The 72,089-nt window shown below is 37.8% G+C and overlaps 2 protein-coding genes and 1 non-coding gene across 4 annotated transcripts; all 3 read right to left on the bottom strand.

Annotated features, from left to right (window-relative positions):
* Positions 1 to 22,238: 22,238 nt before the first annotated feature.
* On the bottom strand, positions 22,239 to 53,180 carry DMP1 (dentin matrix acidic phosphoprotein 1). 2 transcript variants are annotated; one of them, XM_077882817.1, is made up of 6 exons: positions 53,124 to 53,180; positions 30,368 to 30,442; positions 29,649 to 29,696; positions 27,114 to 27,146; positions 26,872 to 26,919; positions 22,239 to 24,641 (listed from the first exon to the last, which is right to left on the bottom strand). In XM_077882817.1, exons 2-6 carry the CDS (start codon positions 30,419 to 30,421, stop codon positions 23,274 to 23,276), a joined length of 1,551 nt encoding a protein of 516 aa, XP_077738943.1. In that variant the 5' UTR covers positions 30,422 to 30,442; positions 53,124 to 53,180; the 3' UTR covers positions 22,239 to 23,273. The 2 variants fall into 2 exon arrangements, with proteins under 2 accessions (XP_077738943.1, XP_077738942.1); XM_077882816.1 differs by lacking the exon at positions 53,124 to 53,180 and adding an exon at positions 35,435 to 35,593.
* Positions 53,181 to 53,322: 142 nt separating this feature from the next.
* DSPP (dentin sialophosphoprotein) lies at positions 53,323 to 59,448 on the bottom strand. Its single transcript, XM_077882805.1, has 4 exons — positions 59,398 to 59,448; positions 58,060 to 58,146; positions 56,737 to 57,729; positions 53,323 to 56,330 (listed from the first exon to the last, which is right to left on the bottom strand). The coding sequence occupies exons 1-4, from the start codon at positions 59,446 to 59,448 to the stop codon at positions 54,132 to 54,134; spliced, it is 3,330 nt and encodes a 1,109-aa protein (XP_077738931.1). The 3' UTR covers positions 53,323 to 54,131.
* On the bottom strand, positions 58,835 to 58,940 carry LOC144304423 (U6 spliceosomal RNA). Its single transcript, XR_013371336.1, has one exon. It is a non-coding gene; the product is annotated as a U6 spliceosomal RNA (small nuclear RNA).
* Positions 59,449 to 72,089: the final 12,641 nt, after the last annotated feature.

The following is a 72,089-nucleotide window of genomic DNA, read 5'->3' as shown; positions in this document are numbered from 1 at the left end:
TTTATAATTGTGCTTCTGAATTGGCTTTCTGACAATGAATTGTAATCCAAATTCTGTAACTCTGTGGGAGAGAGAACTGTTTCTGATTCTTTCTTTTGTGGTGAGTTTTTCTAGTCATTTTGCTCAGTGCAGAGTGGCCAAAAACAAGTTGTACTGGAAAAAGAGAGAAAAAAGAGGGGGAAAAAAAGGTGTGTGTGGGGGGAGTAAACAGAAAACAAAAAACAAAGGGGAGTATCCTCTGATTCTATATACTGTAAGTCCCTCGACTCCCCCGGTGCTTTCCAGTGCTGCTTGGTCAATAACTTGTTTTTCCCCTGTCCTTCTAGCTGGTCTTCTGGGGGAGGGGCCTGCTGTGCTGATTCTCAGGTGTGTGCACCTGGGGGAGCTGCCCAGCCCCCTGCCAGGTGCACGGCTCAGTGAGAGCTGTTTATCCTGTGAGGCCCCTGTTCCTTGGCGGCCCGCTCAGTCCCAGGCACAGGGTGACAACAGGAGGAACACCACCACTGGCGGGTGCAGGTCTCCAGCCCTGGAGTCAGCTCCCGCAGTAACTACCGCAGCTCCCAGTCCGCAGGGGCCTGGATGCCCCGGGGGCGGGGGCGCTGACCTGCACAGCTTGGGGCGCCCTGCGGCAGGAGCGTCCTCGCTGCCCTGTGTCCTCCCAGCCTCTGCCTGTCCTGCGGGGAGTGCGGGATCTTGGACTCCAGGGCCTGCACCGCTGGAACCGTGCTTCGGGGCCGTGCAGCCCCCTCCGTGGAGCCACCGCCTGAGCTGCTCCAGCTCTTTAGGGAGCTCGGCCCGCGGTGTGTGGGGCGCTCTCCCCTGGGGCACAACTCCTCTGTTAGTGACCCCGGGGACCTGGTGGCTCCACCGCCCCTCCTGGGATCCTGCCCGAGTTCCCTGCGACTGCCTTTCCGTCCAGGAAGATTGGTAAAGCTCCCGCTTTTCCAGGGCTGGGCTTTCCTGTCCTGGAGGCTCTCCCCGCCCCCACCCCCACCTTAGCCTGGCTCCTCGCAGGGCCCCTCCCCCTTGGATGCTTTTTTTTTGTAAAGAAGATGGTTGTTCTTTTACATGTTTTTCCAAGTCATTTTATGACCATTCTTTTTGGATGTAAAATATCAAAATTCTGGCAAAAACTAATTGGGAAAATGTTGGGTCCTTGGCATTCTAGATAACCTCATGTGCTTTGCGGTTGGCTGGCTGCTGGTAAAGTCTATACTCACTTTGAAGTAGGGGATTATTTTCCCCCTAAAAGAACCATAAATGCCCAGTAAGATAATTATATTATTATTTAATTTGGTTTAGCTCTGTCTTTATAAAAGAGTTTGAGACAGTTTACAAAAATACACAAATGGGGAAAAACTAACTAGATGAGAGAATCTGAGTAAAGGGGAAATAAGGGTAGGAAAATAAAATAAAGCCAAGTAAAAGTTTCATGCATTAACAAATCTGTGTCATGACGTGCCTGGGTAGCTTAGTCAGTTAAGTGGCCATCTCTTGATTTTGGCTCAGGTTGTGATCTCATGGTCTTGGGATCAAGCCCCATGTCTGGCTCCACACTCAGCAGGAAGTCTGCTTGAGATTCTCTCTTTCCTCTCCATCTCCCATTGCCCCTCCCCACCACTGCATGCACAAATGCACTCATTCACTCTTTCTCTCTCTCAAAAATAAATAAATGTTTAAAAAAATCTAAGTCCTAAATTACTATGCACTTATTAACATTGGGCCCTAAGTATTTCTCTAGACGTTCTAGTAGCAGAAAAGGGAGAGAAACATTACTGGTTATGGGATTCACAGAGTGGATGAGTTAAAAATAAATCAGTTGCCCAGGAGAGACAGCACTTTCTGATAATGAAAACCAAGAGCATTTTCTCTGTGTATCAACGTAAGGGAGACTAGAAAATTGTATCTTTCACAACATTCATTACAATAAATATAAGAGTTAGTGTCATTTCATGTAATTATTTCATGTAAATTTCCATATATATTCAGTAAAAGTTATTCTTCGAAGGTCAAATGATACAGTCAATGTTCATAAGATATGTGTGGTCTTGTTTATTAGTAGGAGAGCAAAATAAGAACACATAGAAAAAGCTAATGTAATACATATACACCCTTAAGAATTAGCAAAAAATTCAAGTTGATATTTTTAGGATCTAATCTAACAACATAGAGGGTACACATTTGTTTTTTTTAGATTTTATTCATTTATTCATAGAGACAGAGACACAGGCAGAGGGAGAAGCAGGCATCATACAGAGAGCCTGATGTGGGACTCGATCCCGGGTCTCGAGGATCATGCCCCGGACTGCAGGCGGCACTAAACCGCTGCGCCACCGGGGCTGCCCGAGGGTAGATGTTTGGTGTTGCTGAACTAAACCCATGTGCTTTTATCATCAATTAAATGGTGGCAAATAGGTTTTTCAACATTCGTGAATGTTCATAAGCCCAGCCAAAGCATGTGACTGACCAGTTGACGATCCTGCCTTTATAATAGATAAACTGAGGATTTACAAGGAAGAGCCAAATTTAACACAAGAAATCTTGTAATGAGAGAATTGCTACACATATTCTATTGCTCTTTTCCTTTATTTCCAATTTATACTCTTTTAAGTAGCTTTTTGAGTAGAGGCTGAACTGACACAATAGGTTTCCAGGAGATGTAGTATTTCCTTCCTTCTTTCTTTCCTCTGACATTAATTAATTATTATAAGTTAAGCACTGTTTTGGGTAGTGGGAATATCATGATGAGGAGACATAATTAGTGCCCAGAAAGCCTAGATATACAGACATATGTATAAACAGTTCTTCCAATATAGTCTGATACTATACAAGTCAACAAAAACACTTTTTTTGCAAAAGAAATTCAGGGAAAACTGGTCATAGAAAAAGATGATGACTATGATGAATTTTGAAAGATAGTTGAGAGTTTGCTGAGTGGAAAAGAAGGAGTACTGAGTAATAGAAAATAGCCCATGGAAAAACACAAAGTGAGACTACAGTGCTTCAAACATATTATGGAAAGGCACAAAACTGAGAAATACACAACAAATTTGGCAATAGCAGCAAATTGAGAGAAGAGGATGTACAAGGACAGGTAAGGAAAGAATAAGGACTGAAAGTTGCCTCCAGCCAACAGCCAGCAAGGAACTAAGAATTCTAGAAACTTCAGAGCAACAGTGAGGGACTGAATCTTACCCATAAGCACATGAGTGAACTTGGAAGCAGAGCTCTCTCCCCAGCTCAGATTTGTATCATGGCCTGCAAGAGCCCCTAAAGTAGACAACTCAGCTAAGCCAAGCCCAGGTTCCTGACCCACAGAAACTGTGAGATAATAACTATTTTTGTGGCAAGCCTCTACATTTGGGGTGATTTGTTAACCAGCAATAGTTAACACTCAGAGGTTTTAAATTTCTGCTTCTGAAGTCTAAAGCAATTTCTGCTTCTGAAGTTTCAAATAATAAAAAATTATCCCATGTTCCCAAGTATTTTCCGTAGTGATAACAAAATAAATACATTGTTTAGGATGGTCAAGGACAGGATGGAAAATGAAAGAGCAGTTCAAAGGAAAATTAAGTGGTATAAATCAGAAATCTCACCTGTATGGGAACCAATATAGGATATAAAATAACCCATAGCAGCAGAGTAAAGGAGAAAAATAGGACGGTTTTGAATGAAAGAAATGTAAGCATGATAGGATCAAACCTCCCCAATTTGCTAGATATTTAATGCTTTTTGAAGGAAGAGCTGCATAAGTAATGCTTGCCATATATCAGGCAAGATTCCACAATGAAGACACTATGTGATTTTACAGACTGTAAAATCTGCCTTTGCTCTGCTAAACCACAAGATCTTTTAGTGCAACTTTAATAGAATATATGGGGCATTTACTATAGCTACACATTGCATATAGTTATGATTCCTTTCTTTTATTGCTCAGTCTGAGTAATACTGGTAATGTTTCTTGTTTTTTCTTTATTTCCTTTTATTCCAGTTTTATTGAGAAATAATTTACATATATATCACTGTATAAGTTTAAGGTATAAAGCATGATAGTTTTTTGGGTTCCAGATATAAGCAAGATCATGCAGCATTTGTCTTTCTCCAACTTATTTCACTTAATGTAGTTTCTTCAAGGTCCATTCATATTGTTGCAGATGGTAGGATTTCCTTGCTTTTTTATGGCTGAATAATAATCCATTGTGTATATTACCACAACTTCTTTATCCATCCATCAAGGCAATGTTTCTAAAATAAATAAAGGGTTCAGAGTTCAGTGGAGCCAAATTAGACCTGAATAAAGAACTCTTTGACTTAGTCCTCTAGGCTGTCTGTATTTATGCAAGTAAAAGGACATAATATTGGACTGAAATCCTGACTTCATTATATTTTCGATATTTAAAGGGACCCCATTTATCTCCTTTCTTTTTTTTTTTTGTCTCCCTTCTGAGTGATAATTATCTTTATGATTTATTTTATGTTTTGTGACATTGAGTTTGGGAAAAATTGCCTATTAGAAATAGAACTAATGCTCCTGGAAAGAAAATTGCCACTCTTAGGTTCTTTTTAAGATTATATGATTCACTATGATGCTTCTGATAGATGAAGCCAGTTCATATATGACTTTAAGAAAAATAGGTTTCAGAATTTAAAGCAATTTCTCAAGTTATTAATCTGAGTAAAACTAAATTAAATCTCTTCTTGACCATTTTCAAATCTTCCACAGTGATCCTAGTGGACTTTCCAAGTCAGTTCAAATGGTCTGTGTCAAGTCACTATCATGATCACCATCTTCCCCCATACCTCCCACGTCTTTATCTTCTTGTGTGGATTTATTGGACTTGGAGATTTTTTTTGATGCTTCCTTTTACCTTCTATCAATCATTTTCCATCTCCTACAGATTATTTCTTATCTATATCCCTTTTTGTTGTTTCCTCAACATTACCATGGTTATATTCTACTATTACTTTATGCCTAGGACGCACCATGTACTACCCACCCTGTGGGATCTGTGCAGCCCAACCCCATTTTCCAGAAACTGACCTGCTTCTCTTATTTACATGATTAAGTCATGTCTATTTTATACAATTTGATCCTATCCCACTGGGTACAGGTGCTAGATCTAGACTAGGCCAATAAATCTTTCTCTATGGCTGACAAAAAGTCAGTTTCTGTGGTGGCATAAAATGTAGGGCCCGGCTATGTTTCTCCCACATATACAAAAGAGAGAGCCCCTGTCTTCAAGAGGGAGACAGAGAGTCAAATACACAGACAGAAGCTGAGACAAAAGTCAGAGGCAAAAGTCTGATAGTGGCCACCTTCCTAGTTTACATAGTTCCTTAGGCCTGCTGCATTCCGGTCCTTTGACTTTCTTATAGTGAATTCCTTTAAAAATTTCTTGAATAATTTAAATAGTCCTAACTAAAACTGTGGGAGTCCCCTAGCTATTCTCCCTGTGTCCTGTCTTTTCCTGTTCTTATCCATCTCACATCTCACTGACAGACAAAGGGAACTACTGTATAGTTGTAGGGGAGAGGTACAGGGGAGGGGAGGAGTTACATTTTTCAGTAACAAACTGCAGTATAAGAAATAGTTTGAAAAATTATTAGTGGCAAACAAGGGACTGCATCTCTGTAATGCAAGGGCTGCACACGTTTCTGTCTGAGGTTGTCCTAGGTTCTGAACTCCACCATTCCAGCCACACGGTGACCACAACAACAAGCGACATTGCCACCTGCTGGGAGTTAGAGAAATTACAGACCTGGGTTATCTATTCAAATATTCTTGAACTCCAGGGTTTGAAACTATCTTACAGAATCCTGTTTTGTTTTTTTAAAAATGTAAATACAAATTCTAATTGTGCTTAATGATAATACATATCTTCTAGGTCATAATGCTATTGTTCAATTATGGCTCTCAGATCTGAACTCTGGAAAGGCTGCAATTTAGGAATTAAGGTTCTTGTTGAATAATTTACATTTTTACTCTAGTTGGTGCCACTAAATTACAAACATTAAATCAAGCAACTTATAGCCTAGTTATGTGTGTATTGCAATAGAGGGAGGTTAAAAAGACACATGTGATTCTCCATTCAGACTGAGTGGAAAGATATATGTAGTTAAATTAAAAGACATCTAGTCAAAAAGAAAGATTTTTCACTGCTACTCTGGTAAGGATTGGTCTTTTCTGTAGTAAATTGAAAGTGGGTAATCTAAGGTTGATAAGTAACAAAATAATATATTCATAAACTTGTTCAGTGTTTCATTTCCATTAATAAAAGGCAAAAAGAAGAAATGAAGATGTATAGGCAATTTAGGTAATTTATGATAACTTGAAAACTGTAAAATATTAAAAATATGTAAGGTGAGAAAATTATAAGTCACTGTAACTATGGAAAAATATTCATTCTTACAGTGTGGTGACCAGGAGGTCAGGCTATGTAACCACTGATGGAACTCTGGAACTCATCATGCTAAGTCATGTTAGGGTGAGCTTCTGAGGCTAGTGAACATTTGCATTTTCTCTGTGGTACTGCTCTTCTGTATCAGATTCTGAACTACATGAATCTAGTTTTGGCCACGGTGTGAAGTGTTCTGTCCCACTTTCTTGAATAGAACCTTTCCTTGCCCTGTAACCCTAATGGATTGGACTTCAGTTTGCCATAATCCCTCAGAATTGCTGCAGTCCCCTTAATCCTCTCTTTAATATTTGAAAAGTCAGGAAGGTACAATCTACTACCAGAAAGAAAATCTTAACATTGCCCCTTCAAGTACACATGTAATTTCTAGGAGACAGTGAAAACAGTTCTTTACTTTGCTCCTCAGGACAATTATCAACAGATATGGAATCCAATTCTCATGGTCATAAGGGGATCCTTTCTCTCTGGTCTCCCTTCTCTGTCTTCCTCTTTCTCCTCTTCTCTCCATTTATCCTTCCTCTCCATTACTTTAGGTTGTTTTTTTTTTCCCCCCCCCCATGGAGTCATTTAATTCCTTCAAGCTTTCCCTTTAGTGAAGCTGGAGCTAAGATAAGTGGAGAGAATAATTCAGATTCTTTGAGTCTTGTGTAGGGCAGGATACAGATAATACTTTGAGGTTCATCCTCAGAGTGGAACATCTAAAGGGCAAACAAAACTTTCTTTTACTAATATTGTCACTGTTTTAAAGCATAGCAAAGTTTATCCTTTATCTACTTATGTGAACTCCATATTTATTACCCTAGTTTAGTATCAACTTGGAGAGGGGCAGGATGGGATAGGGAAACAACCATCCCAGGGAGGAGATGAGTGAGCTTTGAAGTTCTGTTTGAGGTGGACATGGATCTGACTCAACAATATCCCAGTCAGACTTCCTGCACCCTCCCTGCTGCTATTCCCTTCTTCCCCAGAGGGGACTTCCAGACAATCTGCTACACCTACCATTTATAGAGGATGGCTTGTGTTACAGAAAAGAAGGGTAATGGTCTCTTTCATATGAGTTACAAAGTAAAGTCTTTGACCAAACACTACGTTTATATTCAGTTGCTTAAAATGATAGTTATAATCTGTGCCAAAAAGGGAAAGCCAGGATTTCTGTTTTGTGTGTCTCACCATGAGATCTACAGGCTGTAGATATTTCTCCTGCTATAATTTCTTCCATCTGTTATATCTGTTAAATTGCCATGCAAGCACAGACGGAAACCATTCATGAGCTTAAGCAAGATTTATTTTAATGACAAGACACATGCTGATAGAAAGCGAATGAGAGTAAAACTCAAGAGATGCTGTATTCTGACTGACCTTGGGATAAGCAGTTGCCCAAAAAGCAAAAATATCCATATATTTTTTAGGATAACTCATCTTAACTAGTTACCATCTGGGAGTTGATGATAATTATATGTTCCAGTTACTCAAATGTTGTGCCTACTTATGTGTTGACAGAGGAAGCAGAGAATCCTGATGTAAGAATTCAACTCATTATATAAAATAGGGTTGAAATTTGGTTAGTGTTTTGTTTCCAAAATTAGACCTACAACTGGACCCCAAGAATGGCCTAAAGTTTCCAGAATTAACTATTATATTATTGTAGGAGTTCTCAATGTTGGCTACATTTTAGAATTCTTTTGGAGTTTAAGAAACTAACAGTTCCAAAGGCCAAACCTAGACCAATTATGTCAGAATAGACTTAATAGACTGGGATAGAACCTGGGCAAAGACTTAAAAAAACAAACAAACAAACAAACAAACAAAAAAAAAACAACTCCTCAAGTAATACACAGCCAGGGCTGAGCACCATTACTATCAGACAGTTTACAAGTTTACAGTAGAATAGAAGCAGGTCTACATACTTCCTTCATTTTCAATACATTCATCCATAATGACCAGGTTTGTAAATTGTACTTGAATAATCAACATCTCAAAATGAAAGTTTGACCAATAATTTTAGTCCTTGTTGTAGACCAAATGGTGTCTAGCAGTTTCATGAAATATTGGTACAACCATCATTTATTTGCAAGGAATAGTTTATATGCAGAGGCATTTTCTTCATTTCCATATTGGCAAAGGCTAAGTATTTCATTTATTTTGACAGACTCCATAGTGTATTTTTTTCTGTAGCACACTAATAATTTGAGTCTAAAAATTAATTTCACTTAAATGATACTAAAGCCTATGAGGGGGCAGCCCAAGTGGCTCAGTGATTTAGCACCGCCTTCAGCCCAGAGGGTATCCTGAAGACCCAGGATCAAGTCCCACATCAGGCTCCGTGCATGGAGCCTGCTTCTCCCTCTGCCTGTGTCTCTGCCTCTCTCTCTCTCTCTCTCTGTGTGTGTGTCTCTCATGAATAAATAAATAAAATCTTTAAAAAAAAGCCTATGAAGTACACATAAAAATATTATGAGAACATAATTGTAAAACACTTTTTCAGTTATTAGGAAAGAAAAGGTGACTCAATGTTTATGGTTAGAAATCTAAAATATTATGTGGTTAAAATTATTTTCACATGGTCTCTAAATGTATATATACATGGGTTAGTGAGAATATGGATTAAGCTGCTATAATAAGGAGACCCCCAAATATAATGGATTAAATAGGATTGAACTTTATTTTCTTCTCATGAAACAACCAAGATGAGGGCACCTTTTGTTACAAGGAGGCTATTTCAATAGTTGCCAGTTTCCAGCCGGTGGGAAGAATAGAAAGGAAAGGGGCAGAGTATCCCACTGCTGTTCACTTCCCATTGGCCAGAACCTAGCCACATGTGCATGCCTAGCTGCAAGGAGGCTGAGAAGGAAATGGAGTCTTCTGAGCAGCTATGTACCCAACTGAAAACCAAAGATTTCTGTTACTAACACAAAGAAGAGAAGAGTGGACACTGGGACAATTCTCAATCTCTGTAATATCTACAGACAACACGGAATCTAAATATACTTGGAAAGCAAAGGAACTTTATTGTCTAAAAATTTTATTTTGATAATATTCATTTTCATTATGTATCCTATTAACATTTAAGAAATTCAAAATTTGTGTTCCTTTGAGGGAAGGCAGTCCAAGATGGTAGCATAGGAAGACACTAAAATATCTCCTCCCACAGACATACCAAATTTATAGCTACCTATGGAACAATTCCCTCTGAAAAACACCTGAAAAGTAGCCGAAAGCTCCTTCACAATGAACAATAAAAGGGCCACATTGAGACAGGTGGGAGAAGCAAAGATGCAGTCTGACCAAATATCCTACTTCTCATCACAATTAAGGAGGGATCACACAAACCCAGAGCTTCTCACTGAGGAGTGTGGGGTTCATGCCCCACATCAGGCACCCCAGTCTTTGGGACCTGCACCAGAAAGACATGTGGGTTTGAAAAGCAATGAAGCTGATGTCCAGTTTCGGGCACTGAGATCTGTTCTTAAAGAGCTTGCATTGGAGGAGGGGCGAGATGGCGGGAGAGGAGGGTCCCCAAGTCACCTGTCCCCAACAAATTACCTAGACAACCTTCAAATCATCCTGAAAATCTACGAATTCGGCCTGAGATTTAAAGAGAGAACAGCTGGAAGGCTACAGTGAGAAGAGTTCGCGCTTCTATCCAGGTAGGAAGACGGGGAAAAAGAAATAAAGACACAAAAGGCCTCCAAGGGGGAGGGGCCCCGCGAGGAGCCAGGCTGAGGCCGGGGCGAGTGTCCCCAGGACAGGAGAGCCCCGTCCTGGAGGAGCAGGAGCTGCACCAACCTTCCCGGGCGGAAAGGGGCTCGCGGGGAGGTGGAGCAGGACCCAGGAGGGCGGGGATGCCCTCGGGCTCCCGGGGACACTAACAGACACCTGCGCCCCGGGAGAGTGCGCCGAGCTCCCTAAGGGCTGCAGCGCACGGCGGGACCCGGAGCAGCTCGGGGGGCTCGGGGGCGGCTCCGCGGAGGGGGCTGCGGGGGGGAGCAGCTCGGGGGGCTCGGGGGCGGCTCCGCGGAGGGGGCTGCGGGGGGGAGCAGCTCGGGGGGGGCTCGGGGGCGGCTCCGCGGAGGGGGCTGCGGGGCGGGAGCAGCTCGGGGGAGCTCGGGGGCGGCTCCGCGGAGGGGGCTGCGGGGCGGGAGCAGCTCGGGGGGCTCGGGGGCGGCTCCGCGGAGGGGGCTGCGGGGCGGGAGCGCGAATCCAACAGCGCAGGCCCGGGAGCACAGGGCGCCGGGACACAGCCCAGGATCCGGCCTCCCCCGGGACAGGCAGAGGCCGGGAGGGCCCAGGACAGCGAGGACGCTCCTGCCCCGAGCAGAGCAGATCAGCGGCCCCGCCCGGAGCCTCCAGGCCCTGCAGACGGAGAGCTCCGGGGCTACTGCGGGGGCTGACTCCAGGGCTGCAGAGCTGGCCCCGCCACTGCGGTTGTTCCTCCTGGGGCCTCACGGGGTAAACAACCCCCACTGAGCCCTGCACCAGGCAGGGGACAGAGCAGCTCCCCTAAGTGCTAACACCTGAGAATCAGCACAACAGGCCCCTCCCCCAAAGACCAACTAGAGGACAAGTTCCTGGGGAAGTCAAGGGACTTAAAGTATACAGAATCAGAGGATACTCCCCCGTGGTTTTTTTTGTTTGTTTGTTTTCGTTTGTTTGTTTGTTTGCTTGCTTTTTGATTTGTTTGCTTCCCTCACCCCTTTTTTTTCCTTTCTTTCTTTTTCTGTCTCTTTTTCTTCTCTTTTTTCTTCCTTTTTTTCTTTTTTCTTTTTCTCTTTTCTTTCCTTCTTTCTCTCCTCTCTTTTTCTCCTTTTCCCAATACAATTTGCTTTTGGCCACTCTGCACTGAGCAAAATGACTAGAAGGAAAACCTCACCTCAAAAGAAAGAATCAGAAACAATCCTCTCTCCCACAGAGTTACAAAATCTGGATTACAATTCAATGTCAGAAAGCCAATTCAGAAGCACTATTATACAGCTACTGGCGGCTCTAGAAAAAAGCATAAAGGACTCAAGAGACTTCATGACTGCAGAATTTAGATCCAATCAGGCAGAAATTAAAAATCAATTGAATGAGATGCAATCCAAACTAGAAGTCCTAACGACGAGGGTTAACGACGTGGAAGAACGAGTGAGTGACCTAGAAGACAAGTTGATGGCAAAGAGGGAAACTGAGGAAAAAAGAGACAAACAATTAAAAGACCATGAAGACAGATTAAGGGAAATAAACGACGGCCTGAGGAAGAAAAACCTACGTTTAATTGGTGTTCCCGAGGGCGCCAAAAGGGCCACAGGTCCAGAATATGTATTTGAACAAATCCTAGCTGAAAACTTTCCTAATCTGGGAAGGGAAACAGGCATTCAGATCGGGGAAATAGAGAGACCCCCACCCCCCTAAAATCAATAAAAACCGTTCAACACCTCCACATTTAATAGTTAAGCTTGCAAATTCCAGAGATAAAGAGAAGATCCTTAAAGCAGCAAGAGACAAGAAATCCCTGACTTTTCTGGGGAGGAGTATTAGGGTAACAGCAGACCTCTCCACAGAGACCTGGCAGGCCAGAAAGGGCTGGCAGGATATATTCAGGGTCCTAAATGAGAAGAACATGCAACCAAGCATACATTATCCAGCAAGACTCTCATTCAAAATGGAAGGAGAGATAAAGAGCTTCCAAGACAGGCAGGAACTGAAAGAATATGTGACCTCCAAACCAGCTCTGCAAGAAATTTTAAGGGGGACTCTTAAAATTCCCCTTTAAGAAGAAGTTCAGTGGAACAATCCACAAAAACAAGGACTGAATAGATATCATGATGACACTAAACTCATACCTTTCAATAGTAACTCTGAACGTGAATGGGCTTAATGACCCCATCAAAAGGTGCAGGGTTTCAGATTGGATAAAAAAGCAGGACCCATCTATTTGCTGTCTACAAGAGACTCATTTTAGACAGAAGGACACCTACAACCTGAAAATAAAAGGTTGGAGAACCATTTACCATTCAAATGGTCCTCAAAAGAAAGCAGGGGTAGCCATCCTTATATCAGATAAACTAAAATTTACCCTGAAGACTGTAGTGAGAGATGAAGAGAGACACTATATCATACTTAAAGGATCTATCCAACAAGAGGACTTAACAATCCTCAATATATATGCCCTGAATGTGGGAGCTGCCAAATATATCACTCAATTAATAATGAAGTTAAGACATAATTAGATAATATTACACTTATACTTGGTGACTTCAATCTACTGCTTTCTACACTCCATAGGTCTTCTAAGCACAACATCTCCAAAGAAACGAGAGCTTTAAATGATACACTGGACCAGATGGATTTCACAGTTATCTACAGAACTTTACATCCAAACTCAACTGAATACACATTCTTCTCAAGTGTACATGGAACTTTCTCCAGAACAGACCACATACTGGGTCACAAATTGGATCTGAACCGATACCAAAAGATTGGGATTGTCCCCTGCATATTCTCAGACCATAATGCTTTGAAACTAGAACTAAATCACAACAAAAAGTTTGGAAGGACCTCAAACACGTGGAGGTTAAGGACCATCCTGCTAAAAGATGAAAGAGTCAACCAGGAAATTAAGGAAGAATTAAAAAGATTCATGGAAACTAATGAGAATGAAGATACAACCGTTCAAAATCTTTGGGATGCAGCAAAAGCAGTCCTAAGGGGGAAATACATCGCAGTACAAGCATCCATCCAAAAACTGGGAAGAACTCAAATACAAAATCTAACCTTACACATAAAGAAGCTAGAGAAAAAACAGCAAATAGGTCCTACACCCAGCAGAAGAAGAGAGTTAATAAAGATTCGAGCAGAACTCAACGAAATCGAGACCAGAAGAACTATGGAACAGATCAACAGAACTAGGAGTTGGTTCTTTGAAAGAATTAATAAGATAGATAAACCATTAGCCAACCTTAGAAAGAAGAGAGAGAAGACTCAAATTAATAAAATCATGAATGAGAAACGAGAGATCACTACTAACACCAAGGAAATACAAACGATTTTAAAAACCTATTATGAACAGCTATACGTCAATAAATTAGGCAATCTAGAAGAAATGGACGCATTCCTGGAAAGCCACAAACTATCAAAACTGGAACAGGAAGAAGTAGAAAACCTGAACAGGCCAATAACCAGGGAGGAAATTGAAGCAGTCATCAAAAACCTCCCAAGACACAAGAGTCCAGAGCCAGATGGCTTCCCAGGGGAATTTTATCAAACATTTAAAGAAGAAACCATACCTATTCTACTAAAGCTGTTTGGAAAGATAGAAAGAGATGGAGGACTTCCAAATTCATTCTATGAGGCCAGCATCACCTTAATTCCAAAACCAGACAAAGACCCCACCAAAAAGGAGAATTACAGACCAATATCCCTGATGAACATGGATGCAAAAATTCTCAACAAGATACTGGCCAATTGGATCCAACAGTACATTAAGAAAATTATTCACCAAGACCAAGTAGGATTTATCCCCGGTACACGAGGCTGGTTCAACACTCGTAAAACAATCAATGTGATCCATCATATCAGCAAGAGAAAAACCAAGAACCATATGATCCTCTCATTAGATGCAGAGAAAGCATTTGACAAAATACAGCATCCATTCCTGATCAAAACTCTTCAGAGTGTAGGGATAGAGGGAACATTCCTCGACATCTTAAAAGCCATCTATGAAAAGCCCACAGCAAATATCATTCTCAATGGGGAAGCACTGGGAGCCTTTCCCCTAAGATCAGGAACAAGACAGGGATGCCCACTCTCACCACTGCTATTCAACATAGTACTGGAAGTCCTAGCCTCAGCAGTCAGACAACAAAAAGAAATAAAAGGCATTCAAATTGGCAAGGAAGAAGTCAAACTCTCCCTCTTCGCCAATGACGTGATACTCTACATAGAAAACCCAAAAGTCTCCACCCCAAGATTGCTAGAACTCATACAGCAATTTGGTTGCGTGGCAGGATACAAAATCAATGCCCAGAAGTCAGTGGCATTTCTATACACTAACAATGAGACTGAAGAAAGAGAAACTAAGGAGTCAATCCCATTTACAATTGCACCCAAAGCATAAGATACCTAGGAATAAACCTAACCAAAGAGGTAAAGGATCTATACCCTAAAAACTGCAGAACACTTCTGAAAGAAATTGAGGAAGACACAAAGAAATGGAAAAATATTCCATGTTCGTGGATTGGAAGAATTAATATTGTGAAAATGTCAATGTTACTCAGGGCAATTTACATGTTTAATGCAATCCCTATCAAAATACCATGGACTTTCTTCAGAGAGTTAGAACAAATTATTGTAAGATTTGTGTGGAATCAGAAAAGACCCCGAATAGCCAGGGGAATTTTAAAAAGGAAAACCATATCTGGGGGCATCAAATGCCAGATTTCAAGTTGTACTACAAAGCTGTGGTCATCAAGACAGTGTGGTACTGGCACAAAAACAGACACATAGGTCAATGGAACAGAATAGAAAACTCAGAAGTGAACCCTGAACTCTATGGTCAACTAATATTTGATAAAGGAGGAAAGACTATCCACTGGAAGAAAGACAGTCTCTTCAATAAATGGTGCTGGGAAAATTGGACATCCACATGCAGAAGAATGAAACTAGACCACTCTCTTGCACCAGACACAAAGATAAACTCAAAATGGATGAAAGATCTAAATATGAGACAAGATTCCATCAAAATCCTAGAGGAGAACACAGGCAACACCCTTTTTGAACTCAGCCACAATAACTTCTTGCAAGATACATCCATGAAGGCAAAAGAAACAAAAGCAAGGGGATCCCTGGGTGGCGCAGCGGTTTGGCGCCTGCCTTTGGCCCAGGGCGCGATCCTGGAGACCCGGGATCGAATCCCACGTCGGGCTCCCGGTGCATGGAGCCTGCTTCTCCCTCTGCCTGTGTCTCTGCCTCTCTCTCTCTCTCTCTCTGTGACTATCATTAATAAAAAATTTTAAAAAATCTTTAAAAAAAAGAAACAAAAGCAAAAATGAACTATTGGGACTTCATCAAGATAAGAAGCTTTTGCACAGCAAAGGATACAGTCAACAAACTAAAAGACAACCTACAGAATGGGAGAAGATATTTGCAAATGACGTATTGGATAAAGGGCTAGTTTCCAAGATCTATAAAGAACTTATTAAACTCAACACCAAAGAAACAAACAATCCAATCATGAAATGGGCAAAAGACATGAACAGAAATCTCACAGAGGAAGACATGGACATGGTCAACATGCACATGAGAAAATGCTCTGCATCACTTGCCGTCAGGGAAATATAAATCAAAACCACAATGAGATACCACCTCACACCAGTGAGAATGGGGAAAAATAACAAGGCAGGAAGCCACAAATGTTGGAGAGGATGGGGAGAAAAGGGAACCCTCTTACACTGTTGGTGGGAATGTGAACTGGTGCAGCCACTCTGAAAACTGTGTGGAGGTCCCTCAAAGAGTTAAAAATAGACCTGCCCTACGACCCAGCAATTGCACTGTTGGGGATTTACCCCAAAGATACAGATGAAATGAAATGCCGGGACACCTGCAACCCAATGCAGCAATGTCCACAATAGCCAAACTGTGGAAGGAGCCTCGGTGTCCATCGAGGCCACAAAGAAGATGTGGTCTATGTATACAATGGAATATTCCTCAGCCATTAGAAATGACAAATACCCACCATTTGCTTCAACGTGGATGGAACTGGAGGGTATTATGCTGCGTGAAGTAAGTCAATCGGAGAAGGACAAACATTATATGTTCTCATTCATTTGGGGAATATAACTAATAGTGAAAGGGACTAGAAGGGAAGGGAGAAGAAATGGGTGGGAAATATCAGAAAGGGAGACAGAACATAAAGACTCCTAACTCTGGGAAACGAACTAGGGGTGGTGGAAGGGGAGGAGGGCGGGGGGTGGGGGTGAATGGTTGACGGGCACTGAGAGGGGCACTTGACGGGATGAGCACTGGGTGTTATTCTGTATGTTGGCAAATTGAACACCAATAAAAAATAAATTTATTTTTAAAAAAAGAGCTTGCATTGAAGATTCACTTGCCTGGCATCCAGTGCAAAAGAAGCAGTTTGAAAAGCTCCCTAGATGAGGGAGCTTTGACATTCTGTTTGAAAAGCACCCAGACTATATGTGATGGAGATTCATTTGCTAATCTTGAAGTATCTATTGGACAGGCAGGAGCCTGTTGGGACTCTCCAGGGATGGAGGTGATGGTGAGCACCATTTCTGCACTGTTCTACCTTATTGGCACTTGTGGACATGCACAGTCACTGCATTCTCCTGCTACTCTACTAAATAGAGTGGAAGCACCGCAGCCCTATGCTCTTCCACTACCACACTAAAGCTGGCAAACACACACAGTCCACACAGAGGGTGATCTTTAATCACCTGGCTCTGGTTGCCCAATTAGTAGAAGAAAGGAAATAATAAAGATCAGAGAGGAAATAGGTTAAATATGGACTAAAAAGACAATAGAAAATATCAATGGAACTAGAGCTGGTTCTTTGTAAAATTGATAAACTTCAGCTAGACTTACCAAGAAAAAGAAAGAGAAGACTCAAAATCAGAAATGAAAGAGAAGTTACAACTGATGCTACATAAATACGAAGGATCACAAGAGACTGCTATAAACAATTATACACCTACATATTGGACAACCTAGAAGAAATGGATGAATCTGTAGAAACATACAATTGTCTAAGACTGAATCATGAGGAAAAGAAAATCTGAACAGATTGATAACTAGTAAGGAAATTGAATCAGTAATCAAAAACCTCCCATCAAACAAAAGTCCAGGGGACCAGATGGCTTCACTGGTAAATTCTACTAAACATTCAAAGAAGCTGTAATACCTAACCTTCTTAAACTTCCAAGTAATTGAAGAGGAGGGAATACTTCCAACTTCATTTCATGAGGCCAACATTACCCTAACACCAAAACTGGACAAGGACAAAAAAAGAAAATTACAGCAAATATCCCAGATGAACATATATGCAAAATCCTCAATAAAATATTAGTAAACCAAATTCAATAATACATTAAAAGGATCATACACCATAATAAAGTGGGATTTATTCCAAGGATGCAAGGATGGCTCAACATCTGCAAATCAATCAACATGATACACCACACTGACAAAATGAAAGATAAAAATCATATGGTCATTTCAATGGACATAAAAAAGCATTTGACAAAAATAGTATCCATTTATGATAAAAACCATCAACAAAGTGGGTACAGAGGGAATGCACTGCAACATAATAAAGGCCATATATTACAAGCCCACAAGAATTAGATAAGGGTGCCCATTCATGCCACTTTTATTAAACATAATATTGGAAGTTCTAGCCAGAGGACTAGAAAAAGAAAATAAAAGCCACCCAAATTAGGAAGAAGTTAAACTATTTGTAGATGACATGATTTTATGTACAGAAAACCCTAAAGACCCACCAAAAAACTGTTAGAACTAATGAATTCAGTAGAATTTCAGGACAAAAATCATTATACAAAAATCTGTTGTTTCTATATCTTAATAGCAAACTATCAGAAAGACAAATTAAGAAAACAATTTCATTTACAATTGCATCAAAAAGAATTTAAAAAGGTAAGAATAAATTTAATAAGGGAGGTGAAAGACCTGTACTCTGTAAACTATAAGACACTGATGAAATAAATTGAAAATGATACAAAGATTGTATTCATTGATTAGAAGTATTAACGCCAAAATGTCCATAGTACTAAAAGAAATCTATAGATTCAATACAATCTCTATTAAAATACCAAAAGCATTTTTCAGAAAACTAGAACCAAAAAAACCCTAAAATTTGCATGGAACCATGAAAGATCCTGAATAACCAAAGCAACCTTGAGAAATGCATCCTTGTGCATCATGTATCCTGATTTCAAACTATATTACAAAGCTATAGCAATCAAAACAGTATGGTATTGGCATAAAAAATAGACACACATAGATCAACGAAACAGAAGAGAGCCCAGAAATAAACCCAGGCATAGATGGTCAATTAATTTATGACAGAAAAGCAAGAATATTCAATGGGGAAAGGACAGGAAGTTACAAGTGTTGACAGGGATATGGGAAAAGAGAATCCTCATACACTACTTGTGGGAATATAATTAGTGCAACCACCATGGAAAACAGTATAGAGGTTCCTCAAAAAGTAAAAATACAACTGCCACATGATCCAGCAATTCCTCTTCTGGATATTTATGTGAAAAAAAAATGAAAACACTAATTCAAAAAGATATATGCATCCCTTTGCTCATCACAGCATTGTTTTTATTACCCAAGATATTGAAATAAATCTCCATCAGTGGATGAGTGGATTAACAAGATTAGGTGTATATATACAGCAGCATACTACTCGACATAAAAAAAAAAAAAGAATGAAACCTTGCCATTTGCAACAACATAGATGGACCTAGAAGGTTAGGTTAAATAAAAAGTCAGACAGAGAAAGACAAATAACATATGATTTTACTTATATATGGAATCTAAACAAAACAAAACAAAATGCATTGATTCAGAGAACAGAATGGTGGTTACCAGAGGGTGGAGGACTTGTGAGGTGGGAAAAATAGGTGAAGGGGGTCAGGAGGTACAGACTTTCAATTTTAAAATAAATAACTCCTGCGATGTAATAAACAGTGTGGTGACTACAGTCGGTAGTATTGTAGGACACATTTGAAAGTTGCCAAAATTTTCAGTGGCTCATCATTGAACAAAAATGGAATCAGACTCTGCTATTTCTTGGATTATCAGGTAGGATACTTAACTTAGCTTTTCTGTGTTTCATTTACTATTATTTGTTATATATTTTTAAATGAGGTAGAGAACTTATAATATCCATATCAAAGGTGTTTATGATATGTTTATCATATATGAAAACTTGGCTCCAGGAAGGTACTTACTAACAGTGAAGGCTCTTCTCCTTAATCTGGCATTCAGAGACTTCACATATCACTTCCCCTTTCTCTTTCTCTCTTACCAATGCTTTGGCAACACACGATTTTTTAAATAATACATTAACTTGCCATAAACAATTTTTGTACATTTACTTCTCTGTTCCCTATGATTGGAGTATGCTTCTCTGTTTTCTTACTCATTTCCCAAGGTTTACATCAGTTTTCCCAGTACGTCTTCAACTATCTAAACAGACTAATTATTCCCTCCATGTACACTCATGGAAACTTAATTAGAGCCTTATAACTGCTCTGTAACAGTTCATATACTTTTATCTACTTTTATTCTTAAGGGCAGAAATCATATCTCATTCATCCTTCTATAGATATAAGATGTGCTCCATAAATGTTTGAATGACTCAGTGAGTAAATGGGAAAAATTAGAAACCATCAATTTGTGTTTATTTTGGAGTCACAGAGAATGCCCACATCACTTCAGGAACTAGGAACAATAAAGTAAGATTGTAGTTTAGGAACTAAATTTTTAGATCTACATAAATATGCAAAATCATCTGGAGAAGACAGAATGGCTCCCAAGCCAGCAGGACTCCACAGAAACCAACTTGACTGTTGTACTAATAATCTATGTAAAGAAAGAATGGGCCATTTAAAGAAGAGTGGATTAACCCTAGTAAATTTAGAAAATAAGGATTACTGTGGCAAGACTTGATCATGGCTCTTGGAGTACTTTCCAAGAAAGCTTCAGCTTTCTAGAGTTTAAGTCCCAACTGTAAGGTTTTTCATGGAGCATCATAGAAACATCATCTTATTTTAGCCCAGTGCTATTCATGTCACATAGCTCTCATTTATGTTTTCATTTATACTCACCTCATAGCCTTTAATTCTTCCCATTATAGATTTAAAATTGATTTCTGATTGTGATTTGGCTTCTCTATCTATTATAGACTTCAGTGAGGAACTCCATGAGAAAATTTATACACCTTCAAAGCTAAAGCCCCAGTCTGGCCAACTTTCCTTTGAATAATATTTCTATACCATTTTTTTTCTATACCATTTTTTATTGAAAAATAGACCACTGTCTATACCAAGTACATAAAATGAGTTGATGAGAACTTAAAACTCTCCCACATCTAAGATGATTTCTATCAACAACAAAGCTAAAATTCTTATCATTGTTCTTCCTTCTAAAAGTCCTGTTAATTAACTTGGTAAAGGGGTTATGTGACCTAGGAATACCGGCTGAACTTAATAGCTAAGGTTATGAGTCTGAATTCATTAGGCATTTTGTTCACAAGTAACAAAGACTGACTCAGTTTATCTCAAGAAAGGTGAGTGTATTGTAAGGATACAGATAGCACTTAAAAGGAAGGAACATCATAAGAATCCAAGAAGGCCTGGTGAGCAATAGGAGAGTCAAGATCCAAGTATGAGAGCAAGAAGATTATGATTTTACTTCTTAGCATTGAGAGTTCAATAATTTTCAGTTTTGTGCTTCACCATTAACAGACTCTTTCTAATGCTGTTTTAATCTCTCTGTATTCCTTTCTATTTTTGTTCTGATTACTTGTCGATATCTGTCTTCATAAATATTCAAATATTCAGAGAGGGAAATTCATATTGGCCCCCAAGCCACTGTTATTTATGTTCAGGCAAAACCTTTGTGACATGTCTCATCTGAGGCTGCTGGCCAGCCTATAGGCAAGTCCCCTGAGGTCAGGTTCTCATCAGGATAGTCACCTGTGGTGAGGCAGGGCAGTTGAATGGTTAGAGCCTGATCGCCTGTACCTCAGGTCCAAACATGGGGCAGTTCTCCTTACAAGAAGCTGTGGTTGGTAGGAACCTATAGGTTAATACAGGTAGATAATTAGTCCATAGAGCCAGAGAACTCAAATGTGAGTATGTGGATGGGCTACATCAGAATCTCCTGGGATCCTTCTAAAAATAGAGAATTTGGGGTTTCACTTTAGACCTACTAAATTAAAATCTCAAGGGGTAGGATCATATACCATATATTTATTCTCCAAGTGACGACAGCTTTGACATTGTGAGGGAATGGAACTGTGAGAAGGATGGGAAGGATCAGACTGAAAATCTTCCTGGGGGTGCCTGGGTGGCTCAATCGGTTAAGCTTCAGCTTCTGACTCTTGATTTTGGCTCAGGTCATGATCTCAAGGTCATGATATAGAGCCCCACTTTGAGCTCTGCATTGGGAGTGGATCCTGCTTGAGATTCTCTCTCTCCCTCTCCCTTTGCTCTTCCCTCACCTCAAGCACTCACACACAATGCACATGCTGCACTCTCTCTCAAAAAATAAAAATAAAAAATATGAATGAATGAAAATTTTCCTGATTCTCTTAATAAATTTGTAGGGGAATTCTGATGTACTCTACAGTGGTGGCTGTAGAATGGTGGCTAAAAACAAATTTGAAAAGTAAAAGTGCTGAGGTGCAATAGTTTCTCACAAAGAATTAAAAATGTAAGGAATATGTTTCCCTATAGTTCCAGAGTTTACACAAATGACAGTCTGAGAGACCAGCAAGAACTATTGTTAAAGCCAAGAGCTGTAACTTTTGGCAAGGCCTAGGCCTTAAGCAATGTTGAAAGCCTGCTTCATTTTCTTTTTTCCTTATCTATAACAGGTATATTTAGTGAAATAGCGTAAGCAACACATAAAGTAATTTTATCAGAATGCTACCTGAATTATAAACAAAATTTTCATGAATAATTTAAGAACATCTTTTAATGGAAGAAAGGAAACTATTCTTTAAGGTTTTAAAGGAAAGGTTATTTAATACAGATATTTCCTAATAATATTACTATAAAAATAAACACATACTTCTTCTAGATATTATTATCTTTATTACAAAACATTTTTTATGTTGAGGTAACATTTCAAAAGATATTTGGCAAAAATCAATTGAATTCTATAAACAGAATTCTACTATGTGCAACGTATGTAAAGGACTCAGAGAATAGTTTTTCTAGCATGCACATAGACTGATTTTGGAAAAAAAAAATAAAGCTAAAAGTTATCTATTTAAAGAGAGATTTCTTTCAACGACCCACCCCCACCCAGTCTTCCGTATCATATCTCCAGTGGTGCGTGAGGCAGTGTTCATGGGAGTTCCACAGAAAACATCAAAAAGGGTGTTTGAAAACCAAGTTTTGTTTTTCAAAATACCTCACTGTGCCATAATTTGAAAACGCTTTCAAAAACTAAATATTTTTATCATATAGGATTCACTATTGCTTATCCCAAGAATGAATAGAATTCTCTTGTCTTCAATGGAGAAATCTTATGCAGTGCTCCAACTCTATTGTTTTTCTGCTGGGAAGTCCTCCTTGATTTATGCAGGACAAAATTGGTCCCATCTTCTGTGCTCCCATATATTTTGTTCATACCTCTTACGGCACTTACCACACTGCATTGTAATAATTCTTGTTTCTCTCATATGTATCCCTGTTTAGCTTTTTAACTTTATTTAACCACCTATAAGCTCCTCAGGAGCAAGAAACAAGCCTTAAGCTTCTTTATATCCCAGCACCTAGCACAGTGCCTGGTACATAATAGAACCTCAGTAACTGTAATGTTAATGAGTTAGTAACTATTTCAGTTGTGAAACTATAATGCACATCTTTCCTTGCTTCCAGTCTCATTGAGTGTGTTCTGGTGTCATCTGACAGTATTTAAACCCCTATAAATTGGTGACACCCTAGAAACAAATATATCCAGCATTTCCTTTCAGGAAGAAATGGCCTCTTGTTGTCCTTCTGATAAAAAAACATCAATAAATTATAGTTGTAATTATTTCTCTATTCTCCAACCCCCAAGCCTCCTATAGGTGAGAGCCACTTCGTAGGAAAGCTGATTTTAATAGCCATCTTGGCAGTCATTGTCATCTTGATCCCCAATGGGTTTGTTGTGATAAGTGTCAACTATTAATTTTCTGCTTTCTATCTCAGTGTTTTTTGACTGGCCCTCTTCCTCACTGCTTGATTTGCTCTCAGTTGAGTTGCTGTCTTCTTTTAATTTGCTGCTGTCCTGAGAATCACTGGCATCATCTTCCTCAGACTGGCTGTCCTGCTCAGACTGGCTTTCTTCACTCTGGCTCTCTGCTGAGGCACTGTGAGACTGAAGGTCCTCCTGGCTAGAACTGTTTTCCTCAGTGGACTCTGGGCTTTCCTCTGAGGATCTGAGGCTTTCGTTGGATTCACTGTCAGCCTGCTCCTCTGTGGATTCACTTTCTGAACTGGAGGGTTTATTCAAGCTGTTCTCTTCACTGGAGTCACTATCTTCCTGATCTGAGTGGCTGGTGGTGTTATCTGGGTTGTCACCCCTGGACTCAGTCACTACCTCTTCCTGAGATTCACTACTATTTTCTTGAGATGGGAGATCGACCTCTTGACTAGACTCACTACTGGGGTCTTGTATATTTTGACTGTCTTCTTGGGACTGATTCTCCTCACTCTCTTCTACAGATTCACTCTCACTGTTTTCCCTGGATTGGCTGAGGCCAGTTTCTTTGGAGTTGGCGTTTTCTGTTGAGTCACTCTTGACTTCTTCCATTGTGTTGCTATCATCAAGCTCACCTATGTCATCTTCTTCAGAAATGCGGGATTTTCTGAAAATTTTCCTCCTGGGATACTCCATTGATTGGCTGTCACCGGAATCCTGAGTGCTTGCTTGCTCATCGCTGTTTCCTTTTGATTCTTCTGATTTGACACTGGCACTATTCATTCTGGAGTTGCCTCTCTCATTCCTGATAGTATCTGGATCATCATTCTGCATTTCTTCATCACCAAACTCAGAGCCATCCCCATGGCTACTATCCCCTTCACTGCCACCTCCTACCCAGTGTTCCTTACTCTCACTCTCTTGAACAGAGTCACCTCTCTCAGGACTGCTGTTCATCTCATCCTCATTGTCAAGGTCCCTGCTCTCACTGGTGGTATCTTGGGCACTATCTTCCCCTAGTGAGGGACTATCTTCCCTGGATTGTGTGGAGTCAGCTGAGTCTTCATTACTTTTGAGTCTGGATTTTCCTCCTTGTCTTTCTTCAGGTCCTGGGCCATTGTCATCATCTCCAAAAGTGTCATCTCCACTGTCATCTTCATCATCATCTTTATCATCTCCTTCTTTTCCTCCACTCCTAGAGAGGCCACCAGCTGGTCTATGCATATATTGATGATCATCAAGGCTGTCCTCAGATTCAGCACTGTCACTGGAGTCTTCATTTGCCTGGAGTTTGGGGTTAACAAACATGGTCAGTACTCCAGGGGCTGATATAGAGGGTGTTATCTGGGCTTTCCTACTTTTTTCTTATGTCTCTCCTTCTAATCCATGATCAGTTTTACTGCTCAATAACATCTCTGCCAGGGTTAAAGAAGGAAGGAAGAGGAGTTGTAACTCAAGTCATTCCATTTTGTATAGGCACAATTTACTCAGTGCTACAGAAACTTTCTTAAAAAGTTATATAGAGGGGTACCTGGGTGGCTCAGTTGGTTAAATGTCTGCCTTTGGCTCAGGTCATGATCCCAGGGTCCTGGGCTTGAGCCCTGCATCAGGCTTCCTACTCAGCAGGGAGTCTGCTTTCCCTCTCCCTCTGCCAGTCTCTCTCTCTCTCTCTTTCATAAATAAAAAAATAAATAAATCTTTTTTTTTAAAAAGCTCTATAGAAATCATATTTATGAAACTCAAATTATATTGTAAGTCTGATTCCTAGAAGAAACTATCAGAGATTTTTTTTTTTTTGTATGTTTAAAGAGATAGTTTGAAATACTCATCAAATTGTTTGGCTTTTAGTTTTAAAAAATATTGGGTGAATTTTGAAATGACTCAAATATTTTTTTCTTTTCTCTTCTTTTTAAGATTTTATTTATTCATGAGAGACAAAAAGAGAGGCAGAAGCACAGGGAGAAGCAGCCTCCCCACAGAGCAGGGAGCCCGATACATGACTCCGTCCCAGGATCCCAGGGATCACGACCCCAGCTGAAGGCAGATGCCTTCAACATCTGAGCCACCCAAGCGCCCCCAATTTTTTTCCTCTGGTGGGCGGGGGGGGGGGGGATGTACTAGGGCAGTAGAATGAAACCTTTAGCTAAAATGAAAGTAACATATTGTGGTAACATATACATCTCACCCAAACCATATTTACACCTCATTCACATAGGCAGAGGGTTGCCTGTAGAAGGCTTAGCTAGAAGACTGCAACTTGTAGGACTATAGGGAAGCTTAGTTTTAAGTGTGAGTTCAGAGAGATTATCCTCATAAGTCAAACAATTGGATGCTCTACACAGATAAGGAAAGATAAGTGAGTCTTCATTCATTATGCTCTGGAAAAATCTGCTCTCTTTACCAAGAAGCTGAGCATTCTTGCCAAGTTTGTTTTTATTTTTCCACTTGTCCCTATAGATCAATGTTTGACTTTCCAGTTGAGAGTACAGAATGATGACATCTCTTCCCATTGCTAGAGTTTACACTGGTATGCTGGAACTAAGCATCTTTTTAGCTCCCCATACCTCAATAGGCATATATTGCATCCTTCTCAGCAGGTACAATTACTCTCATTTGAGACCTCAGAGAATATTGAAGCAATAAATCAAACATCTCCAGAAAACATACCCCAAATCTATGCTTATAAATTTCTAGAATGTTCCTCAGACAAACCTTTAGTAAATAGTGAAAAAGACTAATAATTCATCTTCCAACTTGTTAAGTATAGAATACAACATGGATCAAAGCTTCAGTGAGAAATGTGATTCCTGGATCTCTGGAGCCCCAAGGGTTTGAGTTTGGTTAAAATGATAGGACAGTCAAGAAAGTAATGACATTTAGTTTTAGGAAAATGAATAAAAAAGAGTGCATACATAAGAGAATGAAAGCCAGTTTTTTATTAACAGGAATATAATTATAAGCCAGCTTTTCTCATTACCTGGGTCACCACTGAGACTATTTTAAAGACAAATCATTATTAAAGGAGCTGTTTCATTAAAGTTTCTTCAGGGCTTTCTTGTTCCCTCCTCCATCAAGATCCTTAACATGGAGGAGGTACATAGGCCTAGCAGGTACTTCTTGTTAACCATAAAGTTTTCTCTGCCTGATCTGAACCACTCTAATTGTAAAAGCAACATTTTAGAATGATAAATGAGCTATTATTTGTCTAACATAGTCTATGACCGTGTATGTGTGTGTGTGTGTGTGTGTGTGTGTGTGTATTCTTTTTAACTAGAGGACATTTGGGGCTACAGTGTCTACCAATCCGGCCCCAGTGATAAATATGGAATGAACAGCATGTCCACATCTGAACTCTCCCACTCATTTTTCTCTTCTTACTTTTTGGGATGATTTAGCTAGCATAACCAATGGTTAGCAAGTATTACATTTAGGCTGGTTGCAGGTAATTTAATCTAACATCATTTCCTTCAATTCCTAAGTAGCCTGAAAAGTTAAGAAAGGTCTGTTTAATTACCTGTTCCTCTGAGCTAACTTTACTTTCTTCCGATGACTCACTGTTCTCCTAAAAGGAAAGAAAAAAAAGTTGTTTGTTTTCCCTTTTAGTAATTACCAAGGAAAGAAAAATACACGATATATACATCAATTGCTTGTGGTTTGGATTTACTGCTGTCCAAATGGCCTAAAGTGATGAGAAGAGTGTTAAAGTAAATTTACTGTATAAGATGTCCAGGACAGAAAAATGAATGAGATAGTTACCAAAGGTGGTGTTGGCGTCTGAGCCAAGTGACCCTGTAAAAAAAAAGAAGGAAAATAAGTTACTCCTTCACAGATGGATATCTTGCAGATATTTAAAATAATTTTAGATGATTTGTTTTTAGTTTCTTGATATATATTTTATATTTACACGAGTAATGATGACATTTTTATGGTGAAATGGCTAAAAAGAGAGAGTGAGATGGACTGATGGCCTGGAAAGATCTGTGATCTAACAGACCTAAAGGATTTTTGGGTTTCTGATACTTCACTCAGAGAAAAATATACTTTCTTTGAAGCTGGTTGTTTATACAACCTAAACAAAATGTAACATAGGAAAAAAAAACAGCATTGGAATTTAGAACCCAGGTTTAAGTCTCAATTAGCTCTTTGTTTTTGTTTTTGTTTTTTTTTTTTAAAGATTTTATTTATTTATTCACGAGAGACACAGAGAAGAGAGATAGAGGCAGAGACACAGAGGGAGAAGCAGGCTCCGTGCAGGGAGCCCGACGTGGGACTCAATCCCGGGTCCCCAGGATCACACCCCAGGCCGAAGGCAGGCACCAAACCGCTGAGCCACCAGGGCTGCCCCTTGGTTTTGGTTTTAGCCCTGAAAATCAACTGTCTTGGTTTTAGTGCTGAAATTCGCATGTTCCAGGAAAACCCTAAGTCTTGGATAAACTGTGATGTTTGGTCACTCTATGTGAATCTGGGCAATTCACTTCACCTTTCCAATGTCAATAAGAATATCAGTAACCACTGCGCATACTCCACAGAGTTGCTGTGAGGATGAAATTGGAAACATTTTGAGAACTGTTCAATATGATAAAACTAAAGAAATAATCCATTTTGAGGGATCCCTGGGTGGCTCAGTGGTTTAGTGTCTGCCTTTGGCCCAGGGCGTGATCCTGGAGACCGGGGATCAAGTCCCACTTCGGGCTCCCTGCGTGGAGCCTGCTTCTTCCTCTGCCTGTGTCTCTGCCTCTCTCTCTATCATGAATAAATAAATAAAATATTAAAAAAAGAAAAGAATCCATTTTGAAAATACCTCTTTATAAAATTCAGTGGTAGATAAAATTGAATTGAGAAGGCCATTATACCTTTCTTGAATCACATAAGATCACACATACACACACACACACACACACACACACAAAATAAGCCCGAAACTAATTAGGCATAGTTCTGATTTATTTCACTTTTTTTGATCTAATAACTCTAAGATTGCCTGAGCCACCTCTGGTGCCTTCTCTGCATCTACAATTCCTCTTCCTCTTGAGCACAGCAAAATCCCCAAATCCCTGCTAAGCTATGGGTGTGAAGATGCAAAGAGTAAAGCAGGAAGGAGCTGCTATCAACATGTCTTCAACAAGCCTCTCAGCAGTGCTAGGCAGCGGTATGTCCCCAGAGGAAAGAGCTATAATCACTTTAAGTCTTTGCCCTGTGACACTACAGGCAGGCACAATGGCAGACCTTCAGAAATAACTCTGTCAGTTATCATTTGGAATTAAGGGATGGAAGGGAACAAGACATTGGTATTTTTCTCATGCCAAAGCTAAACTTGAGAACCTAACATATTTGTGGTACTCTTAGAGTCTATGGTTGAATGAAAGACAGGATCTATAGTGGCTGCTTTTCAATTAACCAGCCTAAGGACATCTCTGATGCAAGTTCATGTAAGAAATCCTGCAGTGCCAATTCCATCCACAGGCAGGAGCAGAACCTCATCTCAAGCCTTGACATTATCTGGCAACCACTAATAATGTTGTTCCCAAGCTGTATCATATGCAAAAGCCAGCAGGTAACAAGGTCATTACCAAAACACTCTGACTTAGCATAAAATTTTAAGCCTTACTTGTAGTTTCAATCTTGAGAACCTGTTGCCCTCTTAGACTTAACCCCTTCCTAAAAAGGTTATAACACCCTGATAGAGAATGTGGATTCTGGAGCCAGAGTGACCTGGGTTTAAAGTCTGGCTTTAACACTTCTTAATTATGTAACCGAGACAGACTAGGTTATTCTCTGTGTCTCAGTGTTCTCATGTAAAGCACATAGAACAGCCTGGCAATGGTTCTTGAGTTCTTGAGAATTAATCACTATTGAGTTATTCAGAGTCAACACTAACAATTATTCCACAGACTCTAATATCCTCTCCTTCTGTCTTTTTTTCACTTTCCAGGACTTGACCTCCTGCCTACCAGACATCTCCTGGTAAAACAGATTTTAGTCCTAATCCTTTAATAACATTCTTGGTTCACTGTCTTTCATCCCCTTCTACTGTGCACATCCATTATGAAAGTAAACCTAAAGGGAAAAAATGCCTCCTCACCAAATTATACTATTAAGTTGAAGTTGAAGCATTATACGAACTAAATTTTTTCACATGAACTACAAATTATAGCCCTTACTACCTATATCTTAGGTTATTAATGTGTTCATTAAATCATTAACAGTTTCAACATTTGCAGCAGAGCCAAATTGGTTATACTAATAATATATTAAATTAAAAATATTTTTTAAAACTTTATTTCTACTCACCTTCCATTCTTCAGAGCTCTCAGATTCAGTATTTTGATACCTGGCTACCTAGAAAATTTAGTACACATGATTAGCCCACAGAGAAAATTCCAAGGCAATAGCTATTAGCACTATACATACTTAGGAGCAGTGGTAGTCAAATTTTAGCATGAATCAGAATCAGCTGGAAGCCTTTTATTTTATTTTTTAAAAGATCTTATTTATTTATTCATAAGAGACACAGAGAGAAAGAGTGGCAGAGACACAGGCAAAGGGAGAAGCAGGCTCCATGCAGAAAGCCCGATGTGGGACTCGATCCCAGGTCCCCAGGATCAGGCCCTGGGCTGAAGGCAGGCGCTAAACCACTGAGCCACCCGGGCTGCCCAGCTAGAAGCCTTTTAAACCACAGATTGCCCCATCCCTAGAAAGTCCTGCTCAGTAGGTCTGAGGTAGGACCCAAGAATTTACATTTCTAACAAAATCCTAGCTGATGCTGATGCTGCAAGTTGGGGGATGGCACTTTCAGAACCACTGGTGATGAAGAAAAATGAGAATCATAGCTATATGAATAAACGGAGTAAGGAATAACTCGGATGATGTTGTAAAGAAAACAGCTTCCTAAGAAACTACTATTTTCATCTGACCAGAACGTATACAGCCAACTTGGCTTATAGTCAGTGAAAATTGTGGAATTTGGGATATAAAAGGTTTATTTCATATATCCTTATTCTGATACTTACTGGGAGTGCACAGGACAACCCCCAAAGGAACATAAGCAGGATGCTGGTCTTCATAGCCGGGTCTGACACCTTTACCTGTGATGAAGAACAGAAGATGTTTTCCTCTGTGCTAAAGAAATATAGGAGCTTTAACTTTTTAACAGTTTCTTCTATTAAAAAGCACAACTCATCCAAATGTCCATCAACTAATGAATAAATAAAAGGTACTATATCCATACAATGGAATATCATTCAATCATAAAAAGGAATGAAATACTGATACATGGCTACAAAGTAGAGAAACCCTGAAGACATTATACTGAGGGAAAGAAGCCAGACACAAAGACCACATATTGTATGATTCCACTTATATGAATTGTCCAAAACAGGCAAATCTAGAGAGAAAGTAGGTAAGTGCCCAGGGCTGGAAGAGATGGGAGTTTGGGAGTGCCAGTTAAGGGGTGAATTTTGGAGGTGGTGAAAATGTTCTAAAATTGATTTAGGTGAAGATTGCACAACTTTGTGCAGTGGCTAAAAATTATTTAACTGTACACTTCGAGTGTGTAAAGTATGTATTGAATTATATCTCAATAAACAAGTTAAAAAGAAATCTTACTTCTAAGAGATTAAGAGATAAATTGGAAACATTTCAATGAGGATGCCTATAAACACTTCTTCCCTAATACATAAAATATGTTAAATAGAGGAAAAACTAAAGAAAGAAAAATAGAGAAATTTCTGACCATTCACTTTTATGATAATTATGCACCTTAGTATGGCATAGCAACCTGGCAAATATACACATAAAACAAAATTTAATGATACCATTGATGGTCATCAACATTTGTCTACACACACACACACACACACACACACACACACACACAATTGCTTCTCAGTCACATTTATAACTTCATAATAACATTTAGATAAAATAGACTGATTTTAAAATTTTTTTCTTAAAGAAGTGTACTATGGCAGGCTTCATATTACAATTCCAGAAAACTCTTAATGTCTACTGTGCTACAATTGGTCATGCATTATAGATAGATTATGCTAAATCCTTTTAAATGTCATTTGTGTTACTGAAGGATCTCAGGAAGATTAGAGGTTTGGGATATACTTGTGAATCACACTGAGTGAAACATGCCAAATCAAACTGTATTTTCCTGGATGGTGGTTTCATTTCACACTTCAAGAACTGGTGATTTGAAAAACAACTTGTTCTATATCTAAAAATAGATGTACTACATGCTAATATAAAAAGTTGTTGAAATGATTTAAACGGAAAATTATTTGCCCTCCACTTGTAAGCCCTGTGGCTGCCCTAACCAATTTGTCAGATGGACTTCCATACATTTTGTGGAAAATCCTGCAAGTTTATTTCAGACTTCACTTTGGTTTTTAAGGTGCTCCAAATGATTTTACCGCTGATCTAGAAAATAAGAATACATAGCTCACTAATGTCTGAATATGCTGAATAGTGCCTGCAACATGGCATCAAAAGTCATTTAATCTTATTTTTTAATTTATTCAAGAAAACAGTAGAATTCCTAAGAAGACTAAGAATGTTCCACATTTCTATGTTGATACAGCTCAAATAGTCCATAGATCTTCTCATTTTATATCATCGACATTATCCCACTTCAACAGTTTATTCTTCATTTGTATTTTCTTTATTCTAATTCAGCATAGTTCATATAAGTCCTTATATTTTGATATCTTCTTTTTCAAATCTGCCTATATTAACAGAGAAAACATAAAAATTCTCAACTACATCTAAAACAAGCCTAATTCAAAAAGATATTGCTTCTGAAAGAAACCAGAATATCTTACATCCCAAAATATGCCTCTTTCAAATAAAATTATTTTGAGCTAAAGGCCCTTGAGAAACAGCAGATGCAAGAAAGATCTATGATCCTCCTTTTTCTTTCTAAAAACAGGAAACTCTCATGTGAAAGGTGTACTCAGAGGAGGGAAGACATCTCATCCTCAAAGATGAAGGGTCAAGGCTGAGAGAAATCTGTACAAACAAACCTTGTTAAACTAATTCTATCTTCCCAATCAGTTCCCTACAATTTACTGCCCCAACCTAAGCCCCTTTGTCTTGTCAGTTCTTCACAGAAGTATTGTTTCTTTATCTAAAAGGTAGAAAAGCTTTCTGCTCTGGTCACTCCTTCAGGTCTTCATTCTCTTATGAAGGCTAACATGTACATGTAAAAATTTTAATAAAACTTTCATGCTCTTCTCCTGTTAACATGACTATGTCAGTTTAATTCTTAGGCCAAATGGAGATGCTACAAGAGCAGAAGAAAAATTTTCCTCCCCTCTATTTCCCTTAGTTCCCATAATCAAAACTTTTTGCTTTAAGTTCTTAAATTCATTTCTTAAGGAAAGGAAAGTTTCCCCTAAATATGATACTCTCAAAATAATTACATGCCTATGGTTTTAGGTGTCATGGGTCAAAGGAAAATTAGGCTGTTTTTAATTTTCAAAGTGAAATTTGAATAGGGTGATAATCTCATGATGTACTGAAAGCTAGCAGTATCCCAGACTCAATACAAGGCCAGTAAATACTGAGTTCTCCTCTTGTTTTTTTGTCTTGTTTTAGTTTTTTGCTTCTCTTTTATCTAAATAACAAAAAAAAAATTAAATGATGCACTACACTAATGAATGTTGGACTTTTTACAAAGGAAATGTGTGCTTCCAAGTTTCTTAGGGATGTGAATGAAATATTATGAAACATAAGAGAGATGCAGTAACTTACTTGTGCTTCTAGAAATAACATTTAGCACCCTAACCTACAGCAGTAATTTCCCAAACAAAAATAAAAGACACCTTGGGGTCCTGAAAGAGCTAAATTTGCCTCTCATAGAATATAGTCTGCCATCAAGCATTAAAGGAAGTCAGATCTTAAACCCTATATTAGGCTCTCAATTAATATTTTTATAGAATATAAAATATGTATACATGTATTAGAATTAAACTGACATAGTCATGTTAACAGGAGAAGAGCATGAAAGTTTTATTAAAATTTTTACATGTACATGTTAGCCTTCATAAGAGAATGAAGACCTGAAGGAGTGACCAGAGCAGAAAGCTTTTGTGAAGTGTATTCCAAATGAGAGCTGCAAACTTTCATAAACTTTTTAGCTACCATCCTGAAAAGGGTAGAAGCAGTTATGCAGTAACCCTATTCCGAGTAATTAATTAGCAAAATAGCTACAAGCCTGAAAGAGACAAGTCCAGAACCTCAGGTTCTTTTTTGGTGCTTAATAAATGTCATTTCTACATTGTACATGCTGTCATCCTACAATGAAAGCATGTGACAAAAGGAAATCAATAACCTCTACTTGTGTTCCATCTGCTTGAAGGGCAATGTATCTAAGAGATTTTCAACCTTTTTCATTTTTTTCTCATAATGTTTGAGATCTGGAGTAGGGAACTACAGTCCCTCTCTGGCTACTCTCAAGTATAGCCAGAAATTCTTTGTGCTTTCAAGAAAGGAAACTTGTTCTGAAATTTCCTCCAAGTTAAGATTCACTTATAAAGTATATAGTTTCTTTTATGTAAACCAAGATGAAAAAGGCACATCAAATGAAGGAAATAAAAAATTGAAAATCATAGGCTCAATTTATTATGTTGAATTTGCTTATTTTTGACTTAGTATTGTTAGCTTCAATAATACAATAAACAATATATCCATCCATTAGCAATCAAGAAATACTATTGATAATATCCTGTGAGCCAGGCACTGCTCTAGGTGCTGAGTATACAATAGTGTGTAATAATGATAATTAGCTAGTCTTACAAAAGTAAAATTATCCAAAACCAACCAACGAGAACTTCCATTAGCTAGGAATTATTTCATTATTAGTCTTTGAAAATAAAATGGAACTTGGCCAGGATATGAATTCTATGAGGAATTCAGAACACCAAACAAATAAGGCAATAGAAGTATCCAATCATTCCTATTATACTTGTCTTACGTCAGTTATAATCAATCCCACATCTTATGCCTTCAACCACAGTAAAATAACTCCAAGGTGCCCTAAAATTCAACATAGATTTGGAAGGCCTCTAAGCATCTGAGGCACATTGATCCACATTACCATTTTGGGGTAGGTAAGTGACTAATGCCTTCAGAAAATTGTTCATACATTTTAACCAACCACATCAAAGTAGGATAGTCTGTTTGACCCCCAGGTACACAGAAAGTTATGGTTCACTAGAAGTTAGTACTCCTAAAGAAGACAGATTGAAGTATTACTATTACACATGGGATTTTCTAGATGTCATAGAGAATGCATTACCTGAACACAATTCCCATTTTCTGTTATGGAAGACAGACACTTCTGATACAGATGAAGTGGAATTAATGCAACAAATAGAAATGCATACAGATTGGAGTATATATATTTTTTAGTCTTCGATACTAGAAAGTGTTTTTAAAAGACAGTTATGTTCAACATTTTATTGAATTCTGTTTGTGAGGCATCATGCTAGCATGAATAAATGATAGAAAAGCACTGTAATTATCACATCTTTGGTTTCTTTCAATGGTCTTAGCATCTTCTTTCAGTTATTCAGTTCATAATGAATATTAGGATACTATCTAGATGAATAGCATTAAATGGTTTTTAATTTAAAAGACCATATTTTGGAAGTCCTGCCGGTCTAGTTTAGATTCTTTCATAATGTTTTGTAGGCTATGAACATCACCATATCTGTGAAATTTAAATGTAAAAGTTTTATTTGTTTTGCTAATTAAAGCTAACCTTCAAAATGACTTTCCATCTGCCTCCTGTTCAGTAAACTTTCCCTTTCAGGAGTACTATGCAGAGATCTAATTAAAGTAGTGCTGAGAAAAACATCTGGCTCTATTGACTTAACATGTCATTTCAATATCATTATTTGCTGTAGCATAAACAACAGGCACAAAAATGGGAATCATTTTAACCCAAGGTTTAGCTCTCTCCATCTTTCTCGGCATGGCATAATACCTCTCAACATGTGTACATGTTTAATTTTCTCCAAACGTAGCAGAAGTCATTTTTAAAAAAAAAATTTTCAATGAAAATTTCTTACCCTCTTCAGTTCACAAAGACTTTTCCTCAGAAGTCTCAACAATGAGGCGGAAGTTCTCAGGAAATTTACGCCCAGTGAAGCCACTCTTGTGTTGATGTTCTGATGTTCACTCCTCTGATGGTGCAGGAATTTAAACTCTACTTCAGCTCTTCATAGCCAATCAACCTCAGGCTGGGGGTGACTGACATCACAAGGTGTCACCGGGACTCCAGTACACCCACACTTCCTCCAACTTGCAGAGGCAGATTTTCCCTAAAAAGCTCTTGTGGTTCTCAAATGACTAGACTAGTTTCCATTAAATTGAAGATCTTCCTAAAGCTTTATTTTGATTTCTAAATATATGTCATTCACATCCATGCAGGCTTATGAGCATTATAAACAATGACACTGTCTTCCACCCACTGATAGATCCCAGCAGACACATGGATGGGAAAAGGAGAGTCAAGGAGTGGGTAGCAAGTTTCCTGTTAATGTACATTTCCGGGTTGTACATGAAGAACCTCCTAAAATACTAGATTTGCCTAAATTGTAGTGTTGAGAATATGAGCTTTTATCCTTTCCCTTCTCATCTTTTAACAACCTCTACTATTTATCTCCTTTTCCTCTCAATCTCCCTACCCCCATATACACACAAAGTTCTAAAATTCTTAGTAATCTAATGAAGTATTACTTACAGAATTCTGTGGTGATTGGAAATATTAAAGCACCACCCTAAGTAACTTTTGTTTTTAACCAAAAAATAATTTAAATCTAACACTCCATTATTGCTTCCAACTGCTTGCCATATTTTGGATTTAACTCTGGTGACTCTTTGAAATCAGAATTGGATTAAGGGGAAGCTTAGTTGGGTGGCATACAGAGAAACCAATTTCCAAAAGACTCTCTGCCATCCCTGAAAATGTAATGAAACAGATAACACAGTCTTTGCCAGGGTTCTTGAGGGAGTGTACTGAAGATTGTAGGGAGCCAGAAGTGAGGTGGCATCTCCTAAGGAGCATGATCAAGTAATAAAAGAATGACCACTGAGTAACTGGTTGAAGAACATCAGGGGTGCCTAGGTGCCTCAGTTGCTTAAGCATCTGACTTTTGATTTTGGGTCAGGTCATGATCTCAGGGTTGTGGAATTGAGCCCCACCTTGGGCTCCATGCTGTGGATGGAACCATGCTGAAGACCTTCTACCTCTCCCTCTGCCCCTCCCCCTCCGTTAAAAAATAAAGACTATATTACCAGAATTTAACTTCCTGGAGAGTGGGGATGTTTGCTTTGTTTACTGGTATATACCCAGGACTGTAATACCCAGGTTCCTGAATCATAATAAGCATTCAACAAATACTTTTATGAATATCTGAAAAGATTGACTTTAAAATGGGCCAATTTATTAGTTTGTGCAATACCTATATGACTCACTCTTTTTTGAATGCATTTATTATTGTTGGAATTTTTAATAGATACTCCTATGCACCTGGTTTTAGAGAACTGGGGTACCCAGCTTTATTCAGAAGACAAATATAAACTATATGGATTTTTAACTTATTCAGTGTGAACTGCAGTGAGGGGGAGGGGGCAAAAATGAAGAGAAAGGAGTCTACTTCTGTATAAGGTTTATCAGAAAACCGGGGTTCATATGAGGAGCTACACATTCCTGATGTTCTGTTCTGGTTCTCAATTACACTGCCAGGTGGTTTTATAGGTTTTTGACTGAGGTCTCTCATAGAGGAATCTTTTAATCTTATGCAGAGTGGATTCTAGGAAAGTTTTGGTGGAAGATGTCACAGGACATTATTTTAGAATCTCTCTCTAAATCCTTACATAAAAATAGCGCAACTAGGGGCACCTAAGTGGCTCAGTCATTCAAGCATCCACCTCTTGATTTCAGCTCAGATCATGATCTCAGGGTCTTGAGATGGAGCCACATGTGGGCTCCGTGCTCAGCAGGAAGTTTAGTTGAGATTCCCTCTCCATCCCCTTTTGCATCTCCCCCCACTCACATGCACGTGCTGCTCTCTCACTCACTCTCTCCCTCAAATAAATAAATCTTTAAAAAGAGTGCAACTAAGTAATAACAGCTAAAAACGATGGACAACATTTATAGCAAATGTAAATGTTGTAGTTACCCATTGTTACAGTAAAAAACATTCCAATACTTTATGTCTTAAAACAATAATTTTATTATAGCCGAGGCTGCAGTAATCTGGGGACTCCATTGGAATAGAATAGTCAAGATAGCTCTCTTACATGGTTGTTGTCTGGGAGTTCAGCTGATACGGTTATTCTGAACACTTCAGTTCTTTATATGGCCTCTTTTTGTGGCTTGGCCTTTTCATACGGTGGCTGGGGGCCAAGAGCTGCCCCAAATGTCACTGTCTACATTCTACGGTCACAGTCACAGGGCCATCCCAGACTCAGCAGGAGAAAAAAAAATCTCTGCATTTTGATGTGAGGATCAGAATGAATGTACAGGGAACAGAGGAAATGATGAGGCCATTTTGGAGATGGGTTACAACACTACATGACAGGTTATACCCACAAACTTCAAACAAAGTGGCTGAGGACAAACTGCCAACTGCCACAAGACCTACATCATCTATGTAGGAGTAAGCAGAGGGAAGCATTCATAAGGATACCAAAGCCAAACAATACAAAAAAAAAAAAAAACCTAATTGCCCAACATTGGAAGATGCTAACAATTCATTATTTTTTTAATTAAAGTGTACTTGACATACAATATTATATTAGTTTTAGGTGTACAACATAGTGATTCAACATGTATATACATTATGAAGTCATCACCATAATCTAGCTACCACCGGTCCCCATACAAAGTTGCTACATATTATTAACTATATTCCCTATGCTGTACATTGTATCTCCATGTCTTACTTATTTTATAACTGGAGGTGTGTTCTTTTTATTCCTCTTCCTACCCTGGCAATCTCCAGATTGTTCTATGAGTCTATTTCTTTTTTATTTTATTTGCTTTGCTTCTTTTAGATTTCACATATAAGTGAAATCATATGATATTTGTTTTCTTTGTATGATTTATTTCACTTAGCATAATACCTTCTAGGTGCATCCATGTTACTGGAAATGGCAAGATTTCATGGCTGAGTAATATTCCATTGTGTATATACACCACATCTTTATCCATTCATCTATTGATGGACACTAAGGTTGCTTCCATACTTTGCTATTATAAATAATGCTGCAGTGAATATAATGATGGATATATATTTTCAAATCAGTGTTTTCATTTTCTTTCAAGTAAATACCCAGAAGTGGAATTGCTGGATCATGTATTTCTATTTTTAATTTTTTGAGGAACCTCCATACTGTTTTCCATTGTGGCTTTATCATTTTGTTCCCACCAACATTGTGTCAGTGCTCTCTCTTCTCCATATCCTTGCCAACAATTGCTGTTTCTTGGGTTTTTGTTTTGGGAGTTGTTTAGGGTTCTTTGTGTTTGGTTTGTTTGATTTTTTTTTTTTTTTTTTTTTGGTACTAGCCATTCCAACAGGTATGAGATGATATCTCACTGTGATTGTGATTTGCATTTCCCCAATGATGAGTTGATATTGAGCATCTTTGCATGTGTCTGTTGGCCATTTGTATTTCTTCCTTGGAGAAATGTCTATTTAGGATATCTGCCCACTTTTTAATTGAATTTTTATATTGAGCTATGTGAGTTCTTTATAATTTTGGATATTAACCCCTTAATAGATGTATTATTTGCCCATATCTTCTCCCATTCAGCAGGTACCTTTTGTTTTACTGGTTTCCTTCTCTGTGCAAAAGCTTTTTTAGTTTAATGTAGTCCTACTTGTTTATTTTTGCTTTTGTTGCCTTTGCCTAAGGAGACGGATCCAAAAAATATTGCTAAGACTCATGTCTAGGAGCCTACTACCTATGTTTTTTACGATTTTTATGATTTCTAGTTCTGCGTATAAGTAATCCACTTTGAGTGTATCTTTTTTATATGGTAAGAAAGTCATTCTTTTGTATTGCAGCTGCCTAATTGAGTGTATAAGCATGGGGTTTATTTCTAGACTCTATTCTATTCCATTGATCTATGTGTCTGATTTCACACAAATACCATACTGTTTTGATTACTATAGCTGTGTAATATTGTTTGAAATCAGGGATCCCTGGGTGGCGCAGTGGTTTGGCACCTGCCTTTGGCCCAGGGCATGATCCTGGAGACCCGGGATCGAATCCCACATCGGGCTCCCAGTGCATAGGGCCTGCTTCTCCCTCTGCCTATGTCTCTGCCTCTCTCTCTCTGTGACTATCATAAATTAAAAAAAAAAAAAAAAAAGAAATCAGAGAGCATGATAACTCCAGCATTGTTCTTCTTTCTCAAGATTGCTTTAGCTATTTAGGGTATTTTTTGGTTACACACAAATTTTAGGATTATTTGTGCTAGTTCTGTGAAAAATGCCATTGGTATTTTGCTAGGGCTTGCATTGACTCTAGGTTGCTTTGAGCACCATGGACATTTTAGCAATATTAATTATTCCATTTCATGAGCATAGTATATTTTACCATTTATTTGTGTTGTCTTCAATTTCTTTCATCAGTGTTCTGTAGTTTTCAGAGCACAGGACTTTTGCCTTTATGCTTAAATTTACTCTTAGGTATTTTATTCTTTTTGATGCATTGTGAGTGGCATTATTTTCTTAATTTCTCTTCCCAATAGTTTACTATAAACTCATTATTTTGAAACTATATAAAAGAAAATAATTAAGCACTTATTATGTGTTTCCTTAGGAACTATACCACTGAGTAATAGATAAGGAGGTTTCTCTTTATAGACATGAATGAAGAGAAATAATATAATTACAATACCGTCATTTTGCAAAACCAAATCAAACTGCAAACTCTGTCAGCAGAGCCCAGACTGGAAAATGTATAGAACAGACAACCTGGTTTCATCAAGAAATAAATTGTAAATAAGAGAGTGAGAACGAGAAATCTGTAGATTCAAATAGACTTCCAAGAGACATAGCAACCACTATGTGTAGTATTATGTGAATTTTATTTGTATCCTAATTCTAAAAAACATGCTGAAAAGAAAACCATTTATTAAACAATTAGAGATGTGAACACTACTTGAAATCTCATTATTTTATTATTTTAATAATTATTATTAGCAGTATGATAATGGGATTTTAGTATTTGAGTGTTCTTCACTTAAAGAGGCCAAAATGCTATGATGTCTAGAATCTGCTTCAAAGTAAATGAGAGAAGCTAAGTGGATAGGGAAATAGAAGAAACCAATTCTGTGATGAGTTAATCACTGCTGAAGCTATGGATAATAATTGTATTATACTATTTTCTCTAATTTTATATATTTTGAAATTTTACACTATAAAAAATTATGCACAAAAATTCTGTCTGATATTTAACAGGCCTTCAGTATGGATAGGGTTATCAAGTGTTACATTGTCTAGAGAAACTACTTTTTTATTTCATAAAATTAATATGAAGTTCAGAATCTTTAAAGGGTAACTTTATTTTTTTTAAAGATTTATTTATTTATTTATTTATTTATTTATTTATTTATTTATTTATTCATGATAGATCCAGAGAGAGAGAGAGAGGCAGAGACACAGTAGGAGGAAGAAGCAGGCTCCATGCCAGGAGCCCGACGTGGGACTCGATCCCGAGACTCCAGGATCGCGTCCTGGGCCAAAGGCAGGCGCTAAACCACTGAGCCACCCAGGGATCCCCTAAAGGGTAACTTTATAAAAATTATAAAATTGTGATCATTAGAAGCATTACTTAAGATTTTAAAGTAGAATCTATACAACTTAAGTATATGAAATGCATATGAAATAATTCATTTTATTGTATATGTATTATATTTATTAAAATGCAAACAATAAACATTCAATAAGATGAACTGATAAGAAAATACATATATTAAAGATTAATTGAAGTTTTAATTTCTTTCTTATTCATGTGATATTATAGTTTTCAATTTAAGTGGATGAAATAAGACATCAAATAGTGTGGGATCTTTCTCTAGGCAATATTCTTATGAATTAGTGTCTTATTTTCATTTTAAAACATGTAATTTAGATAAAGTAAGGTTAGTTTCTAGAAAAAAATGAAACCAGTTTTTTTTTTTAATTCCAATATAGTTAACATTTAGTGTTACATTAGTTTTAGGTGTACAATATAGTGATTTGACAATTTTATACATTACTCAGTGCTCATCATGATAAGAGTACTCTTAATCCCCTTTACCTATTTTATACATCCCCCCCGACGCTCCTCCCCTGTAACCATCAGTTTGTTCTCTATACTTAAGAGTCTGTTTTTTGGTTTGTCTCTTGTTTCTCTTTGTTCATTTCTTTTGTTTCTTAAATTCCACGAGTGAGTGAAATCATATGGTATTTGTCCTTCTCTGACTGACTTATTTCACTTAGCATTACTTCTCTAGATCTATCCATGTTGCAAATGACAAGATTTCATTCTTTTTTATGGTTGAATAATATTTCATTGTGTGTATATGTGCATGTGTGTGTGTGTGTGTGCATGTGTGTGTATGTATATATATACCACAGCTGCTTCATCCATTCATCTATCAATGGACAGTTGGGCTGCTTCCATAATTTGGTTATTGTAAATAATAATGCATAAACATAGGAGTGCATATATCTTTTCAAATTAACGTTTGTGTATTCCTTGAAACAATTAAGCTTTTTTAAGTTTGTGTTTACATATTTGTCATTTACTCAGCTATTGATCTTTGAATCTTCTTTGTGTTAGAAACTGTTATAGGCACTGGTGACAGACACAGCCTCTCTAATCTGGATTCTACCAATAGAAAAATACAAAGTATTAGTACAGTATAACATCACATCTTAAAAAATTAATAGTCTCTGGTAGATAATAGTTCCCTAATCCATGCCTATTACACATACCCAAAACAACACAATAGAGTTTTCTAAGTTATATGTAAAGATATACACTAAAATATGAGATTTCAGCTGCCTTCAGAATATGGGAAATGGAGAAGAAGAGAAAGAGAGTGGGAATTGAAGCTAAAGAGAAAAAATAAAATAATAGCATGTCATGAGCTGAAAATAGTTAATAACTCAATTATCTGCTACTTAAGGCCAAACAGCAGTGGATAACCTGGAATATGCGAAGAAAGAAAAAAGGAAAATTTTGCCTAGAATTATTACATATCATTTCTACTAACATTCCATTCATGATGGTTTGTGATATGGCCATATCTGAATGCAAAGAGGAAGAAGACGTGGCTTTGAGCTAGGCAAGTGCCTCCAAGAGACAATTATCCACACTGGGGAAGAAGGAGCACACGTGTTTACTGGATGGCTAGATTTTCTGCTTGCCTGCTAAAAATCTGCTGAGCCTAAGAACATGTTCAAAGGTATATAGTAAAGAGGAATTTGCCAACCAGCACATCCACTTAAGTAAGCACTTACTTAAGTTGCTATTATGGGTACCTTGTATTACTCATTTAATTCTTACATTGATCCTATGAAATAAGTACTCTCATTATTCAAAAAAAAAAAAAACAAAAACGAAGAAACAAATTTCAAGAAGTTATGTAGCTTGCTAATTGTCCCACAGCCAGCAAACTGCAGAGAAGGAATTTTATGTACTTTGAAGTCTTTAGGTTCCCCCAGCAAGCTGTTAGAATCATCTTCTTAATATCTTTCTCACTTGGCTATGTTGAGGAGAAAGCAACTATCTCCTTATCCCCCCTGTACATTGTGAATAGGGAAGGGGGAGTGATGCAAGTATGTTGCAACTCTCTCCAGAAAAAAATCTTTCCTCCCCTCTCCTCTCTCTCCCCCATTCTCCCTCCTTTATAAGCTGGAAGTGGGTCATCTTGTTTCACAGTTTCTAGGCCTGCCTTGCATAGATGAGCTGCCCCTTCCATCTTTAGGCTATTAGGGAACTATTGTATCCGGCCCTGTGGTAGTATTTTCAGCCTTTGGAACCTCATTTAACATCCTCTTCTGTTTTCTGCTTTCACTACGAGACCGTAAACCTCCTTGGGAGCAGTCTAGTTCAACAAACATTTGTCAAGAGCCTGGTGTGTCAGGCACTATGGTGGGCATAAGATATGAGATGAATAGTTATAGCCTGGGCTCTGGAGGAACTAGCATTCTAGAGCAGAATATTTAATAATAGAACATGTAAATGTTTTATATTTGGATGATTCAGTGTGGTAGCCAGAAGCCATACATGGGCTATTGAGCTTAAAATATGGGCAGGGAAAAAAAAATATGGGCAGGGGATCTGTGGAACTGAATGTTTAATCTTATTTAATTTTAATTAATTTAACTTTACATGGTAACACATGGCTAGTGGCTGCCATATGGGGTAGCACAGATTTAGACCAAGAGTTAGCAATTCTTTGATTCTCTGATAAGAGCAGTGATACAGGTAGGCACAGATGCTTCAAGAGCACAGAGGAGAAGCATTTACCTCAGCCTTAGTAGAGAAAAGCAGAAGCCTTCCAAAAAGAAGTGATAGTCAGAATGTTAAACGTCTGCAAATGTGTAACTCAGCAATTTCATTTCTAGTCATACACCCTTGAGAAATGTATGCTTCTATGCACTCAAAGACATATACATAAATGTTCCTAGCAGCATTTTTCATAATAGCCAAAAAATGGAAAAAAACATAATGCCCATCAACAGTAGAATGGATAAACAAATGGTCATATATTTATATAATAGAAAGTGTACATCAGTGAAAGTGAAAAAAATAAAAACAATATATATAGCAATATGTATAATGAAAAATATAATGTTGAATTAAGCAGTACAAAAACAGAAGAAACGAAATTGTATGATATCATTTATCATACAGAAGCTCACAAGTAGGTAAACTAAAACAGTAGTATTTTAGGATGCATATTTAAGTGGTAAAAGCAAAAAGAAAAACAAGAAAGCAATTACATAGGCTAAAGGTTGCCTTTGGAAGCAGGGAGGGGATAGAGGCAGAGAAGAGGTGTGGATGTGGCTCCTGGGAAGCTAAGCAGTATTGTTTTGTAAGTTGGTAGCTACATTCACATTTGCTTTATAAATTTTGTTAAAATTGTACATTTGTTTTATAGTGAATATATTTTATATTTATATATGTTGTATATTTGTTTTAAGCAAATATATTTTATATTTATATATATAAATAGTAATGTAATAGTAAATAACATAGTAAGTATATATATATATAATAAAGGTCTTTAGGTAAATATTGTTTTTAGAAAATTAATATTGAATCATTACGATGAGCACCTCTGTGTGCTCACAATGTAATTTCACCATTCTAATCTTAAGTAAACAAGTGCTTATAATTCTTTTTTTACACCAGGATTTTTTGAGTTCTTAAAAGTATTTCTATCTCTTCTCTGTAATGGTAGTTAAATTCTTTGTTTTGAGGTTTGAGAATGGATAAAGTTTTTTTTTTTTTAATTTTCCTATTTGTGAGAACATTTGAAAATTGCATCTTGCTATTTGGAGACTGTTTGGAAATTTACAATACCACAGCTGAGTTATCTGAAAAAGGTTGATTTTAGTCTGTCACAGAAATTGATTCTTTTCCAATCTGGAAACCTCAGGATGTTCTGATCTTGGAGAAAATTGCTAGTAGAATAAAAATGGTTAGGACTGAGTACATCATGTCCTTCCTTTTTCTTTGCCAATCTTAAATAATGCTTAGAGTAGACCACAGCATCAGTTCTCCAAGTTGTCTTACTTGGGACTTTCTTTTTACAACTCTCCATGAGCCAAGGAAAGAATTCCAAAAGAGTTAACTCTTAATTTGCAAAAGAAAAAAAGGTTGGCCTGGAAAAGAGTAGCTGAATCTGAAAGTCTTTTAAAATACATCTATTGTCAGTGACAGGCTAGTGGCAATCATGACAGAAATCTGTGAAAACCTTCATTGACACCAACTCATAAGACAAGAGACAACAGGTGCTGGCAAGAATGTGGTGAGGAGAGAACTCTTAGACATTGTTGGTGCGAATGTGAATTGGTCCAATCACTATGAAAAACAATATGGAAGTTCCTCAAATAATTAAGAATAGACCTACTGTACTATCCAGCAGTTCTACTTCGGGGCATATATCCAGAGGAATCAAAACAGGATTTTGAAAAGATATATGCATTTCCATGTTTATCACAGCATTATTCATAATAGCTAAGATATGGAAACAACCCAAATGACCATCAGTGGATGAATGGATAAAAAGGATGTGGAAAATATTCCATATACACAATGGAATATTATTTAGCCATGAAAAAAGAAGGTATCCTCCCATTTGTGACAACATAGATATACTTTGAGCACATTATGCTAAACAAGATAAATCAAACAGAGAAAGAAGGATTTGGTGCTTGTCCTTTGTAGTCCTGTCTTGATTAGGTGTTTCTAATTTTCCATTGACCTTAATCACAGGGCCTGATGATACTAAGAGACACCCTAACAGATATCTTATATTCCAGATATAGTCTTCGTTTCCTCCATTGTGGAATAATTCAATTTCTCTTTGGTGATCATTATCAGTCACCCTACCCAACATCATAACTCTCTTCATACCTGCTGTTTCAGAGGCATGAAAAGCTCCAAGTGGCCAGGCAGCAGTATTTCTAGATCAATGGGAAAATTATGTCTCCTTGAAGATAGCATTCCTCCCTCTGGAACTAAGACCTCTAGGCCAGCAAAGCATAAAGTCACAGGAACAAGAAGCAAAAATTTTGCAAGTAGGTTACTAGGAATAATAGCAAATGGTGCTGCTCCAATTTCCACTTGAATGATTCATAGACTCATGAATCCTACAGTAGAAATAGCACCATATATTGGACACTGATTCAGAGCACATGCAGCTTTCTGTGGAACCTTGCCCTAGGGCAAAGTATTGCCACCTGGCTGGCATTTTACTGGGTCTTCAAAAGGCCATTTCACCATTCTATCAAGCAATCATATACATATACCACTTCCATTTAATGATGGAATATGACTGTGCGGGATCCCTGGGTGGCACAGCAGTTTGGCGCCTGCCTTTGACCCAGGGTGCGATCCTGGAGACCCGGGATCAAATCTCACATCAGGCTCCCGGTGCATGGAGCCTGCTTCTCCCTCTGCCTGTGTCTCTGCCTCTCTCTCTCTCTCTCTCTCTCTCATGAATAAATACATTAAAAAAAAAAGAATATGACTGTGCATCTAACTTTATGGCTTCATGGGTCAGATAACACCCAGTTCATGATACGAAGCTAATGTCACATGGTAACCCACAGTCAAGTTTTCAGTCTCTATGAAGGACCCAGTAAGCAGGCCAAGAGCTGTTTCTCAACAGTGAAGTAGTTATATGTAGGTGATTTCAGGGCTTTGCTTCCAAATCCTAAAGGCCTGTGCTGCAGTTCACCTATAGGGGCCTCTCAAAAGCTCCAAATATCATCCCGTCTGCCACTGCTACTTCAAGTACCATTGGATCTGCTGGATCATATGGACCATGTAGCAAAGCATCTTGCACTGCAGCCTGCTCCTGTTGCAGAGCCTTCTCTTATTTGGGGCCCCATTCAAAACTAGCAGTTTTTTGGTCCACTCAGTATATGGGCTGGAATAACACACCCAAATGAGAAATATATTGTCTCTAAAATCCAAAGAGGCCTACTAGGCCTTGTGCCTCTTTCTTAGTGAGATGGATCTGAGCTGAAACTCAGGTGTTGTTCACCTGACTTCCACTCGCCCCTGCTCTGACTGCTGGGCCATAGTGACATTTTGGGTCTCCTAGAATTTATGTCAGTTCAGAGTCAGTGTCCAGTGGTCTCACAATGTCTCATTGCTTTATTTTCCACAATGATGTACAGTTACTCTGGTAAAAGGCCATCAGTTCCTTTGGGGAAAGCTAGGAAAAATATAAGTTTTCAATAGTGTCTTCCTCAAGGTGTTCTGAGTCTATAAACTATTTCAAGTCCGGGAATTGATTTAGGGACTGTAAATCTCTTTTTTTTATTATTTGAATTAGACTTTTAACATAGGACTTTTCTGCTTATACAGATAAAGAATTTATTAGGCTCACCATCAATTTCACTTCCAGGAGTACCATGGTTAACTAATGCCATAGGTCTTCACAAGTCAGACTATTTCAGTTGTTATTTTGATTTTGCTATCCAATACAGTAACCATACCCACCTTGCCTTTGGCAGTTGAGTGCCACCTCTTAGCCTCTGTCACCTTTGGGATCCCATTGTCTTCATTGCATTAGGTTTCAAATTGAATGGTTGGGATTCCCACTATAAGGTCTGGCCTACAGAGAAGAATGTTCATGGAGTTTTTCAGTGATGCTAGGGCTCCTCTCACAAATTTATTTCTTAAAGTATTGATGAAAGAGGGATCCCTGGGTGGCGCAGCGGTTTGGCGCCTGCCTTTGGCCCAGGGCGCGATCCTGGAGACCCGGGATTGAATCCCACGTCGGGCTCCCGGTGCATGGAGCCTGCTTCTCCCTCTGCCTGTGTCTCTGCCTCTTTCTCTCTCTCTCTCTGTGACTATCATAAATAAATTTTAAAAAAAATTAAAAAAAAAAGTATTGATGAAAGATACGTCTTCTAGACCCTCCCAGTATAGATGAGTAGTCTTAAATGACAAATCCACTCCAAAATTCCAATCTCCTTAAATTTTTTAATCTCTCCCTCTACATCAAGTTGAAGGAGGTCAAACATTTGCAATTTACTCACTGGGAGCCACCTTTTGGTCCATGTTTCAGTCAGTCATCCAGCTGGACTCTTAGAGGCCTTTCTAACTCCTTAAACTACAAGATTAAATGCAGAATCTCTGCTTAGTGAACCCATATCAATAACTTCCTCCTGATCCAACTTTATGTTCCTTCCACTGTTATCCCACATCCATAGTATCCATTCCCAGATATTTCCTGGGAAATATGGCAATTTAAGCTTACCAAAAGATAAAAGCCAGAAACCCTTGTAAATGTCAAGCTCTTAACTACTTAAGACTAACCAAAAAAGGTGAGGAGGAGAAATATATAAAAATTCAGAATCAAACTTCAGAAACCGGGAATCAGATTCCTGAGAAAGAAAACATAAAGTTAGTGCACAACAACTTGACTTCCAGAAGAGGCCTCAAATTCAGTTAGAGATGGAAACTATTCAATACCAGAACTTGACCAGTTTTTGTGGGCTCCTAGTAGCTGAATGAAGTAGACAGAAGGGAGACAGAACATGGAGCTCCCTGTCTCCATGAGGCTGTGAGAAATGGCAGCAGAGAAGTGCCATGCTGCAGGGTTTAAAAAGAGAAATTTGTGTGCAAAATGCTGGGACTAAGAGGAAATGACATTGTGTGTCCAGAGGACAGAGAGTAATCAACAAAAAAGAAACAGAAATCATGGGAGTGCATCAAAGTCCAACGGTGGTGATGTGGAATGGGCAATACTTAAAGAACAGGCAGCCATTGAGAGCTCTGCCAGATTTGAAGGAAAAGACTAGCAAGGTAAGCAGAGTCTTGGTTTTAGCAGAAACAATCCTCCTGGGGAAGTAAAAAAATTAGCTTAGACTGAAAGAGTAGAAATCTGAATCAACAGACTGGAATAACAGACACAGATAAAGCCAGATGAAAAACTAATAGAAAATAATCTTCATTCTCAAGGACACGGGAAAGTATCATAACAACCTCCTACTTTGAATGACTCCTGCTTTATTAATCATGTGAAACTTTGTTCTCTAAAATCATAGATTATCAGGACTCTGCTTGTTTAAAAATATATCAAAAAAATAGTAATAAAACACCCCAATTTTGCTGAAAGGTCTAAGGCCCTTGGCCAGAGAGAATCAGTCTCAATTTATAGCCCTGATGCAGAGATGCATATAAGGGATTTCTGAGTACAACAGTCCACACCCTCTTAACTTTGCACTTTACAAGGACGTGGGAACCCGAGTCTACTTCACAGTCCAAACCTGATGATGGGTCCATTAGCCACAGTACTGCTTTGCTTTGAGCCTCCTGAACACTGCTTCATTTAAATATTGCCTAAATTTCACCCTTTCCCAAAATCCTGTAATAATTCTTTCTTTTTCTTTGTTTGCCAAGATATCTGAGGCTGCTCTTACATACAGTCTCTTTTCATTGAGTCAGTAAACCCAGTTGTATCAGACAACAGGTTTGCTGGTGATCTTAGGCTGACTGGGCTGGGACAGTTCTGATCAGTATACAAGATCATGAGGAGAAGGCTATGCAGAAGCCAATTAGAAGGAATAAAGGGGATTGTCATTTGGGGACAGCATAAGGTTCTACTTACTGGAATTAGGATAAGACAAGAAGTACATATGCCAAGCCTAAATGTTGGTCTGTTACAGCCTAAGTATCTTCTGTCTTCTTCAGATTGGTCTGAGGATAAGGAGATGGAGTTGGGATAGCAGGGAAAAATTCAGTGGTTTCAACTAAGGAGAATACTAAAGAGTGGGAGTTGGGTCCCAGCTAGTTGCAACTGAAACCTGGGAGCAGGAGAAAGGGCCAGTGATACAAACTCAAGCCTAGCAGTCCTGACCATGTGGTTTGTCTGGGACCTCAGACAGGAAGACACCCAGGAATTAAATTCTGCCAAGGACAAAGCATTGCCTCACCACAATTTCTTCATCTCTTTGAAGGGAAAAATACTAGGGAGGAAAAGAAGAAAAGGGTAAAGGAGGGAGGAGGTTGGCTAGTGTCAAAGCCCAAAATAATGGACTTGGGAGTAAGAGAAGCACCTTCTGATAAAGCTCTCTGTAAAGTTGGGACTGTGCAAACTAATAGAAAACACACAGAGTCTAACATGTTGGTGATCTTTAGACTTTACACCAGTTTTCTAAGCTACATGAGAGCTCTGTAGGGATTGACTTTTATTTTTGACCATATGAACCCAAGATCCCTGTTGGGAACATTGTGTTGTTGGCTTGTTTCATTCTCTAGAGGATTTGCTTGCTAGCAGCAGTGAATGGACCACTGTGAGAACACAATGATATTTTCATCTATGACTGAACTATTCTATTCTATTCCTACTCCTTTTAGGGAAAGGAAAATTGTTCCTAGCTATTTTGGTCTAAAGTTTTTCAAAACTTCCATTACAAACCATAAAGCAATCTTGACTTCTGGGAAATCCCATTTCAGTTAATAATTTAAAATTTGTTCATATGGTTAGGTTGGACTCTCTAAAGGTTATCTTTTTATAACCTTTTTTAAGAAATATATTTTATAAATAATCAAACAAAGCCCTTACTACATTTCCTGATTTGTGGTATGAGCAGGTGTGGAAGGAATTCCTGGATTAAGTGGAAAAGATAATACAACTGATGAGAGTCCATTTGAAGATCATTCATCTTCAGCCAGATACGGAGTAACCCATGCAACCAAAAAGAAATCTGAATCCCCAGCAAAGTCACCAGCACCACAATGACAGCTTCTTGTTCAAAAGATGACAGTGTTACCTAGGCTCTTCCACTGTAGCACAAATAAATGCAGAAACCCATCCCCCACCACCACTTTTCCCACTCCTCCACAAGTACACTACTTTTTCTTTCTTTTTTTTAAACTACCCGCTTCAAAAGTGGGAAATTTATAGGTTTGTAAAGAGGAAAGTTAATGTGGAAAGTAAATATGAAATGACTACTAACAGCAATAATGTTTTATAATGCTTTCTAAATCGATGGCTTTCAAATCTTTTTTTTACTATACTGAGTCAGGACAATATTTTACATCATGTCCTAGAATATGCAAACTTAGACATACTATGTATGTAAGTATGCATGTATGTAGAGGTAAATATTGTCAGGTTTCATAAAATGTTACATATGATACACCAAGATTTTTCCTTTTTATTCTTTCACTTTACAAAATGTAGGGCATGAGCCACTAAATTGATATCATGACCTACTAAATGAGTGGCAACCTACAGTCCAAAAAATACTGCTCCCATGGGCAATGTTAACGGATAGCTTACTAATCTTATTCCAGAAAATAACACGAAGTAGATTTTGTTTTCTAATACCAGACTTCCTATATTCGAAGGATCTACTCTTGAGATGTCCTTGAAGAGGTCACTTTTATTTTTCCCTCAAAGAACCAAAGGTCAATGTAGGTATTATATAAGAAAATCAGGATCATAGTCTTCTTTCATTGTTTCTGACATTAACCCCAGTTTCTGAGCATCTCCTTTATCCCCCCAAATACTTCTTAAGATGAAGCCTTTGTAAGAACTGGTTGGGAATTTATCCAACTTGGGCTATTGACTTATGCTTTTTACCTACAGAGTCTCTCATTGGAACAGAAATGGCTTAGAAAGTGATGGAAAAAAGAGGACAGATTAAATACCTATGTTCATAGAATGAAATACAACACAACTGTGGTGGGGGGGGATGTCAGTCTTTGTGCTATGAACCAGTATTCAAGGCATATTCTTGGTTAAAAAGAGTAAGATAAGCACATGGTGTATAGTAAACTTCCATGTGTTTTTAAAAGGGAAATATATGTGCTTATATGTACATAGAATATTTCTGGAAAGTTTCACAAGATATTAGTAATGAGAACTCCTTCTATGGAAGAGAAGTAGAAGATTGGAAATCTGGGATGATGAAGATTTAATATTTTTAATACCTTTTCATACTATTTGAATTTCTTGTAATATAAATATATTATCTTTTTGGTTAAAAACAGCTAAATTTAAAAATGTGATGGAAGGAATAATTACTTGCAAAAACCCATTTAGACTAAGGGAATTTTTCTTGTGAATAGTCACATAAATAGATGTTTATTATAGCACCAAAATTCATATCCCTTTAAATTACATATCTTGTACAATTTACAAAGAGTTTCACATCCATTGCCTGATTTAAGCTCATAACAACCTCTTAAAATAGGTGAGACAGGTACTAGAAGCCACACTTTACAAATTAAAAAAAGACAAAAATAAACATCCTGAAGCCTAAAGGAGTTAAAAATCTAGAGCATATTTTAAGGAAAGAAGTTTGGAGCCATTTGCATGATTATGATATAGTAGAAACCTGAAATGTTACAGTTTTAGGAGTTACCAGATAGTTTACGAATAGTAGTATCTTTAAAGCCTTCAGAAATATTCTTTGTAATATTGATTTCAACTAAGAAATTCTTGTATTAAAGGAGAAAGAAGATGGGGGGAAAACCCTACTAAAACTCTGTATAAAATATGCATAATATTAGAAAATAAATTGTCAACTGATGACTGGTTGAGATTAGCATCAAAGGAGTCGCATTCAGAACTTTTTTACACAGGTTTTTACATTTGAATTAAAATAAATCTAAAATAATTGCCTAAATAGGAAAAGAGGGAAATTACAAATCATCTCTACTAAATTTTGAAAAATACCTTAAAGGTTTATGGCAATGTTTACTGTATCTCTCGTGATCCCTGAACAATCTCAGTTTACACCTGCTGTCCCCAAGTAATTATTGATAGCACCCCCCTTCACTCTCAAAAGTATATTAGTTTGGATATTAAATTTTACCTCCACCCTATTAAATATATAGTTGCATACACCTTTAAGATCCTCATGTTCTAGGGTTTGGGCTTCATCTCAAAATTAAGAATTACCCTCATTCATGCAAACGCAGAATAATCAACGCTCAGATTTCAGCTGCATTATATGACTCTCAAAAAAGAGTAATTTCCAAAGCATTACCTACCAGCAACTGTTGGCTTTATTAAGGCAATCGACAGTGAAAAGGGTGTCTCAGAGTCTGATTTGGAAGTTTGGGCATGTGGGTGTTTACAAGGGAGATGGGAGCCAAGTTTGACACGTGGTGGAAAACACTGATTCCACTTAACAGAGCTCTGAACATAGAGTTCAAAGAGTAACCCCGCCTTAAGAATCCTTCATTTGTGTATCATTTCTTTGTTCATATTCGGAAAGTGGCTGCTGGAGGCAAGATACTGTTCTAAGCGCTGCATCGATTTGTCGGTAGCTTTAGGGACATTATGCAAAATTTCCAGGGCTTTGCAGGAATGTCATACTACACACCAGATTTTGTTATTTAAACCAGCCCTGAATTATTTTCTGACTAGCACTCTTCAAATTTTGTTCTAATTTGAAATTATTCTATTCAATAATTACAAAGATTACCCCCAGGGTCCATTTAGGTTCCGTTGTTGCTGCATTTCTTTTTCAAGTGACAAGTTTACTTCCTCCTTGGAACAAGCAAATGAATCAGTGGCCGAGCTGGATGTCGTGGTAACAGCACCTTTCTCCTCAGCGGTAAGCAGACCTTCTAGCCAGAACGTGTAATTACTGAAAGATGAAGGCAACAGGTTGTTGCCACAGGTTGTTCCTAAGCTACGATTCCCTAAAGCGCTTGGCGTTTAAAGCAAAGTTGTAGAGTACGTGATTACTTGAGGTTTCTGTGTAAAGTATTAAAGAATGTTTCCACCGTTCTTTATGTTTCGATGTACGCTTTACAAACAAACCTTTTCACAACGTGTTTTCATATGCACACACCAAAGGGCCTGCATTCAGATTCTCTCCCGAGGGTGTGGGGACTGGGTTCCAAATGTGGCAGTTTGTTGCTCTCATCGCTCCTATAAACGTAGGCGTCTCCGTCGATGTCTCCCCTTCCTTTCCTTCCTTGGGAATCGTCACTTCCTATCAGTTACTCACTAGACTTAAAAAAAAAAATCTTGTGGGTTTTTCTTCTGTTCTAATCATCACTGGTTGAGTGATTACTGTCACTGTCCTCACTGTCACTCTCACTGTCATTTCCATTTTTGCCGTTACCGGAGTTGGTCTTGCTGTGACTCTCATCATGGTCAGATGCGCTGTCGCTACTGTCACTGCTGTCACTGTCGCTGCTGTCACTATTGCTGTCACTACTGTCACTGCTATTGCTGTTGCTGTCACTGTCGCTGTCGCTGTCACTGTCACTGCTGTCACTATCACTGCTGTCACTGCTATTGCTGCTGTCGCTGTCACTGTCACTGCTGTCACTATCACTGCTATTGCTGCTGTCGCTGCTGTCACTGTCGCTACTGTCACTGCTGTCACTATCACTGCTGTCACTGCTATTGCTGCTGTCGCTGTCACTGTCACTGCTGTCACTCTCACTGCTATCACTGCTATTGCTGCTGTCACTGTCACTGCTGTCACTGTCACTACTGTCACTGCTGTCACTGTCACTGCTGTCACTGCTATTGCTACTGTCACTGCTATTGCTGCTGTCACTACTATTGCTACTGTCACTGCTGTCACTGCTGTCACTACTGTCACTGCTGTCACTGCTGTCACTGCTGTCACTATCACTGCTGTCACTGCTATTGCTGCTGTCGCTACTGTCACTACTGTCACTGTCACTGCTGTCACTGCTATCGCTACTGTCGCTGCTGTCGCTGCTATCACTGTCACTTTTACTGCTGTCACTGCTATCTGATTTGCTGCTGCTGCTGCTGCTGTCACTGCTGTCTGATTTACTGTCACTATCACTGCTGTCACTACTGTCACTATCTGATTTGCTATTGCTGCTGTCACTGCTGTCACTGCTATCTGATTTGCTGTTGCTGCTGTCACTGCTGTCTGATTTACTGTTGCTGTCACTATTACTATTGTCACTGCTTTCACTACTGTCTGATTTGCTGTCACTGTCACTATTACTGCTGTCACTACTGTCATTGCTATCACTACTGTCACTGCTGTCTGATTTACTGTCACTGTCACTATCACTGCTGTCACTACTGTCACTGCTGTCACTATTACTGCTGTCACTGCTGTCACTACTGTCACTGCTGTCACTACTGTCACTGCTGTCTGATTTACTGTCACTGTCACTGCTGTCACTACTGTCACTGCTGTCACTATTACTGCTGTCACTGCTGTCACTACTGTCACTGCTGTCACTACTGTCACTGCTGTCTGATTTACTGTCACTGTCACTGCTGTCACTGCTATCACTGCTGTCACTGCTGTCACTGCTGTCACTGCTGTCTGATTTACTGTCACTGTCACTGCTGTCACTGCTGTCACTGCTGTCACTGCTATCACTGCTATCACTGCTGTCACTACTGTCACTGCTGTCACTGCTGTCACTATTACTACTATCACTGCTGTCACTGCTGTCACTGCTGTCTGATTTACTGTCACTGTCACTACTGTCACTGTCACTGCTGTCACTGCTGTCACTACTGTCACTGCTGTCACTGCTGTCACTGCTGTCTGATTTACTGTCACTGTCACTGCTGTCACTGTCACTGCTGTCACTGTCTGACTTGCTGTCACTGCTATCACTACTGTTACTGCTGTCACTGCTGTCACTGCTGTCTGACTTGCTGTCACTACTGTCACTGCTGTCACTACTGTCACTGCTGTCACTGCTGTCACTCCTATCTGATTTATCTTTGCTGCTCTCTGATTTGCCATTGTCATCACTCCCATTGTTACCATTGCCATTACTATCACTTTCATTAGCATCTGATGTGCTATCACTGTCATCATCACCTCCTCCATTTGAGTCACTGTCATTGCCATTATCTTTTGATTCATCAGAGTTATAACCATTATCTCCTTGGCTATCGCTGTTATTGTCACCTTCAGAATCAGCATCATCATTGCCATTAGATTCATCACTGCTGTTGGGATCATCTCCTTGCATGGATTTGTCATCAAACTCATAACTGTCATATCCGTCACTATTACTTTCACTACCTGTTTTGCTGTGTGCAACCTTTTTCCCAGGTTCTGATTTCTGACTAGACCCTTGAATGTTGTCAGTCTCTCCTGGTGTCTTGACATTTCCTTTGCCCATGGCCATTCCAGGTTGTCTTTTACTCTCTTTATCTTCACTGACTTTCCCAGATTCTTTGGTAATATTGTTTCTGTTGCCACTTCTGGGACCTTCCATTTCTATTCCCTGTGGAAGGATGGAGAAAAGAATGATTAGTTACTGAATATTGTGCTGCAAAATTGCATTGGTCTAAGGATGACTGGGGAAGGTGACCAGAGAAACAGAAATTCAGCTTCTGAATTTCTCTTTATTAAGAGAAACTTACTAAACTTCTGATTATAAAAATGTGCTTTATTCACTTGACAGAACTCTGGTGGTTAGGTTATATAACAACCCATTCATGTTTTTACTTGGTTGGAACTTGTGTGAGCAGTTATATGGTACATCCGTTATTAACTTTCCCACTAATACTCAAGTAATTTGGGTGCAAAAATACATGAATGCTTATCATGATTTATTTTCGTGTTACCATCAGTGAATGGAGGGGGAGAATTTAAACTGCCATGGAAAGAAATCAGCTTCACAAACTAACCTTATCTTGGCTCTTCCCAATAGCTACTGGCTCTGATTCACCAGTGATTTTCTTTTCCACGGCTTTGTTTTCTCTGTAATTGAGCTTTTGCACATCCTCTATTATTGGGCTATCTTTGTCTTTGGGAACACCATCAGAATCCTCCTCACTCTTGGAGGTGTTGTCTCCACCGATGTCATGGAGATCTTCTTTGTCTTCAGGGCCATCATCTTCACTACTAATTGAATTTTGACCTAAGCTACTGTCATTGTCATCTTTTCCATGAGGCTGACCCTCTTGGCCCTTACGGTTATCAGTGCCCTCTTTTCCATTCCCTGTTTCTTCACCTTCATCATCACCAGAGCCCTTGTCTTCATCTTCATCTGCTCCATTCCCACTAGGACTCCCATCTGAATTATCCAGGCCAGCATCTTCTCCATTGCCAGCTCCACTTTCCCCTGGTGTTACTCCTGCCTCCTGGTTTGCATTTTTTTCGCTTTCTCTCTGAGTTGTTATTTCACTTGTATCACCTTCATTTCTACAATAATTCCTATTTATTTCATCCTCATGGCCTGTACTGTTATTGTTTCCAGCTATTTGATGGCCATCTTCTTGGACAACAGTGGCATCCTCACTCTGACTTGCATCTCCAACATTTCCTCCCTTATTTGAATTCTCATCGGTATTTCTATTAATATTGCTCCCATTTGCTACTCCAGCATTGTTTGTGATGCTTACTTGTCCCCTGATACCATTTGCTGTGATGTTACCTTCTTTTCCATCTATCCCATCATAACCATATGTTTCTGGCTTTCCTGTGACCCCATTTTGACCCTCACTATTCCCCTCCTCATTTACTAACAAGGAATGTGTGGAAGTTTTCCCTCCTATTTGTGCCCATTCAGAACCATTTCTTTCTTCTTTGTAACCATCTTTGGTATATTGTTGCCTTCCTCTTTCATTTTCACGCAGGACACCACTTTCTTTGGTGGTGTCACTGGCATTTAACTCATCCTGGAAAAGAGAAACAATTGAAAATAATTTGTAGATAGCATCTCGAAGTAAAACGAACTGAAAAGACAAGCCATCAAGTTTCTGGAAGTTAATAGAATTTAGAGGCACCTGGGTGGCACAGTTGGTTAAACGTCTGCCTTCAGCTCAGGTCATGATCCCAGGGTTCTGGGATCAAATCCTGCATTGGGCTCCCTGCTCAGCAGGGATCTGTTTCTCCCTCTGCCCCTCGCACCGCTCATGCTCTCTCACGCGATCTCTCTCTCAAATAAATAAATAAATCACCCCCCCCAAAAAAAGAATTTAAAAACAGCTTGAAAATACATCCTATACCTGTATTGGCAATTTCACTTTTTCTGGAAGATTTAAATTTGCAGACTTGTCAACAGCATGTCTGTCCAATGGCTTGATTTGAGGAACCTACCAAAATGAAAATAGTAGAAATTGAAAACATTCTAATTTTGTGTACACAGCTTATGTAGAATTTGAACTGGGCATACAGATACTTTTCACAATGGTATTATCAATTTTATTGAAGTGTTAACCAGACCACTTATCTCAAGGAGAATTGTCTTTTATAAAAAGGAGGAGATAGACTTTTGGTGTTTCTGTACAAGCCTCCTGCACTAGCGCAAGACTCACCTCAAGTATAATCGTGGCCAAACCCCTAAGAAAATAGCAGGTGTGACCAGATCCAGTGCAGAAACAAAATCAAGTAATATGCTACTTCTGTGTCCTTCAGGAATACATTTGAAAGAGTTGAGAAAATTCCCAGCTGCATAAATACCAAAGTGTTTGATATTATGAAAACATACCAAATGTTATCCAGAGCAGCTGGATAATATAATTACAAATGGTTTAATTTTCCTAAATTTTTCTTTGTTGGTGTTTATCTATATATTTCAAATTTTCCCCAGTGAGCATTAAAAACATTATTATCCGAGGGAAACATTAACTTTCTCCTATGTTAGAAAAATATTATTTTTTCCTATTTTTATCCCTTGAAAACTTCATTTAAAATATAGGCTTCGTTGATATTATAATGAAATTCACAGGGCATGAGCAAAGATGGCTAAAGTCTCCAGGACTTTTGGACACTGAATGTAAATTAATATGAATGAATTTTACAAATTTGTGTGTCATCTTGTGCAGGGGCAATGCTAATCTTCTTGGTATTAGTCCAGTTTTAGTATATGTGTTGCCAAAGCAAGCACAGCCTGAATGAATTTTATTTTTTTAAAGAACCATATAAATTTTTATTCAAGTATAATTAACATGTTAATTAATTCTATATTAGTTTCAGGTGCAAAATATAGTGATTCAATAATTCTATGTGTTACTCAGTGTTCATCATGATCAGTATACTCTTTTTTCTATTAATTTTTTATTTAAAGTCAATTAATTAACCATGTACCTCTAAAACTAATAGTCTGAATAAATTTTAAAAGTCATAATCCATCTAACAAGACACACATTTCAGTTAGAGGAATGGGAGCATGAACTAGAGTGCATATTTGGGTTGCTGAAACCCCCAAAGATATCTTGTGAAGTCTTTCATGTATATCTAAATGTTTAGGCACAGCTTATCTTCAGTTTTAGGGAAATATATATTATTTAACATTATGTTAAAATAGATAGCAAAGTGAGATTTTCTGAGGAATACATACTTACTGGAATAGCCCATGCTGCTGCCCAAATGCAAAAATATATAATTATCTTCATTTTCTTTAGGAAGATTAATCAGTCTGTTTTTAAAGAAAAAAGAACAGCACAAAATTACTTATAAAGCAAAAGAAATAACCATGGTAAGGTATTATTTTGGTCAGTAAGCATTTGCCTTGTTCCTGGGCAAGAAATATACATCCAACATGAGAAGAAGGCTATCAAGACTCAGTGTTCCAGAACATACGTGGAGTGCTCACAGAGACATATAGGGGGCATCAACAGGCTCAGTAATGAGGTGGCTAACTAGACTTTTCTGCCTATGTCAATGAAGGGGCATAGTCATGTGGATAAAAAGGACATAACCATAACTTTGTCTTACTATTATTGATGATGATAACATTTCTTCTGAATAGTTCTCATCAATATTAACTAATTCTAAGGTTATTGTTAAAAGATGAATCATTATCATCCCCACCCCACATCTACACAAGTTGGGCTACAGTACACTGTAAAGGAAAGAAATTATTAGCATCAAGGATCCTCAGTGAGTAGAAGGAACTTGAAGTTTGTATTGAGAGACCCAGGTTCAAGTTCTGCCTTTGCTACTTGATGGGTGAACTTGAGAAATTTAAGTAGTTTTATTAAGCTTTTGTTTCTTCCATCTAGGATAATACCTATACTTTAAGATTATCCCAATTACCTTACCGAAGAATCTTCTCTGAGCAGCATCCTCTGATTCCTTGTCATAGGGTATTTGGTGTTGTGTCTCTATCCTTTTTATGCCTGGCAACTTCTGCAAACCTCACCGGTAGCATATTGCACTGTTTAACATAGTCTGGTTACTTATATGTTCCGCTGACCTACTGAGAACTCCTGAAGCCTAGGAGAATGTGTTGGTGATCACTGTATCCCACTACATAGCACAGAAAGAAATGTTTTATGAATATTGTTGGTGAATAAATACTTATTAATATAAGCACACCTAGCACTGTTCTGGATATTTAGCAATCCCTTAATAAATGATAGCAAATATTATGTGGAGCTACTAAAAACATGATCCTTTATTCCTGTTAGAATTCACATTCAGAAATGGCAAAATCTATATTTTGATACTTTGGGACAGACATTGTATAGTCCATGTGAATCAAAATTTAAGTTGCTGTTACTGAAAATTGGATTTCTTGATATAATGGTACAATTACTACAGACAGGAAGAAAGTTTTACTCCTATTTCATGCACTCCCACTGAGTTTATAGATTACAATAATGCATGTCATAAAAAAGCTTTGATTGAAGTTAATGTTGATAATGGAAATTTAATAAAATCTCAGTGAATATTAACTGTCATAGACTCATTGGCATTTCCTCACAGGAAAGAAGACATGCTTTCTAAGAGGAAAAAAAAAGGCTTACTCTGACGGCTATTCAGTAGAAAGCCAAGAATAGCTAAACCTCCTTCAAAAATCCTATGGATTAAAAATAAAGCTGAAGTGACCTCAGGACAAGTATAATGCAGAGCTCTGGGGCATAGATATTGAAGGGCAGCTGTTTAGTAAGCAGAGGTTTTATGGTACTTGGCACACTAAACCTAATTATTACATAGACTCTGCCATAGGGTGGTCTACATGGATTTGGAGGAACCATGGTGCCCTGGAAAGGTACCTGTAGTGAAGGTCATGGTTATGTTCATCCCATTTCTAAACTGCAATCCAGCAATCTGACTACTTTGGCTCTCTTTCAGATCCACTCCAAAACAAGTGCACAATACACCATGATACTTGCCCCTGATTCACAGATAGGTAAATAGCTAAAAAGACTGCTATAGAAATGGCCCCAGTTTTGTCAGCCTGAAACCTCTTTCATTTTCCAAATCTGTTATGATATCATGAAAGAGAAAAGGTATGTGATAGAAGTCAGAATCTCCAGATATCCTAAGTAGAAGTATTTTAATCTAGCTTTAAAAATGCTCATCTCAGTTGGCAAAAAAAATCCTGATCTTTTAGGCTGAAGGTTGATTTTTCAGGGACCAAAAAATAAAAGTAAACTGAGATGCAGTCATTCATTCAACATTTGAAGACCTAACTAATGTGGAGCAGATACTGGAAATAGACATGAGTCCTACCCTCATGGAGCTTATCACTGAGAGGATTAGCCAGACTTTGAAATAAATGCACCATAATGTACTGAATAAAATTCTCAAATCCATGTTTATTTCCTAACAGAGTTAGTGTTTAAATGTCACTATTGTTACTATTTGAGAGGAAGATATTATTTTTTTCCTTTTTTATTAAATGCCATCACATCTTATATTACAACGATGAGACTAAAATAATGTCTTTAACTAGATTTAAGACTCTTAAAGATGGCTTTTGTAGATAAAAATAACAGTAATGGAGCTTTCATGAATAATGTGTAAAATATTCTAATCACTCATCTCATTATTAATATTTTAGATTTAAAATATTTGCTTCATCTTACATATACTTTTTCTGACTATTAGCAATTGATATTTAAACATAGTGTCTAAAAAAAATTCCTATTCTTCAGTGATCCAACATTTTGCTAGATGGAATCAGCATCCTTTACCATATTATTTTCTGTTATCCCTTAATACATAGTCTTGATTTGCCAAGTCAAAAGGGAAAGAAAAAAATCTAATGATAAAGGTTATTCACTTCTTAAAATCAAGTCAGCTTCTTCTCTGAAATTCAAATTTCTACAGGAATCATTTGGTTCTGAGTAAAGAGGATGTTTCATCTTACCTTAAAAGCCTTCAAAGAGACTTTGAAAATCCAGGATTTCTTATCTTTCTCTTTGAAAACTGAGAGTGGCTCACTGTCCTGGACTTTTGGGTGACAGTTTTGTACCTGCTGAAATTTAAACTCAGTTTGATAATTTTCTCAACCAATCACTGTTTAGGATCCCTGATATAGGGTTATAAAGTGTCACCATGTCTATGAAGCACATAATAACTTCCCCCACTTCCTTCACTTACTGATATGTATTTGCTCACTGAACCATTTGGTTCCAAAGGGACTAGACTTACTTTCACTTAATTAAATAGCTCCTGGAAGGCTGTTTTGCATCTTAAATATAGAGAATCAGTGTAACATATCTGAAAAGAGCCACTTAAGCTCTATCACCCTGACATTTCTTGTCTTACTAAGGTTGGCAATCTAAGAAAACTCTAGGTTTCTTTAGTAAATATGACTGCCTATTTAAGACTCCTATTATTCCTGAGGTAGGTATTAAAGTTTCTGTGCTATAATTCAAGAAACTGTCCACATGCAACAGCCTGACATTGCCTGAGGGATCTTTAGCACATATAAATAGTAACTCACATGAAATCTCTCTGACCTAAATAAACAATTTTGTGAGGCTTAAAAATTTATCAATTTAGTCTTCAAACTAAATTTTTAAAATAGGTATTCAAAATAACAAAAATTATTTTGAATAATTTTAGCTAGATGTGTAGAAGTGCAAACAGACAATAGATTTAGCTCTCAATCATCTCTCAGTTCTTTATGTCAACTGTGGGGGACAAAATAGAAAACCAGATGGTATTTTTAGCAAAGAGTTTTGCTACCCTGAACTTAACCATTCTCCTGAACCTCAGATGTATGTCAGAATGCAGGTAATCCCTAGACCATTTGTCTAATTTGTGTATTCAAAAACTTGACAATCAATGTCTCTCCATGCAGTTCTTCAGAACTTTCAGAAATATTCCAATCTGTTTTTAATATTATAATATCAAAGGATATGAACCCCATAAAAGCACCATACCATTACCCAACAGTGGAAACCCCAAAATTTATAGATAGAACTATTACAGGGAACTCAGTAAGGTTGAAGAGGAATGAAGGGAATGGAAAGAGAATTTTCCAGGAAGCTGTGTTTTCATAGCAAGCCCTTCATTTTTATTTAGACAGCATGTTTATGTGGGTGCCTTAAAGGGCCTCACCAAATTTTAAGGAGTACTAAGACACTCCTGGGAACAATGCTGCACCTTCTCTCACACAGAGACATTGGGGGAGATTAGTGAACTAAACCGGTCTTCCTTTACATTTAACTTGAATTAATAAGATTTCAATAACTGATAGAACTAGTAAGCAGAAAATCATTGCAGATAACAAGATTTAAAAAGCCAAACTGATCTAATGGACATTTATTGAACACTTCATCCAACTATAGCAGAGTAAACATTTTTTTTCTAATACAGATGGAATATTTACCAAGATAGGCCATATTTTAGCCCCCCCCCAATCTCAATAAATTTAAAATAATTTGAGTTATACAGACTATGCTTACTGACCACAGAAAAAATAAATTAGAAGTCAATAACAGAAAAAATAAAAGGAGTAGTCAATATCAGAAAGATCTCTGTGGAAAACCCAAGTATATGGAAGCTAAATTATCTACTTCTCAGGAACTAATGGGTAACAAGGAAACCAAAGAGAAATTCAAAATATATTGGGTTAAATAAAAATGAAAACACAACAATTTATCAAAATTTGCAGGATGTCACTGAAGTACTTCTTATGGGGAAATTTATAGCACTAAATACCTGTATTAGAAAAGAAAAAGTTCTCAAAACAGTGACTATGGCTTCCACCTTAAATAACTACAAAAATTTTTAATTAAATTCAAATTAAGTAAAAGAAAGGAAATAATAAAAATCAGAACTAAAATCAACAAAATACAGAAAACAATAGAGAAAATCAATGAAACCGAGAGCTGGATTTTTGAGAAGTTCAATAAAATTTATAAGACTGTAGTCAGATTAATCACAGTAATATAAAAGAAGACATAATTATCAATATAAGGAATGAGAGAGATGAAAATACTACAGATTCTATAGACATTAAAAGATACGAAGGGAGGGGATCCCTGGGTGGTGCAGCGGTTTAGCGCCTGCCTTTGGCCCGGGGCGCGATCCTGGAGACCCGGGATCGAATCCCACGTCAGGCTTCCGGTGCATGGAGCCTGCTTCTCCCTCTGCCTGTGTCTCTGCCTCTCTCTCTCTCTCTGTGTGTGACTATTATAAATAAATAAAAATTAAAAAAAAAAAAAGATACGAAGGGAATACCATAAACCACTTTATGACAATAAATTCAACAACTACAGAAATGGATGGACTCCTTGAAACCACCAAAGTTCACTCAAGATGAAATAGATAACTATTTCTAGATAATAAGAATAGCCCTATATCTTTTAAAGAAGTTAAATTCACAGTTAAACCTTCCCACAGGAGCCTTTTTTCATTTCATACTCTCTCTGCCACTTTTAATCTAAGTTGTCAGCATCTCCACTGATAGACATTTTTTTAAAAGGCTTCCAAAGATTTCACAAGAGTTCCCTCAATCATACAAAAGTCATATCCACAGATCTTTCCACATAATCCTTTCTGTACCTTTGGCTTTTCCTCAGATGGCTGAAGGACAATGCCCTGAAACTACTTAGAAGAACTCTGATTTGAATAAAAAGATCTGTGAGGAACATTTAGCCTCTTATGAATAAATATTCTGATCTTTGGATAACTTTCCCAGGTTTCAGCAAAGGGTTATATAGTCACATCCTTAGCCTGTTTTCTAGATTATGCTTTCCTGGCAGTGTATCTCTTCATTTTTAGCATCTTTTGTTATTGGAGAGGTAAAGAACTTTCAGTTATTGTCAGATACTGGTTCCTTTTCATTTAACACTTCTCAATGTATTTCTTTCTTCTTGCATTTTACTGTAAGCAGCAAGAAGCCAGGCTGCATCTTCAACATGTTGCTTAGAAATTTCCTTAACTTTTTACCCAAGTTCATTGGTTACAAATTCTGCTTCCCATATAACTGAGGGACACAATTCTGCTAAGCTGTTTGCTAAGCTTTATGCCATGGAGATAATGAGAATTCTCATTCTTCCAAATCCCAGTAATGCCTTTCTCATTTCTTTCTAAGACCATACCAGCAGCATCTTTAACATTTTTATTTCTACTAACAGTCTTCCAGCCTCTACCCACTGGCAAATTCTAAAGCCAATCCCACATTTCAGGAATTTTTTGTGGCAGCACCACCCTTCCATGTACCAAAATCTATACTAGTTTTCTATTGCTGCCTAACAAGTTGCCAGAAATATCTCTGCTTATAGAGGGCTCATTTGGCTAGATTAGCCTCGTCCATATAATCTCTTTACCATAAGGTCAACTGATTAGTAAACTTAATTATATTTACCAAATATCTTTTGCCACATAATGAGACATAATCATGGAAATGATTCATGATCATATTTATACATTTTCCTTACACTCAAAGGAGAGGGGATTATATAAGCATGTGGGTTTTAGGAGTCATCTTAAAATTCTGCCTACCATACATTTTAGTCTATAGTAAAAGAAAACAGATCAGTGGCTTCATGGGCCAGGGGAGAAGGTGCAAGGAAGGGACTATAAAAGGTCATGAGGAAATTTTGATAGACACATTTTACTATCTTAATTGTGGTGATGGTTTCATAAGTATATACATATGTCAGAATTTATCAAAATGTATACTTTAAATATATATAGTTTTTTGTGTCAATTATACCTCAGTAAAGTTGTTAAGGAGGGGGAAAAAGTAATTAACACATTTCAAATCCTGTTAATTGAGAAGTTAAAGTGGTGGCTTTAGTAAGGGCTTCCCAAAGGGAAACATAAACCCCAATTTATTGTGGAAACCAAACAATTAATTAAAAGTTAAGATCTGGCCAGCCTCAGAAAGCTACATCAGTTCAATAACTAAGCAAGTCACCTAAAAACCCTTAATTAGGAATATTCTATTCCCAAGAATTTGCAAGGGAAGTCTTAACCTAAGACTGGAGGTTCCTCAAAAAAATTAAAAGGAGTGTTACCACCTTACCTAGTAGTTCCGCTAGTGGGTATTTATGCAAAGAAAGTGAAAACAGTAATTTGAAAAGATATATTCACCCCTATGTTTATTGTAGCATTATTTAAAATAGCTAAGATATGGAAGCAACCCAAGTATCCATCCATTGTTATGAATGGATAAAAAAGATGTGAGATATATATATATATATATGTATGTATGTATATATATGTGTGTATATATATATATATATATATACACACACACACAATGGAATATTATTCAGCTATAAAAAAAAGAATGAAATTTGGCCATTTGTGACTATATGTATGGACCTAGAGAGTATAGTGCTAAGTAAATCAAATCAGAGGAAAAATAAATATCATATGATTTCATTCATAATTGGAATTTAAGAAACAAAACAAATGAAGAAATAAACAAAAAGAGACTAACAAAAGAACAAACTCTTAAATACAGAGAACAAATTACTAGTTGCCAGAAGAGAGATGGGGGTGGGGGTGGGGGAATAGGTGAAATAGATAAAGGGGGTTAAGAGTACACTTACTATGATGAGCGCTGACTAATGTATAGATTTATTGAATCATATTGTACACTTGAAACTAACATAACACTGTATATTAATTATACTTTAATTTCAAAAACAGCTTTTTAAAAAGTGGTAACCTTTTTTTTTTTGATTCCTTAATTCCATTTTCATAAGTCCACAGTTGGCATAATGTACTCAGAACAATTACTAGGTCCCATCATCTTTTCTTCTCATAAAAAAAGAAAACTTCAGTTTTTCTTTTTTCATAGGTATATTTTATTACCTCTAGACCTGTATCTCAGATATTGAGAGCTAGTAGAAAGTAATGATTAAGATCAGAGTGTTTGAAGTCTAGGTCAAACCCCCGCCTGTCACTTACTGGGTGACTATGGAAAAGTAACCTAGTTTTTCTAAGATTCAGTTTTCTTTTCTGTAAAATTATGTTACAATACCTAACACTTACTGAGCACTTATAACAGAATGCACCCTATACACAACTTAAGCCCGTTATCTCATGTAGTCCATAATGATCATACATGATAACACTTTTTTCTTCATCATAGGGATTAAGAAAGTGGGTCCTGTGGTGGCACAACCAACAAGTGACAGAGCCAAGGTTTGAACCTCAGAACTCTGACCTTTGAACCTGGCTCTTTGTCACCGCACTAAATTAATTGCCTATTTCATGATGACATTATGGAAATAATTTGTGGAAAACCGCTCAGTATCCAGCACACACACACACAAAATCTAAAAAGGGGAGCTATTACAAATTTCACAGTTCTTTATCAAGATGGAGTCCTTTACTTGTCACTGCCCAAAGAATTTGGGCAAAGTGATTCCTTTTAAATAAGACCTCAAAACTTTGGCACTTATTTTAATCAATACTATAAGTTAATTAATAATATTTGATGAAAACAAGTCTTGTGGCCTTCAATCTTACTCTCCTACTGAGTACTGAGTCTTTTAACAGGTTCACCTGCTTCTCAGTCTCTGGGTCCTACTCCTAAATCTCTCACGCAGATTCCATAATGATCTTTCTTTTTTAAAAATTTAAATTCAATTTAGTTAACATATACTCTATTGTTAGTTTCAGGGGTAGAATTCAGTGATTCATCAGTTGCATATAACACCCCGTGTTCATTACATCAAGTGCCCTTCTTAATGGCCATCACCCAGTTACCCCATCCCCCACCCACCTCCCTTCCAGCAACCTTCAGTTTGTTTCCTAGACTTAAGAGTCTCTTAGGGTTTGCTTCCCTCTCTATTGTCATCTTACATAATGATCTTTCTAAAATGCCAACCTAATCATGCTGCTACTTTCATTCAGACTTTTCAGTCTGAAGACTCCTAACTCTGAGAAATAATGGGTTGCAGAAGGGGAGGTTGGTGGGAGGATATGGTAACTGGGTGATGGACATTAAGGAGGGTACATGATGAGACGAGAACTGAGTGTTATACTATATATTGGCAAATTGAATTTAAAATTATTAAATAGCAGTGAAAAAAATATTTCTCATGAAAATCTGAAAAGTTATAAGATTCAATTTGGTTGGGGCTAAACTTTTACAAATATATGCACATAAATATAAATAAACTACATTAAAAATAGGATGTCTGGGGGATGCCTGGGTGGGGTGGCGCAGTGGTTGAGATCTGCCTTTGGCTCAGGTTCTGATCCGAGAGTCCTGGGATTTAGTCCGCATTAAGCTCATTAAGCAGGGAGCCTGCTTCTCCCTCTGCCTATGTCTCTGCCTCTCTCTCTGTGTTTTTCATGAATAAATAAATAAATAAATCTTTTTAAAAAATAGGATATTTGGGGCAAGTTTGTGAAATACATTGGATTTTTTTTTACTCTGTGTAGAGATTAACAGGAGACCACCTCAAACATGCAGTTATAAGAAAAATTAATGAACACATGTCTGTTAAGTGAAATGATGCTGAAACAGCAATTATATTAAAATGCTGCATTTGGGAAAAAAAAGAAAACTAAAACAGTAATTCAAAAACATATATGTACTCCCGTGTTAATTGCAGCATTACTTACTCAATATATGCAAGCAACCTAATTGTCCTAATCTAGTACTAAATCCTAATTGATGGATTAACTGGTAAAGAAAGTGTTATGCAACCATAAAAAAGAAAGAATATGCAATGGGAAAAAGATATTCTCTTCAATAAATGGTGTTGGGAAAACTGGACAGCAATATGCAAAAGAATGAAACTGGACCACTTTCTTACACCATACACAAAAATAAATTCAAAATGGATTAAAGACCTAAATGTGAGACCTGAAACGAATGCTAGAAGAGAACACAGGCAGTAACCTCTCTGACATCAGCCGAAGCGACTTCTTTCTAGATATGTCTCCTGACGCAAGGGACACAAAAGCAAAAACAAACTATTAGGACTTCACCAAAATAAAAAGCTTCCGCACAGCAAAGGAAGCAATCAACAAAACTAAAAAGCAACCTACAGAATAGGAGAAGATATTTGCAAATGACTTATCTGGTAAAATGTTAGTATCCAAAATATATAAAGAACATAAAACTCAATACCTCAAAAACTAATAATCCAATTAAAATGGGCAGAAGACATTAATAAACCTTTTTACAAAGAAGACATATGAATGGCCAACAGACACATAAAAAGATGCTCAACATCAGTGATTATCAGGGAAATACAAATTAAAGCTACAATGAGATATCACCTCACACTTGTCAGAACGACTAACATCAACAACACAAGAAACAAACAGATGTTAGTGAGGATGTGAAGAAAAGGGAACCCTCCTGCACTGTTAGTAGGAATGCAAAATGGTGCAGCCACTCTGGAAAACAGTATGGAGGTTCCTCAAAAAGTTAAAAATAGAGCTACCCTATGATATTATTGATTATACTGCCTATGCTATACTTTGCATCTTCAAGACTTACTTATTTTGTAACTGAAAGTTTGTACCTCTAAATCCCCCTTCTGTATCTTGCCCATCCCCTACCCACCTCCCCTTTGGCAACAACCAATTTGTTCTCTGTATTTGAGTCTATTTTTTGTCTGTTTGCATTGTTTTTTGTTTTTTGTTTTTTTTAGATTCCATATATAAATGAAATCATATGGTATTTGTACTTCTCTGTCTTATTTGACTTACTTAGCATTGTACCCTCTAGGTCCACCCATGTTGTTACAAATGGCCAAATTTCATTCTTTTTATAGCTAAAATATTTCATTGTGTGTGTGTATATATGTATATATCTCACGTCTTCTTATCCATTCATCTATGGATGGACACTTGGGTTGCTTCCACATCTTAGGTTATTATAAATAATGCTGCAATAAATATAGGGGTGCATATATCTTTTTGAATCACTGTTTTCATTTTCTTTTTTTTAAAGATTTTATTTATTTGACAGAGAGAGCACAAGCGTGGAAAGCAGCAGGCAGAAGGAGAGGGAGAAGGAGGCTTCCCACTGAGCAGAGAGCCTGACATGGAACTCAATCTCAAGACCCTGGGATCATGACCTGAGCTGAAGGCAGACGCTTAATCAATTGAGCCTTTCAGGCACCGCTGTTTTCACTTTCTTTGGGTATATACCCACTAGTGGAATTACTAGATCATGTGGTAATTCTGTTTTTAACTTTTTGAGGAAACTCCATACTGTTTTCCATAGCAGTTGCACCAATTTACATTCCCCCAACCGTGCCCAAGTGTTCCTTTTCTCCACATCTTGCCAACACTTGTTGTTTCTTGTCTTCTTAATACTAGCCATTCTGACAAGTGTGTGCTAATATCTCATTGTGGTTTTGATTTGCATTTTCCTGATGATTAGTGATGTTGAGCGTCTTTTCATGTGCCTATTGGCCATCTGTATGTCTCCATTGGGGAAATGTCTATTCAGGTCCTCTGCTCATTTTTTAATCACATTGTTTGGCTTTCTTGGTGTTTAATATATAAATTCTTGGTATATCCAAGATATTAGCCCTGTGTCCAGTATATCATTTGCAAATATCTTCTATTCAGTAGGTTGCCTTTTTGTTTTGCTGATGGTTTACCTTGCTGTGCAAAAGCCTTACTATCTAACAGCTTTGATAGCAATCCTGATTATTGAAAGATTCCATGTTTGGTAATTCACCAACTCACTAATGTTTATCTGTAACCCCAAATCAATATTACAGTCATTTTGTGGTCAATTGAGGACATACACAGGGCAGCAAAAAATTTGAGTTGTCTTGTATGCAACCTCAGCTACCTGAGGCCAAAGTAATACTTAGCCTTGTTTCAGCTGTCATACTCTAAACAAATGTCCTTTTTGTGCTCTAATTTGTGCCAAACTTTCGTATTTTTTGCTTTTTGTTGGTGATTTTGCTGTTTAAAATCACCGTCAAGGATAGTACTAAAATGGTATCTAGTGTTGCACAGTACAAGAAGGATATGATATATTAACGTGGAGAAAATACATGTTGATAAGTTTCACTAAGGCATGAGGTATAGTGCTGTTGGTTATGAGTTCAATGTTAATGAGTCAATATACATTAATGAGATGTCTTTAAACAGATACAAAGGGAAAACGAGGTTATGTATTGATCAGTGGATGAAAATATTGTGACCAGAGACTCATAGGAACCTCTCCCAGTATTTTCACTAGAAACAATGGTTCAGTGCTCAGGACAACTGAATAGAACATAACTACCTTGATAAGAAGAATCAACTTTGTGTATGTGTGTATGTTTATAGCAGTCAATTTTCATGAAATATATTATTAACCCTTACTATGTGTGGCACACTTTGATAATTTCTTATATTTCCTTTTAATGCTGCTTACAAATTAAGCAACTCCCTAAATTAATTTATGACCCATTAATAGGTCATGATTAGCAGTTGCAAACACAGTTCTTTTTTTAATTTTTTATTTAAATTCAGTTTGCCAACATATAGTATAACACCCAGTGCTCATCCCATCAAGTGCCCTCCTGAGTGCCCATCACCCAGTCACCCCATCCCCCCACCCACCTCCCTTTCTGCAACCCTTTTTGTTTCACAGAGTTGGGAGTCTCTCATGATTTGTCTTCCTCTTTAATTTTTCCCCACTCAGTTTCTCTCCTTTCCCTTAAGTCCCTTTCACTATTTCTTATATTCCACGTATGAGTGAAACCATATAATGATTGTCCTTCTATGACCGACTTATTTCACTCAGCATAATACCCTCCAGTTCCATCTGTGTTGAAGCAGATGGTGAGTATTCATCATTTCTAATGGCTGAGTAAAATTCCATTGTATACATAGACCACATCTTCTTTATCCATTCACCTGT

The sequence above is a fragment of the Canis aureus genome, chromosome 33, assembly GCF_053574225.1.
Source record: "Canis aureus isolate CA01 chromosome 33, VMU_Caureus_v.1.0, whole genome shotgun sequence".
Classification (NCBI taxonomy): Eukaryota; Metazoa; Chordata; class Mammalia; order Carnivora; family Canidae; genus Canis; species Canis aureus.
Note: the sequence above shows the minus strand (reverse complement) of the source record. Positions and strands in the feature narration are given on the sequence as shown.

Bases quoted from the DNA above. Each gene is read 5' to 3' on its own strand.
- DMP1 (XM_077882817.1), bottom strand. From the start codon at position 30,421: ATGAAGACCAGCATCCTGCTTATGTTCCTTTGGGGGTTGTCCTGTGCA. The intron at 29,697-30,367 runs GTAAGTATCAGA...TAAATTTTCTAG, and splicing joins GGTTGTCCTGTGCACTCCCA to GTAGCCAGGTATCAAAATAC. The intron at 27,147-29,648 runs GTGAGTAGAAAT...TTTTTTTTACAG, and splicing joins AGAGCTCTGAAGAATGGAAG to GGTCACTTGGCTCAGACGCC.
- DSPP (XM_077882805.1), bottom strand. From the start codon at position 59,448: ATGAAGATAATTATATATTTTTGCATTTGGGCAGCAGCATGGGCTATT. The intron at 58,147-59,397 runs GTAAGTATGTAT...TCATTTTGGTAG, and splicing joins CAGCAGCATGGGCTATTCCA to GTTCCTCAAATCAAGCCATT. The intron at 57,730-58,059 runs GTATAGGATGTA...TCTCTTTTCCAG, and splicing joins AAGTGAAATTGCCAATACAG to GATGAGTTAAATGCCAGTGA.